This window comes from Pelodiscus sinensis, chromosome 2 (genome assembly GCF_052426305.1).
Source record: "Pelodiscus sinensis isolate ZL-2025 chromosome 2, ASM5242630v1, whole genome shotgun sequence".
NCBI classification, from domain to species: domain Eukaryota; kingdom Metazoa; phylum Chordata; order Testudines; family Trionychidae; genus Pelodiscus; species Pelodiscus sinensis.
The window spans coordinates 184,408,770-184,480,858 of record NC_143053.1 but is presented as its reverse complement, the minus strand read 5'-3'; the positions used below and the strand labels follow the sequence as shown (position 1 = coordinate 184,480,858).

The 72,089-nt window shown below is 44.4% G+C and overlaps 1 protein-coding gene across 1 annotated transcript; it reads right to left on the bottom strand.

Moving 5' to 3' along the window:
• Positions 1-24,138: 24,138 nt before the first annotated feature.
• MTURN (maturin, neural progenitor differentiation regulator homolog) lies at positions 24,139-46,242 on the bottom strand. Its single transcript, XM_006120908.4, has 3 exons — positions 45,844-46,242; positions 39,976-40,098; positions 24,139-30,551 (listed from the first exon to the last, which is right to left on the bottom strand). Exons 1-3 carry the CDS (start codon positions 46,003-46,005, stop codon positions 30,441-30,443), a joined length of 396 nt encoding a protein of 131 aa, XP_006120970.1. The 5' UTR covers positions 46,006-46,242; the 3' UTR covers positions 24,139-30,440.
• Between the last annotated feature and the right edge of the window lie 25,847 nt (positions 46,243-72,089).

Here is a 72,089-nt window from a genome sequence, read left to right as displayed (position 1 = left end):
AGGTGACAGGGGCTGTGCAGGAGAAGACAGAATAGACCACTAAAAAGCATTTTACATTGTAATACAGAACTGCTCTGCTGGTGTAGACTGGTATAGCTCCTTTAAAGTCAATGGAGCTCCATGAGCCGAAGAGGGGGAACAAAATGTTGTTATAAGCTATGTGCATAAGTCACCAATTAGGTTATTTCAATGTAATTTATTTTGTGTTAGTAAAACGCTCTCCAAGGGTCAAACTGAGCCACACTGATGCTAATCAGTTTTATAACCCACTAGCTAAATCAGCATAATTGCTTTTGGCTTTTGTGCGGATTTATCCCAAAGCACTACATCGTCCAGCAAACAGCACATGGTGCAGTAAGACAAGCCAGGCACGTCCAGTTGGGTTTAACAACAACAAGCTGCAAACAAACTGTGCTACCATGCAGGCCTGCCTTCTCTCAGCACAACACGTGCGGGGGTTGGAGGAGCCAAAGGCAGGCAGGCAGCCAGCACATCTGGATGACATGCTTCATCTGCTCCGGCTCTGAGTAGCTACTGTCTGTCCATTGTCTCCAGGCGTGCTGCAGCAAGCTGTTTGACATCTGTACACATACCGGTCAACCTAGCATCCCAATCTTCTCCCAGGGCAGGCCTGCTTTGGCTGTCTCTCACCCAGCAGGTACAGCTAGAAACAGAGACCTAGTGCTGTGTGAACACTGGGCTTAATAACAGTGTTTAAGGGAATCATCACAAACCCTGCTAGTATGCCACAGAAATATCGTCCCCGGGAAATGAATGGTTGTGCTCCGCAGTGTCCATGAAGTATGTGCTTGCCTGTGACAGAGCGGTCAAGCCATCTATCACTGAGCAAAACCAACACTAGCCATAAGGACAAGATATTTCTTGGGAGCCAGAAGGTTCCTGTGCAGATTCTCAGGCCACTCCCATCTCCACCTTCCAAAGCAGGAATAAAGGGAAATAAATGCTCAGCATGATTTTTTTCCTCCCCTCTCAGCCCCAACAACTTTGTGCTTTGCATATCCGGAGCCAGGCCGCAGCCTAAGCTCAGCAGTAAAGACCACTCTGTTAATCTTTTCTCTCTCTCCAATTGCAGCTAGCACCTGCCGTTTTGTGCATCCAGTTCTCTCCTTTTTGTTATAGCCAAATATCCCTGTAGCCACATAGAAATCCAGTCCTAAATACCTGTTTGTGTACGGTGGAACAGACTTCCCTGATTTCAGACGAATAGATGCATTCATTTGTTTTAGAAAAAAGCAACCAAAGGAAAAAAAAACAAAACCAAGAGTCCAGTTGCACTTTAAGAGGCATAAGCTTTCACGAGACACATCCTGGCCCAGCTGATTCTGAGTAACAGGAAGAGCTTTGACGAGAAGGGGAAATGACCATGGTACTGACCTTCTCAGTGTCTTTATTAAAAAGCCGTGTGCACACCCCGTGGATGTTTTTTCTTGTACATGCACTGAAATGCTTCCAATACGCTTAGGTCTCCAGAGAGCTTTTTTCATTCATTGGATGTTTCATTTGGTCTTCTGATAAATAAAAAGTGAAACTGTATGTGGTTTGTTCTGGGAGATTTTCTCTCACCCTTTTCATGGGCAGTTTTCAGACACCAACTCACGTCGTGATGACAGTCATGGGTGGTGGGTGAAGGCCCAGCTGGGGGAAGACAAGCCCCAGCCCCACTTCTTCCAGCCGAGGCCCCACCGCTTCAGCAACCTTCCCCTCCTCCCCCGCTATGGAGCCAAGCCCTGCCCAACCCCAGCCCTGAAGCCTGATCCTTCCTGGCCAGCCAGTGGGCTGGGCTGCCATGTCACAGCCACAGCCCTCCTGGGCAACTAGGGAGTTTGGCTGCTGCGGCCCCATCACTCAGGGGGAGGCGGGCTGCTGCACCACAGCCCCAGCCCGCCTGGGTGGCCAGGGAACATAGGCAGTTTGGGGAAGGCAATTCCTTCCCTTGCCTATGTTACCCACCATCCATGGTGACAACTGTACGATTTAACAGTGTGGTCAGGAATGCAGGGAAGAGCACGGCTACTCACACAGCAGTTTCAGTACTAGTGTCAGTGGACACAAGCCTAACTCTAGGTGTTTTGAGAAGTGAAGTACTGAGAATGGAAAATCTGATGCGTGTCATTTGGCTATGGTGGAATGGGAGAAAGCTCTTGTCTTGTAATAACAATGGGAGGGAAATTTCTATTAGAGCCAACATTAAAATTAGATAATACATAGGTGAAGGAAAGAGTAGCTATATATAAAATCAGGCCCTCACTCTACCTTTAGGGCAGGGCTACTCAACTTTGGAAGCCTAGGAGGCCACAGTGATGCTCACAAAATATGCTGAAAGCTGCACCTTAAGTGTGGTTGCATATACATACAAATAGCTTCTTTCACACTGACAGGCATGAATACAAAGATTAAGGCAAGACTATGCAACACGCAGGGCCCGTTGAAGTCATTTCTGCTGATATTAATAAAACGCAACATTTACCCAATTTCCACCTATATGACAGCACTTTTAATGAGCAATGACAGTCTAGGAATTTAACTACTGAAATGCATATCAACAGAAGATTACTCTTTTGTTTTGTCTCCCACCTGTGGGCCGTGTATCGAGCCCTGCGCAAACCACACCACAGGCCGCAAACAGATGGACTACATACAGCCCGCATGTTGAGTAGCCCTGCTTTAGGGCCTGATCCCACAGACTCTTACCTCTAATCCCCTGGATTTTGATGGGATTGGTTATAGGAGAAATTGTTATTGTGGTAAGGGGCTGCAGAACAGGGCAGGCATCTCCTGGCCATGGCTATGATGCTGATTTGGGCAGTCTCAAGCAGAGGAGAGAGCAGATCTTATGCAGGAGAACAGCAGAACACAATATGCGGTTATGCCTCTGGCAAACTGTATCTTGCCATGTTAAATCAAAGCGGATGGCCAGTCAGTGAGTTAATAGTGCGTGACATGAGGTATCAAGACAAAGGATTTATTTTAAAGTCACCTTGAAACTGTCCCCTCCACCCCAATGTGTTTATGATCTTTGCTTCCTAAATCTTGATCAAGAGTAAGCCCTTCCCCCCACGTTCTATTAAAAGAGTCCATTTCATGTAGCTTTTTCAATTCTTCTTTTGTGTCCTCACTCCTCATAGCACAGTTCACTGCCTCAAACAGGTCAGTAGAGAGGCTGCCTGCAATACAAACACACATTTTTCAGTCTTCAAGCCTGCACCCTGGGAAGCAGCATTCTCATCTGAAAAGAAGTGCCTTGAATAGCTGCCATAAGGCATTTAATTAGAGTTGTCCAGGAATAGTTTCATCAGCTCTGAATTCTTCTCCCATCCTAAACCTGCATGATTTAAGTTTACATAGTAACTCCTCATGTACATTTACTGTAATGAACAGAGGGCCCAATTCTAAAGAAATTGTGGGCCTGATTCTCAGTTACTAAGTTTCCGTGATGAGGTAGGGACAGAGCCAGGGTGCGAAGCTGACCAATTTTATGCTCCCCCTATGGTGTGTTGTATGTATGGAGGGGCTTGCCCGTCCTCTGGTGCAAGTTAGAGCGGCCTTGAGGACATGCCTTGAAGCTACTCTAACTTTTTCTCTGCTTTCCAGAGCCCCCCATGGATCCTGGAAAGCAGAGGATGTCACAGAATGCCCCCAGTACGCCTGCAGTGAAGGTTTGGAGCACAGTCAGTTCTACGTCTGTCAGTGAAACCCTCTGCACAGGGGCATGTTCTTTGGGGATGATTTCGGTCTTCTTTGAGGTGTCTTTACATCATGCTGGTAGGGTAACTTACTCTGGCCCATTTCATGGCCATCGGGTCACGTATGCTCCAGCTCTGCACATCCAAGCTGGGTGCAAAAGGCCACATTCTACCTATTTTCTTGATATCCAGTGAAGAGGAACTTCGGGTTTGCAAGTAAAGGGAAGGGAAAGAGGGAAGACGTCTAAGTCAGCATTTAGAAGAACTGGGGCTGTTCTGAGAAAGGGAACTGAAGACATAACTGGGCTGAACTAGATTCTTGCATGCTGCATGGCAAAGAATAGAGCCTTCTTTTTCAATTCGCCTTTGGCAGAAGAGATGAGGTACGTTGCAATTGTGGTCATTCGTCCTCACACCATTACTGTTATTGAAACAATCGGAGCCGATTATTGTTTTGATTGATCCTCAATTTCCTCGCCAGCATTTCTACCATCACTTATACTAGGCATGAAGAACTCCTAAGATGCTGACATTACATTCAAGCATTTGTATTTGAATTCCAGTAAAGCTACATCGCATAAGCTCATCACAGCTCACTGGAGTTGTTAGGTGTTGGATATCCAAGCTATGTGGCCTAAAACTTCATTCACTGCATTTGATTTTGAACAATTCTCTGGCAGGTGATGAAAAGGAAACACACACTTCCTGTTTACAAACTAAATTAAACTCCAGTAAAGCAGGAGTTAAGTCCCATGCACAAAGCACATGCTTAAATCCACCCTTGTTCAGAAGCCATTTACACATGTGCTTTGGTCTCTTCAGCTTTAATTAGACTTAAATGTGCTTAAGTACTTTGCTGTGTAGGGATGAACTATTGAATAGGGGCCATAGTAAGAGAAGGGGATCTTCTGATTTATCCTTGTACGCTGCAAGGGAAAGATCTCAGGAATTTGTACATTTCTTTTGCATCTGTTTTCTAATGCTACTGTATCTTTAAAAGGGCTTAGCAGCATTTTGCTAAGGGGGACAGTCAGTCTCATCTGCTTAGCTTCAAAGCAGCACATGGCTGGTTATTCCCTTAAGGTGCGTCTACACTGCACCGTAATACGAAATAAGATACGCAATTTGAGCTAGGCAAATAGCGGATCTTATTTCGATGCTATTTCAAAATGGCTTATTTCATCATTTAGCGCTATTCTGAAACATCCCTTACTCCTCGTAGAATGAGGTTTACAGGGACATCGGAATAGCGAGCCCGAAATAATGGGCTTGCTGTGAAGATGCAGGATAGCCATTTCAGGATACTCCCGTATCCCAAAGTAGCGTTGCAGTGTCGACATAGCCTGACTGTTTCAAAGTGAACATGCAAGTTCCAGCCACGTTGGAGTTGGCGAGTGGCTAGAGGCTCTGTGCTACAGCTGATTTAGGAATGCCCTGCGACCAAGCGATGTGGGGGTGGGGAGGACAGTTATGAGTCAACTGAGATTTATTTGGGGGGCAGACCCTACACGTCTTCCCCATCCTTCTCGGAGAGTTGTGAGCTTATCGGGAGAGTTATAAGCTTGTGGGCTTGTCGGGGGAGTTGTGGGCTTGCCCGACTGCCCAAGCACAGTATGTTCCAAGTAGCCTCCTTCTGAGGGACTGACTTGTAGAAACAAGACAGGTTGGAGGGCCCGTGGCAAACCTCCATGGACTTTTATTCTCCAAAGGGGTCCCCTCAGACAGTCCAATTATAGAGACATCTAGGAAAGGCCTGAAAGTGGCAGGGGTAGTAACTGAAGATTGGAATATTTTTAGAGCCCAATCCTGCTGCCTATACCCAGATAGGATTGAAATTGGTTTTAATAGGCGTCTTGCTGGAGCACTGGAGAATCAGGCCTTTGCTCTGCTAGAACAACAAAGGCCTCCAGAGGCAGGGTCTGATCATCTCCATTTGCAGTGAGGCATAACGCAATTTGCCAGAAGTCACACAGGGGTTAAATGCAAAGGAAACCTACAGAAAAGAAGACAGCCCCTGATACTATTCTTCACCACTGGGGAGTGGAGGCTCCTTTGATGCAATGGCTGCATATTCTTCAGGCCCTCATTCTCAAGGAGTTCATCTGCCTTCCAGGATGACGCCCTAATTAGGGCTGCTTTGGCCATTTCTGGACAAGTACCCTTTTAAAGGCCTGTTAGCCCATCCCAACTTCAAGCAAGGCAGGTTCACAATTTGAATGTAAATGGGTCAGTCAAGGAAAGCCATTGGTGTAACAGATTTCTTTAAAGATCACAGCAAAAACATTTTACTATCTGTTTAGGATGCAAGTAAATATGTGAAGCCAATGCCGAAAACATTTAGCTGAGGGGACAGAAAAATCAATAAAGGAAATAATATTAGTCAAGGCAGCGAGAACCTGCCCAGGGCTGGATTAGATCCACTATAAACTCTGCCTGTAGATGCAAACAGCTTTTACATGTGTGCTGAAGGGATTCTGAGATTGCTTGCAGAAGCATGAAATCCCAGTAAACTTGCAGAGCTCAGGGAAAAGACAGCAACATTAAAATGACTTGGATGACATCTCCTCAGGTCAGCAGCAGTTCACAAGGTATTTGCTGCAATGACTGGAAATCCAGAGAGAAGGACCAGATTAAATCTTTTCCTTCCAGAATTAGTCTGTGATGACAGCAAAAACGAGAGAAATCTCAATACACATGGTTCCATACAAACTTCCAATTAAATCCAAAGAACAAGATCTGTCAAATGGCAGAAACCAACCTTGAGCTACTCACTATCCTGTGAGGGGAGCAGAGGTACCCCAAACATTAGTTTGGAGCTAACACTTGAGACTAAGATCTGTTCCTGCCAGGCACTGAGTGCCTCCTGAGAAAGGACGAGTACTCAGCATCTTGAAAGATTAAATCTTGCACAGCAATTAAAATCGCAGCCAATGTAACCATGCAGTGAAGTAGGCAGCTCAACACTGAACACAGCATATGAAAATGCCCAGAATGCACAAGTCGAATCGGTCTCCTGTGAGCAATTTTTCAGCAGGGGCAGGAGCTGAATGGTCTCAAGGTGGCTCAGTGGCTGGATATTTGCATCACTCCAGCAGGGGACACAACAAGCACTCAGCTGTCTGGACGTGGTGAAGTGGCTGGCAGCACATCTTCAATTTTTAACTGAGACCTAACCATGGCAAAACTCCGGCCATGCCCCATGGGTCCTGTGCTTCTAGGTGCTTATTGTATGCCTCAGAAGCTTGTTATCACCCTCCACATTGCCTCTTACTTTTTTCTAGAGGCCTAGTCACAGTTTACTGAGCTATCCTCATCCTTGGCAAAGTTAAAGGACTGTTGAGGTGGAGGTGAAACACCTCCATAATCATGGCCTACCTTTCCAGGAACACACTTTTTTTGGTGGTGTGGGGAGGATTGGGGGGAACCCAGCCCCTCCCACTACTCTGGGTTCTGGCCCAAGGACCTTAGGTAGGAGCAACTGTCAGGGTTTTACCTCTAGCCCCAAAACAGGGGTCTCCCCCCAACCCCAACCTTTTCCCTGGGCTACTTACCCAAACACTCCCCTAGTACCTTCTTCTTGGTACATGAGCAAATATTTCCTTCTTCAGACCAAATATTCCTTCATTTTTCAGTTCTTAGCTCTCCAACAACACACTTCCTCCTCTCAGTCCTTCACTCTTTTCCTTCCCCCTCCCTTACCTGGGAGGAAACTTTTTAAAGTAGCCCAGCAGACCTTGATTGGCTGCAAGTGCCTGATTAGCCTGCTGCTTCAGGAAAGCTCTTAAGTAAACTCAGGTGTCTGCCAGCCTTGATTACATGGATGCAGTCTCTGGAAGAATATCAGAAAACAGAAAACCATTCACCCAGCTCCTGGTATGCCTACCCTCCACCAAACTATTGTAGCCAGCTGCCCTGGGTCTGTCATGTAACCAATATGAGTTAATAGTCCTATTCCATAAATGTACCCGACTCTACGTTCTGATACAATCTAGCTGTTCCACAGCACTTTTCATCAGTAGATCTTGAAGCACTGTACAAAGGAGGTCAGTCTAATTTTACAGATGGGGACTCTTGAGGCACAAGGTAGTGAAGTGTCTTGTCCAAGGCCATCCAACAGGTGGAGTAGCAGAGCCAGGAGAAGAACCCAGGTCTTGAAAGCCCTGTCTAGTGCTCTATTCAGCAGCACACACTGCCTCAGAAATATTACAGAATTGCATGACCAGGCACTGCTAAATTAGGAAACCTCGACATTAAGATTTTCTGCAGAATCTTAACTCTTCCAGGTATACTTCATCATATTGCCATACATAATCCCTAGATCTGAAGCAACACAATACCATACACAGTTAAAAATACCAGGATGAATGAGACAGGGCCCCCATGAATCCCAGCCTCAGCTAGTAGGGGAAATATCCCAAGCCAGTGGTTCCCCAACTCCTCCAAAGTCAGTAATTCCCTCTTCCCCTTCAGAAACAACTTTCCTGTAGACTAGTCTCAGATAGGTAACCATGTTAGTCTGTATCTGCAAAAACAATGAGAAATTCTGCAGCATCTTAAAGACTAACAGATTTATTTGAGCATAAGCTTTTGTAGGTAAAAAAAAAACCCCACTTCCTCAGATGTCTTTAAGGTGCAACAAAACTCCTCGTTGTTCTTTCTGTAGAGTTCAGGAGAGTACAGGCAGTCCCCGGGTTACGTACAAGATAGGGACTGTAGGTTTGTTCTTAAGTTGAATCTATATGTAAGTCGGAACTGGCTTCCAGATTCAGCCGCTGCTGAAACTGACCGCCAGTTCTGACTTACATACAGATTCAACTTAAGAACCCAGGTGTCCCCAAGTCAGCTGCTGCTGAAACTGATCAGCGGCTGATTCCAGGAAGCCCGGGGCAGAGCAACTGTGCCTCGAGCTTCCTGTAGTCGGCGCTGGTCAGTTTCAGCAGCGGCTGACTTGGGGACGCCTGGGGCAGAGCAGCTCGGGTGCTGCCGGGTTGGTCCAGTAGTGCCCAGAGCGGCGCTGCGGGACCAACCGGCAGCGCCCCAGCTGCTCTGCCCCAGGGTCCACAACAAAAGCCTGGTCTGCTGGGGGGGTACACTAGCTGTGCCTCCCCCCCCAGCAGACCAGGGACACGGGGAGCAAAGCTGCAGCGGTGGGGTGCCGCGCCTCTGAGGCTTTGCTCTGGTGCAGGACCCGCCGCCACTGCGGCTTTGCTCCTGGTGTCCCTGGTCTGCTGGAGACAGTCCCCAGCAGACCAGGGGCACCGGGAGCAAAGCCGCAGCCGCGGCAGGATCCCGTGCTTCTGAGGCTTTGCCAGAGGTGGCGGACCGCTGTCTGCCAGCTCCGGGACGAGAAAGCCCCGTTCGTAAGTGCGGATCCGACATAAGTCGGATCCGCATAAGTCGGGGACTGCCTGTAGATATTTTGTGGCTGCTCTTCTGTAAACTCCCCAAATTCCCTTTGCAGGGTTCTACTTCAGTTGCCCAGCTCAGCATTATCCTACTCAAGGAATATCCTTGGGCTCGGGGAGATGATGCCATAGCATAGAGGAAAGCCAGGGTGCAGCACTACCAATCTTGATACTCAGGCAGTGTTTCCCAATTGGTGAAGCGAATGCAAGGGTTCCGCGAAAAGCTGGCACTCCCCTGCCCTCTCTTAAAGAGACAGAGCCACGTCGGGAATTGCGGCGTCAGGGGTTTTTTTTTGCTCGATGAAACACGGTAGGGGCCTTTTTTTTTTTTTAAAGGCAACCCTAGGTGTTCCGTGGCCAAATACAATTGGGAAACACTGCTGTAAGGGCTTATCTTCATTACCAGCTGGATTGCCGGGGCAGCAATTGATTCAGTGGGGGAGGGGGGGCTTGATTAACTAAGTCTAGTGTAGACATAATAAATCAACTGCCTATCACTCACCCCTTGACTCCAGTACTCCACAACGACAAAAAGTGCAAGGGGAGTTGCCTGGAGAGTGTCTCCTGATGAAGCAGAGACACTGTGGTAAGCAGATCTAAGTACGTTGACTTCAGGTATGCTACTCATGTACTCTGCCATTATCTAAGGCCATGCCTACACTATAAGTGCTACACAGGCACAGCTATGGTGCCACTGTAGTGCCATAATGAAGATGCTTCCTATGATGGACTTCTCCATCGCTGTAGGTAATCTACTTCTCTGCATTAGTTATGTTGATAGAAAGTGTGAATTTTTTACCCCTGAGTGCCATAGCAATATCCACTTTCTTTAAGTGTAGAACCAGCATCAACTTAAAAATTCTAGACCTGATTCTCCATTGCCTTGCAGCTTGTCATTTACACCTGAGAAAAGTGAGTGATATTTTACACCTGTTTTGCACAAGTGTAAATGGCCACATCCAGTGAAAATCCATTGGCAATCAGACGCCCTGTTTTACACAAACATTTCCTTGTCTGCATTAGTAGCCTTGTAGATTATAACAAGACACATCCAGTTTACAGCTCCCCCATCATATCCTTCTACTTTCTGTGAAATGACAAATCTCTCCACTAGACATTGGGATGAATGAGGGGTGTCAGAGGTCCTGTTCCTGCCTCAAATGGGACCACTCACATGCTGAAAGTTTAGCACATGCACTAATCTTTGCTGAGAGCCATAGTATAATTTCATTTGTGTCCTACCCAGTTTGCAGAACTGAAACGCTAGCCCAGTAACCTACTTTGTCAGCTGGACAATGCCAGAAGCATTTTAATTCTCAGAAACAGTCAGAGATCTTCTTTGCTAATTAGATATCCGACTGAATCGCCAACAGAATGGCATATCATGCAAAGCTCACTCTTCAATAATATCGGAGCAGTAAATCTTCATATCACAAAAATATTGAGAGATCTCATATCTGGGGTTTCTTTTGCTGGAGCACAACTATGATTCATACTCAGTAATTAAAATGCTTTGGACTGCGAGTCAGCTCCCACTTACTATTGATTTCCATAGAAACTGATTAATAACCTAAATGTAACAGAGATATATAGTCTAATCTTGCCAACCTTCAATACTTGGATAGGAAATTACAATAAAAGAGAGCAAAGAGCATCCTCAAGACTACACAGAGGGAGAAATGTACATCACACATGTTAGAAACTCACTGGGCCAAAGAATAAGTTAACTGTTCTGCTACTTATTAAGAGGCCAACTGCTCCCACAGGAGCTGTGGGATACTTGTTTTTATTGAAAGGGGGGAAGTTGATTAATGAGTGCAGCACTGATTAATATAATCATTAGTGGAACAGAACAGCTGCAGTCACTCCATCTTTACACTAGTGAAGACAGTTCTCCAGCTGAGCAGCCACTACTTTGGGTTTCAGATCCATAGATCAGAATTTGATACCTATATTAATGAGAAAGTGTAATGTTAGTAGGGCAGCAACTACGCCAATGCCTGTGGTAAGACTCTGACTAAGCCCGCTAAGAATCAGAGAACTGCAGAAGCCAGAACAGACTCCAGCGTATCTGAGCATTCACGTAGTTAATAAAAATGCTGTGCCTTGTTTCCAATTTGACTTTTGAGTGCTCATTTGCCATAACAACCCCTGGCCGGAAGCTAATCAGGACTCTGCAAATTACACATTCTGCTGAATGCAGGTTAATCTTTTTTTCCCCAGGTAAAGATCTCTGTTGGGATATATACGGAAGACCCAATTGCTCACAGTGAAGAAACAACACTGGTATAGGATTAATAAGAAGGACACAGATTCCAGCTGAGAGGGGGCAAATCTACCAGTTGCTTTAAAGACCAAATGAGTTTCCCCAAATTATTGTTTGGATTTACAATTTTACAAGATCTGATTTCAGGATGACACACAACATTCCGCCAGGTGCCAGGTAGCCTCACTGTCACAAAGTAGCCCAGCAGTTTAAGGATCTTCACAGATGATGGGAGAGGAACCATGCTCGAGCTCAGGGCTACTCAACTTTGGAAGCCCCAGGGGCCACAATCATACTCACAGCACATGTGGAGGGACACAACTTAAGTGTGGTTGCATATACATGCAAATATATATGCAAATATATGCAAATAGCTTTCTTCACACTGACGGGCATGAATACAAAGCACTTCCCACAATGCCCCAGCACTCCCGGGCACCTCCTCCCTGGGGGCTAGAAACACTGACACTCTGTACCCGTCTGTTCCAGCCAGCCCATCCGCTTGCGTCTTTTAGTGCTCACTCTACTGGGAGACACTTTGCCATTGTGGAGCATGTTCCCAGTGGAGGTCATGTTCAAAGGAACCCACCTGCGGGCCACGTGTTGAGCTCCGTGTAAACCCAAACCACACCATGGGCTGCAAACAAACGGGCCGTGGGCCACATGCGGGTAGCCCACGGGCCGCATGTTGGGTAGCCCTGCTCTAGCCGTTCTCCTGTTCTTGGTCTGCCTTTTCCCATTCTGTGAAATTCGAACTTTGGGGAGCACCTCACAGCAACTTTAACGAGGAAAATGTTCTAAGTTTGATCTGCCAAAGCCCAGTCCCCTCAGCTCAGGAAAAGGGAGAGGACCATAGGGCTGGCATGTACTTTTCAAAGGGCCTAAATGAAAGCTGTGATCTGATTGGCTAATGAGGTTCCCAGGCCCTGTAATTATTACACAGCAGCACCTCTTGGGACTGACAGGTGAAGAGCCCTTGCTTGAGCCCATTTAAAATCCATTGCAAAATGCCACTGAGATTACTTCAGCAGGAGCAGATTAGGCACCTGGATTAGCCAAACACAGCTCGACTGCTTATCCAAACATGTGAAGACTCTTGCTTTCTCCCTCTCAGAAACAGTAGGCAGGGTTGCCAAGTGTCTGGTTTTGCCATTTCAAGTCTGGTAGGCGAGGTTGGACGCACCCTGCCTGGCTCCACAGGGCTCCAGGAAGCAGCAACATGTCCCTCAGGCTCCTAGGTGGAGAGACAGCTAGGGGAGCTCCATGCACTGTTCCTGCCCTGTTTGCGCGCTCCACAGCTCCCACTGGCTAGGAACCACAGCCAATGGGAGCTGCACGGGTGGCACACACAGGCAGAGACAATGTGCGCTATACAGAGCCACCTGTCTGCCCCTACACCTGGGAGCTGAGGGACATGTCCTCACTTCCAAGGAGCCCCCCAAGGTAAGCGCTACCCGGAGTCTGCACCTGCGCTGCACCACAGCCCAGAACCTATACCCGCTCCCACACCCCATTCTTTTCTCTTTTTCCATTGGGTAAATCCTCAGCCATAAGGCCCCTGGATTGCTCAGCTCCTGCAGCAGTTTCTTGGACTTCAGCATCAGTCTGAAGGCTTTGTTCCAAGACACACACCTTTGTGCCTCCTGGGGTTGGATCTGCCCCCTGATGTTCATTTGTCCCTTCTGGGCATTCCACAGCTTAGACAGACTCACTGGTGCTGGACTCAGTGCTTGCTTCCTCTGGTGCTGCCCCTTGTTGCAAATTGTCTAGTCCAGCTGGTGGGGGATCAGAAAGACAATCTCTTGTCCCCCCACAAAACTCCTGTGGAATTTCCCTCCCCCACTAGGATTTCAGCACAAGGTTCCTTCTTGTTGCTCACAATACCTGGGAGGGACTCTGCCACATCAAAAAAGTCACTTCCCAAAATAAATGGCATAACATTTTCATGTATAGCAGCAAGAGTTAATTCAGCTTGTTTATGCTGTCTGTACCTGTACCTTGGCCAAAGGTGCCAGGATCTTATGGCCACCAACCAATTATAACTCAGCCATGTCCCCCCGAAGGATATCCTTCTCTTTAAGCAAATCCCTCTGGACTACAGAAATTTCTGCTCCAGTATCCCTCCAAGCAGGATGAGCTTGCCATTCAAGCTGATGGACTTCAGGTGCTTGCAGTCTGACTCTGAATTAGCCAGCTTTACACCTTCCTGAGAACACTACAGTCAGCGTCCACATGTCTTCAGACTCCATTTTGGGATGTCAATGTTTTTTCATAGACTGCTTTGGGAACCAAGCTTGGGAACAAAGGGCTCCTTCCATATGCAAAAGCTACTGAAGGAAGTGAGCAATATCATCAAAGGTTCTTCACTGGGATGCTACCCAAGAACACTTCTTGAAATACCTGAGGAACAAAGACTGAACTGGGGAAAGTGCTGGACCCAGGCTAGAGAGATTTGTAACCTGTGAATGGAACACCTGGGGATTCGAAGCTGTAAGCAAGTGAGGTTTACACTTTAAGAATCCGCAGCCTGCTTATAACATCACTTAGGGTAACACCCTGCTATTCATACTCAATCTATTCAGCATATTATGCTTAACTTGCATTTTTTTTATTTGCTGGGTAATCTGCTTGGATCCAATTGCTATCCACTTAAAATCGGTCTTTTGTCGTTAATAAATGTAGTTTTGCTTTATCTAAACCAGTGTGTGGGAATCATAACTTGGGGTAAAAGGTTTTGCATGTTCCTCTATTTTAGTGAGGGAGGGGGAAAAGTTTATGAGCGTATGCTGTACAGTTCCCCCTGTAGCACAAGACAGTATAATTCTGGGTTTACATGTCAGAATAATTTTGTGTGCCTGTAGAGCTGGGAAGCGCCCTAGCTGGAGCCTTCCCATGCAGAGGCTGGTCCTAGAACCTGCCTGCATATAACTGTAGCTGAGCGTGTCCCTACATATATGTATTCTGGTAGACGCACAGGCTAGAGAGGGCTTAGACACTCATCCCAACAGTACAATGTAAAAGGGAGCTCAAGCTGGTAGGTCAAGGGGCTCAGTGGTACCCCAGTGCCAGGAGGCCTTCTAGGAAGAGCCCATCACACCACCCCCTCACATTTTTATTCTTCTTTTACAAACACATCTTCCTATTTAAAACATTTCTCTCTCTTGTTCTTGACAAACCAATCCAAAGGCCATGGTAACAGACAGTGCAAAAAGGGAAGCTAATTCTATGCAAATTGCTGCCACATGCACAAAGATTCTGAGGATTTATTTTTCTTCCTAATCGCTTTTATTTCTAGTAAAATAGGTGGTAGGAAAACGCTTCTCTGGCAGAGTGAGGTTTAAAAGGGGGTTGTCCCTTTAAACTAAATTCAATCAAATACATAACTTCACCATGCACCCAAAATCACTGTTGTATATTAGACATAAAAACAAACCGATTAAAGCCTCATTATTGAAACACACAATTTTCATCAGCTTTTATCTGCCCTTGAGGGCTTTCATAGTAAAGCAGGCTTGGAGTTTTTTAATTAGATCTTTTTACATGGCCAAATTACCCTGGAGTCTTCTACTTGATTTTCCAGTTCTCAGGGACGGGGTTTTTTAACTGTTCGATACTTGAATAGAAATGTATTTTCTATTAGTCTTTGCTACCAGTGGCTGCATTAAAGACTTTCTGATTATTAGAGGTAGAAAAGCACCAAAGCGGAGAGCATAAACTTCAAAGAATAGCTCTGATTCTAGAATCTTATTAATTTCCTCACTTTAGGACAAGTTAGCAATTCTCTAGGGGTGAAATTCACTCAAGCAGATGGGGTTGCAGGAGGCCTCCACTCAGCAAAGCCAGCTTGGCTGACTGGATGCCGAATGGATGCAGCCTGTGGGCAGGGAAGCTAAGGTAAGCTGCGGTAGAGTCCTCTTTGCTTTAACTGCCTGTGAATTCCCTCCACAACTGGTGCACAGTTGGGGGCGGGTGGCCGGCCACCTCCCCTTAAGTTCTGGGTGCGTCCTTTCTGTAGATCTCCAGGACCTGGTTGATTGATTTTACAGCTGCTCTCTGGTGTATTTGTGGGGAAAATCACAGAATTTTCTTTCTCCTCTGGCTTCTTCCCATGTTTTAGCTGCTTTGGGGCAAACTGATCTAGTGACCATTGGGAACTGCTGCAGAGCTGTCTTTGATTCCGAAGAACCTCTGCCCATGCAATGGTATGTGGGGTGAGCAGCTGTGTTACACCTGGCTCTAGCATCCATTCCGCACTGATTATGCAGGGAGCTTTGTTCTAAAATCTCTGGAAGTAATTTTGTGATTTTCACCTATGTTGACTGTCAGGGTTTTGCCCTGGTTGGAGTGGCACATGACCTGTACACTGAAGCAGGCTAGCGAATAATGCACTTGGAAATGAATAAAATTCTAGGGAAAGTACTGTGTCCCCTGCCACTAAGACGGCATGTAGCCAACAAAGCTGAGCGAAGGACTTCCTTCTGCCTTCCCCCTGCTAGTAGCTTGCCGAACATGCGGTTTCGCTTTCAGATAACAACACCTAGTTCTTACTCAGTGCTTTTCATTTGTAGGTCTCAAGGGAGACATAACAATGTAACAGCAGAGTGAGAGGAGAATCAGGCCAGAAGGGGTAATATGACCAGCCAGAGGCAAGTCAGCTGTGGAGCTGGGGTTAGAATACAGGATTTTCTGACTCACAACCATTAGTCCATCTTGTCTCTCATTATAAGGGTCTTGTTTTTCTTTGTAGAGAGAAGGTGGCTTTTATGTCATTTCTGTTCCATTTCTTCCTATTTCTTGCTCACTTCACAACCCTCCGTCCTCGGTCTCTGGACACCCCAGGCAAGGAGTGATGTGTCCGACAAGCAGCTTTCCCCATAACAGCCCCTCGCCCTCCACCTTTCTCCATCAGAGGAGCATAGTAGAATGGAAAACAGAATGATTTTATGTTGTTAGGCATCCCAAGTGGCCTTTTTATTTCTTTTCCCAGCCAGACAAAAATAACATTAGTAGATCTCATGTGAGCAGGCCTTTATATCTGGAAGGAGAACAAATCCTGTGAATAGATTCCAGAAGCTGTCTCTGCAGAGAAACAAATGCTCCAGGAAGCCCTGGCTGTTAGGAGTGAGAGGGAACGTGTGGCAGGAAGGAACAGCTATTGCAGTGAACAGTCATTCCAGAATGAAGTCTCCTTGTTCACTTATCTCATACCACCCCTTCTCTATCAGATCACCCACTTCTTTCCACTCCTGGTCATTGGTTAGCCCTGAGGAATGGTCATGTGAATATCATGTGTCATTAACAACTGTGTTGTGATCAAGACACGAGAAGTCATTCTTCCACTCTACTCTGTGCTGGTTAGGCCTCAGTTGGAGTATTGTGCCCAGTTCTGGGCACCGCATTTCAAGAAAGATGTGCAGAAATTGGAGAGGGTCCAGAGAAGAGCAACAAGAATGATTCAAGGTCTAGAGAACATGACCTATGAAGGAAGGCTGAAAGAATTGGGTTTGTTTAGTTTAGAAAAGAGAAGACTGAGGGGGGACATGATAGCCGTTTTCAGGTATCTAAAAGGGTGTCATAAGGAGGAGGGAGAAAACTTGTTCATCTTGGCCTCTGAGGATAGAACAAAAAGCAATGGGCTTAAACTGCAGCAAGGGAGGTTTAGGTTGGACATTAGGAAAAAGTTCCTGTCAGGGTAGTTAAACACTAGAATAAATTGCCTAGGGAGGTTGTGGAATCCCCATCTCTGGAGATATTTAAGAGTAGGTTAGATAAATGTCTATCAGGCATGGTCTAGACAGTATTTGGTCCTGCCATGGGGGCAGGGGACTGGACTCGATGACCTCTGGAGGTCCCTTCCAGTCCTAGTATTCTATGATTTACTATAAACTGTTCCCTTCAAATGAATGGAAAGCACTCACTTGAATTAGGATCAACCAGAAGCTTCACTCCATTAATTAGAAACACTTTTGCTTTTTGTTTAATTGTTTTCCAGAAAGCTGATTTGAAATAAGCAGCCAATTTCCTGCACTGCTAGAGATGTAATTATTTGTGACCATTCCACAGATTAGAGTATGCAAAAAAAGACTAGTTCAGCTGTTCTGCTGGTATTTCATAGCGGGATGGCTTCTGGATATCTGGTGGCATAGGCGAGGACAAGTACACACTGGTAGCCTTGGGTCGTCTTCTCTAGTGGTCCCACCAGGTCCATGGCAATCCACTCTAACGGGACCTCAGTGATTGGCAGGGTACCAAAGGAGCCCTCAGATGGGGACGAGGGCTATGTAATTGACAATTGGGAGAGGAGCAGTATCACCAGATAACGTCATGCACCCCTGGACAGAAGAATCTGCACAAGATTCACATCTGGATATTTTTCATCCCCAAATGCTCTCCAAAAAGGAGACTGTGGGCAAGGTCCAAAATTGCCCTCTGGTGTTCATGGGGCACCAAGAGTGGTGTACCTCCTGCTCTTGTATGTGTACAAAGTGGTACAGGAGGTCCTTCTTGATTATAAAGTATGGATCTGGCCTCTGGGCTTTTCCTGCAGCAGGTACCCCATCTATCTCGGCCACCTCCTTTCTGGGCCCTTCCACCTGGTCCTGCCCAAAAGTTGCCCTCCCGGGACTTATCGGCCCAAATTTTGAGGGCTCTATCCCTGTCCTTTCGGCCGGTCCTATGGAGTTGCGATCAATGCTGACTTCTGGACCTTTCGACGTCTCAGGGTCTTCCCCTTCCAGTGTCTCAGGGTCCTCCCTTCTTGCACCTTAGGGTCCTCCCCTACCATAAACTGTGTTCATCTGCCTACACAGGCAGTCGTCTGTGCCTGCATCGAAATTTGCGTGCCCAAAGTCTTGACCGCCCTTCTTTGCTTCTTAGTCTTCCTACCCCTCCTGGGGGTGGGGAACAGCTCCTGAGACATCTCCACAAACATAGGTGAACACTTCCCGGTGTGGACCTCCCCCAGTTCGGGAGGTCCCTCTTGTTCTCGCTCCTCTGGGGGGGAGCAGACTATTAAACCCAGGGAAATCTCTCCCAATGAGCACAAGATATGGAACATGGGGGACCCCGTTGAGGTTTCCCTGCACTTCTATCTTTCATGGAGTGCAGAGGAGTCACTGGACCCTGCACCCCCATCTGCAGCCAGATGTGACTCTCAGCCAGCAAGCAGAATGGAAGGTTTATTCATTGACAGGGACACAGCATAGCATATACTCGTTGTTAACGCAGGAACCAGCAGCAGACAATGCAATCCAACTTGGGAAGAGGGGGACCCAGGGACAGCACCCTGGGCCCCCCCCCCCCGCATCCTCTGCTAGCTGAGAACACTCGCACCATCAGCAACTCGTCCCCCAGCCTGGAGGCAGCTCCGGCCCTTCCTTTGTTCAGATACCCAGGCAAGGTGTCACCTGGTTGTTCCCTCCACCCAGGCTCAGGTTACAGGACAGCCTGAGCTATTGTTGTGTACATGCTAAGATGGGGCAGCCTCCCCTCAGTGGAAGCCACACTCAACATTCCCATCCCCAGCCAAGTTCCAGTGCAGTGCCCAGGGAAACTGAGGCACACACACACAGGGTTACAACAGAACAGTACAGGACAGTAGGAATCACATACAGCATAACAAAGTGAACAGAGCAAACACAATCCCCACTATGTCACACAGCTATGCTAGGGTAATAACCACAAATGGTCTGCCAAAGATGACATCTGGGGATGATGTCGAGGCCTATCTTCTATCATTCGAGAGAACATCTCAGCAAGAGACATGGCCTGAGGATCAGTGGGCCAGCATACTCACCCCATTTCTCCATGGTGAGGTCCAGAAGGCCTACTCTGATTTGCCGGCCAAGGACACAGCTGATTATCCCCGGCTGAAAGGGGACATCCTGGCCCAGTCAGGGGTGACAGCAGCTGTACGGGCCCAGAAGTATCATGACTGGAAATATCAAGAGGGTAAGCCGCTGAGGTCCCAGCTGAACAACCGGATTCATCTCTCATGAAAATGGTTGTGATCTGAACTGCACAGCTGGGAGGAGGTTTTGGAGACAGTGGTCATCGACCAGTTCATGTCGAAATTGCCACCATTCCTTCGCGCTTGGGTAGGCCAACATGACCCCACCACCTATGATGAGACCATTGCATTGGTGGAGAGATGAGTGACAGCAAGGACATTAACTCGCCTGCATAGGAAAGGCCCCAGGTGAGGCAGGCCACCAATGCTAACCATGGGAGTTGAGGTGCCCAGAGCCCTAGATGGAAGAAGAGGGCAGCCAGAGATCTATTGAGAACATGGAAGCTTGACCCCATGGCTAAACCCATTTCATCATTGGGCCAGAGGAGCAATTATAGATGTTATGGATGCAGGGAGTAGGGCCACATAGCAGCTCAGTGCCCCAACCTCGAAGAGCCCATACAATGTAATCTCAGTGACGGGCCACCCATGAACCTTACTCAACCTGGTGGGAGTCCTGGAACAAACATTTCTCTCATATCTACTACAGCATTGACAATGATGTTAGTTAATACTAAGCCGTGATGCTCCAGTAACAGTATTGCTGCCATTTTCACATGGATTTATTATGATCTACATTCTTAAATATTTGTAACTCTACAGGCATAGTCTGGTGAGCTCTGTACACTGAAATACAGAAATCTCACACATGTATTGAATAGCTGAGGACATAAAATTGAAGGCAGCAATTTGAACAGTCATTTTAAGCCCAGATTCTTGATGCCTAAGAAGGATGTTTGTCCAGTTCGTTATTTCCCGTGTTTCATTTCTGTTCCATTTGTTAAATTTTATAAAGAATTTGTAGCTAGCCCTTGGGTTCTACTAGCACTGACAAAACAACATAGGCCTTATATATGAGGAATCTCAGCCTTTTGGTTAAATATACATACAGGGTATATTCTTCCGCCCTTAAATATGAAATAGATAATAAAGATCTAGTAGGTATCTTCCACCTCTAACTTCTGCTCACTCTGCTTTCATATCACCTATGTCTTCTACTCTCCAGTGTAGCTGTTCATATCTAGTTAAGTTTTAATGTTACGCCCATCACTGTGGTATCTGAATGCCTGCCACAGCAGTGGAGATTGTAACTGCCACTAACAATATTCTCAGGAACATACAACCTTTACCCTTGGACACTATTTGTGGGGAATTTTTTGTGCCCTGCCTTGCATTTTAACGGCAGACAATGGGGGGACACAGAGTGTAAGCTGAGCTAGAATTTGATCCATGCTTTCTCTAATTTCAGAATATATTGTTCTGCTACAGCCAGGGGCTTGTTTTATTTTAAGTTAGTGACAATTCATCTCCACCTATAAATAAATCATCTTTAATGGAGGTTTGCATGGCTTCACAAGGGGAAAGTTATTATTAATAGAACTAAATGAATAAAAGGTGGGAAAACTTCATTTGCCCTTTTGAAATGTTGGGGAAATGTTCATCTCAGGGACAATGGAGCACAGGGGTGACCAGCTACTTACAATCAGACATGCACAACTCTACATTTTAGCCATACATGTGTTTATTTTCCAGTGGAGATCAGGCATTAAATCCGCTTTCCTGCTCATTTCAGTGCTTAGATGTTTAATGAAGACCTGAGAAAGTTGGTGTTTCCCTGTACTGCAACATTACACCGTACAAACAGAACCTCTTACTTTTCTTTCCTATTAACATCAATGAGAGTTCTGCATATGCAACGACAGAATAAATGTCAAACTATAGGAGCCTGCATTCCCAGGGGGAAGTGCAGCTACTTGAGGCAGTGCAAGTATAAGGGAAGAGTAACCAGAAAATTGGAGAGAGCTTCCATCCATGCAGAGAAGTAAGACTCTTCAGAAGATTATTAATGCCAGGAAACCAAGGAGTGTGGGAGTCTAGCCACATGGCAGTACTTGGATTGGGCACTGAGAACTAGAGCACCAGTAACAGTAGGGCAGGCAGTGCCCAGGCGGTATTGAAGGAGACTCTATGAACCGGCTGATGACTCCAACAATTCCTAGAGATGGAAGGCAAAGGCACAGCCATGAAATCTTGGGAAATTTTCGATACCAAGGCTGGTCAGACACAAATAGTAGGAATTGGCTGCAAAATCAACTCTTCTAGGATTAAGCCAAAGAGCTAGAGAAGAACGAGACTCTGTTGTTCACACTTTCATGGGGCTTTTAAAACTGCTGAGCTAATACAGTAAAATCTGGTTTTAACTCATTTCCAGGCACTCTCTTTTCACATGCAGTTCACATCGGTAAGCAAAGAGCTTCTCACTAGATATCATAGTAAGTGCCAACATGACAAGGTGCAAGATACACTGCAAGGGAAAGAGTCTTATTCTATTGCCCTTGTTACCTTATGATACAAACCCAATGGTTTCCTTCTTTAACTTCCTGGTGGTAGGCTTTGGCATGTCCTCCCTTCCCCTGCTTTGCTTTACCACAAAATAAAAACTTTTGTATTTTAAAATTAAATTGCTGGCTTTCACTTTCAAAAGCAACCTGCATGAGTGTTAACAATGGCACTTACCACTCCCTTGAAGAGAAAAGCAGCAGCAGTAGACATAGGCTCTGACATCTGCGTTAGTTGGGGCAGTGTGTGTGCTCAACCTTTCCCCCTCCACTCCACCCCTTTCCCCAAGCCTCAGTGCCACCTCTTTCTGCCCTTACTCCTCACAACCCTGTGGAGCAATATCAGCAGTCAATTTAGAAGGTCCTTATTAGATCTGCTAAATCAAACCCAGAAGCTCGATTTCAAAAGCTTCAATCTCAGGGTCAGTGTAGATTTGGCCTTAAAGAGTGCATCTGTCAACTGACCCATGCCTACAATTTGATCATTAGAGAGCACAGTAGCGAAACAGTAAACTCAAGTGGTCATGAGTCATTTTTAGGCTGGGTTTTCCAGAGGACTAAGAAGATAGATACCAGCTCCCCTGACTTTCAAATAGGCACCTAATTGCCATAGACCCATTTGAAAAAACAAAAACAAAACTGGCCTACCTCTGAATGATGTCTTTTCACTATTTTACTGTGATTGGTTTCTTAGCCCATCTAGATTCAAAGCAAAATTTCCTTGTCTCACAACATATGAGAGTTTTTCTGCCCCCTTACCTATTTTTTTCTTTTAGTCTCATCGGCCCTGCTTCCCAGGCAGTGAGGGAGATATATGACATTGCAAAGACATCTCACAAGCTAGTACGGAATACAAACCGAGAAGTGAATAGCCTCCTTAGGAGTGAGTCACTCACAATTTAGGTTACACTGACCTCTAGGGGACTACAATCAAAAAACAAAAAATACAAAGGCCTGAATTTCCATTAATGCTGAGGCCTCTTCACACCATTGGCAGTGTAGAAGCGCCTGAAAGTAGTGTACATTACATTAATGCCTACTTGAAGACCCCCTTACACTGCCACAGCTCTGTAAAGGGACCTTAGGTCCCAACTGTCCCCAATCCCTAGTTTCATTATCATTTTGATACCTTGAGAAAAGCACACAAAACCATAACCTGTGTGTTTAAAATAAAGGATGGGGCCAAGTGACAAAAGTATGAACAAAATTTTTTTATGATGTGGAAGGTGAAATATGGAGACTTATAGGACAAGATTGTTTGTTGTTGTGGGCTTTTTAAAATAGTGTATGGATTCGTGCAGGTTACATGCTTTTATTATATATCTTTTTGCTGCAACTGTGATTGATGATGGAGGCTGGGCAGGCAGCAGCCAAGATTTACAATTTGTAGGCTACAGATGGAGCAAACTATAAAACTCTAAGGGAATTTTCCTCAACAACAAGGCCAAATTTATCACATCACTGGAACAGCCTTGTTCTCTTTTACTGGAGTAGAAGTGGATGTGCCTCAGAAAATTGTGCTGAAGCTCTATGACTTCTGAAGAGCTGTGTGAAACTCAGAGGCACAAGGTGGGTGAGGTAATTTCTTTTATCGAACCAACTTCTATTGGTGAGAGAGACAAGTTTTTGAGCTAACACTAAGCTCTTCTTCAGGTCTGGAATCCAATTTCCTGCCTAATCCACAAATAGCAGACATCTTGTCCCCAATGGGAATGGTTCTGGATACTCCACTGAGCGTCCCATGACATTTTCCCCTTAAATGGTGTTCCCTCTGTTAAGGTGAATGATTCCAATCACCAAAATTATCAAAACAATATGTAGAGCATTACAGTTAAATACCTGCTCTTCCACAGACAGAAAGGTATTTCAAGAAAGCCAATGATGATGGAGTCACTGTAGAAAACTAGACTGACCCAGTAGTCTTTCAAACAAATCTGGGTAAGCAGAGTTCAAAGTTGCTTTTAAAAGAGCAGATGTATCAATGGATGAGTACTGGCATTTTTATTTATATATAGAAACAATGCTTAACTCCCTAATTTCCACAAGACAGAGGACTTATTAGGTGCTTAACCCAAATCTGTGGAGAAACAGTGACTCGTTTTAGGACTGCGAACCTACTGCCTCATGTTGTCAATGTTGAGATTCACTATTGGTCCATTTAGCTGAAAACAGCTAGTAGTCCTGAATTCTGCTTCCCAAGACACAGCTTGATCTGTAAGGTTTAAAACTAGTTTTCATTCAGTGCCTTACATTTGCAAATACTGTACTTGTTCCATCACACACTGGTGCTGCACAGAAGATATTAAGCTCATACCCAGCTCCTTCTCTCTCTCTCAGCACGTTCTTTGAGTTGTATATTCTGTCCTGGAACCACAGTTTTGCCTTATTTCACTCACAGAAAAGAATCCAGAAGTCATCAAAGTTTGGTAAGCTCTTTAATGGCAAGCTTATGGTGTAACTACATTGTTGGATTTGATGCCTAGGTCTTGGGGGAGCAAAAAGTAGGAATGGAAGAATAGACAGGGTTCCATAGAAAGTTCACACCTTTTAAAGCATTTAACAAAAGGGCAACATCTTTTGGCAACCCATTTCACAGCTTTGTAGTCACAAAGAGAGACAAATCTTCCAGCAAGAAAATGAGAAAAACCACACTAAAAACAGTTTTGCATGGCAAATGGCTCAAAGTTATTTCTGCTTGTCATGTTGCTGGCTGGACTGAACCCAACAAATAGTATAGTAAAATTTGACAACAAAATTGATTTAGACTGAACTCCAGCTTTGACATTTATTTCCCTACTCCCTAAAGACGAAAGTAGACACCCTTTACATGCAATGTTACCACATATCTTTGTCTACATAAATAACGGTATGTCAGTACAGAAAGGGAGTTTCAAAAGCTCAAAGTATTTTACATGAAACCAATGTAGCTTTCCCGTGGTCAGTACTGGCTAGCTCAAAGCACTGTTTCTAGAGGCAAATGAACACTATTTGTGATATTCTGTATATTCCTGCTTACAACTGAGTGCTGATTGATGAAGCCATGTTACATGGCTTTATTAAAACTAACGTTTGTTATAACAGATGAATCTTTATGCACAATACCCTTTAGAAATAATAAAACAGGAGATTTAAACTCCACAATGCATTTGACTGACAATTTAGTACTGAACTGGTCATTGCGAGTAGGGCTGTGGGACAAATCTCCTACGGTGTGCAATGTGCATCTCCATGGACATCAGATACCAACAATGCAATCTGGTAAATTTCAGCTCAAGGCTGATTAAAATCCCAGAAGGGTAGTGTCTGGTTTCAGAGAGGACTCGACGCCAAAGTTTAGGTACTGAGGAACTACAGAATGATCGGTCTGTCCCATTGTGTGTTTTATGGTAGTAACCCTCTTTGGAAATGTAGGGGCCAATCCTACTCCTTCACTCACAGAGAGAGCCCCACTGCTTCCAGGGAAATTCACCCACAGAGAGCCTGATAGGAGTTATAATGACTTCACTTCCTTCAGTCATTCCTGCCTAAGAATCAGGCAACATCATTTTCCAACTGGCAACTCATATTGCCAAAGTGGGCTGGAAGAAAAGGGCTTTATCAGATTTAAAAAACAACCAATAAAAATGTTCCCTTGTTCAGCACAATTCAGAACAGAGTACACAGATGCTGGATACACAGTGCCTGCTTCTTCCTGAGCTACTCAATCTTCAGAGCTGGAACCCCAGGCTGAGCAAGATTTTCAAGTGACTAGTGATTTCAGATGCCTTCGTTTTTAGGTGTCTAACATGGGACACCTTGAAAGGACTTCATTTCCAGCACTTCCTGGAAATCCAGCCTTATTAAGATGGCTCAGGACATCCAAAATTACTAGTCACTTATGATCAAACCTTGACCAGCGTGCTTCAGTCTTGGGTCCTGGTAAAACATTACTAGAAGTCCTCTTTATTGAGAAGGTTTGGACAACTATTCAATGCTTCTGTGCAACAGCCATCTGCAAACTACAGGGATGGCTTTTCACAACTTACTAAAAAGGAACTACAGCTGGGGCTGGATATGCTACAAGCCACTTCGCTGCAGAACCCCTTCCCCACTCCTGCTCCCTGACTCAAATGGCACATCCTGCAACACAGGGTGAAATTGAAATAGTATGTGCACAGGCCACTGATAAAGGAAATCTAGCTACAATTATTTTCACCAAAAGCTGCATTTTATGAGCTTACAGATTTCAAAGGCACAAAGCTACCCAAAGGGGGTGGAACTGACTAGCTGAGAAATACTAAGGGATAGGGCTCGCAATGTGGACATGGTGGACCTGAGAGGTTCAAGTTACTGATTAAAACCATGCATGGTAGTTAGTTCCATGCATCACTGTTTGTGAACACAGAACTGCAGAATTTAGTTTGTCTCTAAAATGAATTGCTTATATCCAGGGGTCTTTTTGGTCTGTGTTTGGACAGTTCCTAGAACAATGGAATTCTGATCCATGGTTGGAGCTCCTAGATGCCTACCTCACTGCAAATAAATAACACCACCAGGAAAAACGGTCTCTTAGGCCTGCTCTTAGGTCAACACTGCTATAGTGCTCAGGGGTGTGAAAAACCCATGCCTCTGAGTCCAGGTCAGCAAAGCTATGAATTCCCAGTTAGAATGCTTTCACCCACCCACCTACCACTGGTCGGAGAGGTGGAGTTCCTACAATGATGAAAAAAGCCTTTCCATCAACACAGGAAGCATCTACACTATGAGGTTATTTTGGCATAGCTAGGGCAGCATAGCTATATCACTACAGTGCTTATTGTCTTGACAGGCCCTAAGTTAACCCTTTCTCCACCCTTTCCCCCATCACCCTATATGTTTATCACTCTTTATGCTAATTTTAACTTATACAGAAATACACCCCTTGGACACCATACAGGAACAGGTAGCTGTTTCTTTATGGACTGCATGGGATCCAGAAGCAGACCGCTTGGAACTAGGTCTGTGATTTCTCAGAAATCCTGGCTTTTTCCTGAAAGATGTCATTCTAGCCTCTTGCCCTGAGATATCCTCATCCCACCATAACATAGCTGTAATATTTATAAAAGCTATTCATTTTTTCCCCAATGTTGCATCTATTTCTGGATCTCCCCAAGCTCATCACAAAAATGCAGCTTGGATTCCAAAGAGTCAGGACTGATCATCACTGTTCTGGTACATGTATGTTGAGTTAGAAAATCAAACCACTACATGGAAAAAGACTTGTTTGGCCAATGCTTTTTTACTTTCTTTTCACCAACATTCTATTCTGCTTTGGGGATTGACAATAGTAAAATACTTACCAGAATCCATCCCTAAGTCACAAAGCATATTTATATGGGTGAGTAAACATTTACCATCATCCTCATTTTACAGTCTGGGAAACTAAAGCACAGGAGATTTTCCAAGGAAAATATGGCTGTTAGGCACCCATTACCCATTGGGATCTGGATCCATTCCTCTCACAGGCTCCCCCAGAAATCCCAGTGACTCATCTAAAGTCAAGACTGAGTCACTGGAAGAGCTAATAAGAAACCCCAGAGTCCCTGACTCAGGCTCCCAGCTTGCATGTGCTTCCCCATGTGTGTATACAGGGCCGGGTGTTCTGTTCACCGGGCCTGGCCTCCCTCCTTTTACTTACTAGGTAAGTGGCCAATAATTCCAACTCAGATAAGGGAAGTGAGAAGAAGTATATAATAATAGAAAGTATGGAACCTTGTGGTTCCACTAAATAATTCAGCATTTCTTGGATTGTTTGATAAATAAGAAACAATACCATAATAACACTGAAATGGATATGGTCAAAGCCTAAGAAACCAATATTTTTTGATAGAATACATTCCCTATTCATGCTCTTTCACATTTAATACGCCTGTAAATGTATATTTTATCCTCTCTATATCAAATTTCAGTTTATTTTAAATGGTGCATGGTAATAGCCTCACCTAGCAGTGATTCAACAAGCTTAGCTCCCATCAAAATCAATGGGAGACAGGGACTTTGCAGGATTGGGCCCTTTCAGGAACCTGATATGCAGTCCTCATTTGGGCAAAATTCTTATGGGCTTCAAGGGGAATTTAATGGGAGTGAAAGCTGCAGGGTAGAACCCTAGGAAAGTTGCAGAAATCACTCACATGGAATACAAAGTTCAACATAAAAACAAAAATTAATGAATACAGGAAATAATGTATCTATCTTCATAAATTACAGCTTCATGTTTGCTTATAACCATGTTAATACTCAACAGTTCATTTGCAGATCAGCATCAATCAAAATGCAAGCAAAAGGTAGAAAAGTGCAGAATATATCACGACTCCATTGTATGTCGTTCAAAAGGGCTGGACCCTCCATTCTTCATTCACTTAAATGGTTCTTAGTCACAGAAATAGTCCCACTGCACTCAAATGGCCTGATTCTCATTTGCATGAAGGCTCCTACAAATTACATCTATGCTCACCTTAGAGCAGTGCAAAGGGGCCTTATTGTAAGAGAGAATCAGAAGCTGTGTGCATAATCATTTGCATTTATACAAAATCAGTCTAAATAGCCAGCAAATCAGAATGATAGTATTTTATCCCCACCTTGCACAGGTGCAAACAATGATTACTTTCAGTTCAAAGCAGAGGAAAATCAGTCCCAAAAGGTCTATTTGTGTGAGCTGAAATCAAAAGATCAGACTCTATGGAAGTAACCCCCAAAAGACTCCTCTGAAGGTTGCCTCTGTGTAAAGTCTCTTTTTGATGGAAAGAAAAACTTGGGTACTTAACGCAGGAATGGAAACCACTGGTATTACACTTTATTTTGGTAAGCAAAAAGCCTATTACTGCTATACAGTGTTATACGTGAACTGCCACAGTTCTCACATCACTAGTCCATAGAAAATGTGTTGCGACTATCATGTTTATGCCTGCATGCCAAGAGAATATACAAAGTTTCATTAAGGTTGGTTTCTTGTCTATTTTGTGATATTCTTAAACGCAGACTTTTACAGTGTTTGCAGACACCTCTGTGCATATTCAAATACCATTTTCCATCCTGGTTACATAAAGTTTTGCCTCTATTAGAAAATTAAGTTTTATGCATCCCCTAAACCTTCATCAGACATGCAAGTCACCAAGAAAATGAACTCTTTAACTAACCTTTAAAACAATTTCCTTTACAAACATAACTTGTAGGAAATACTACTACTAACAGGGATTTTTAAAGGGGGTCAATTGTTTCTGAGAATTGTCCAAGCATTTTCTTATCACTAATCGTTAATTTGTATAAAGCTAACACTGTATTAAAGGGCTTTGAAGTTTGTGATGTACATTTTGTTTTTTAAAAAAAGTTGTCTAAAAACAGACATTGAGAAATACTTTCTTATATAGTGGAAAATTGCTGTATGAGAATGGAATCCCCTTTCTTAAATTTTCAGAATAAAAGGTGAGTAAATTAAGAGCTGTGTGTCCTTACCATCTGACATCTACCTGGAAGTCATTCACATCTGGGTAAATGAGATGTAAAATGCTAAGGGTCTTATTTTAATTTACACTAAAACTTATTCCACCATTCCGGGGGACAGATCTTCAGCTGATGGAAACTGTCATCATTCCTTTGGCAACTTACATCAACTGAGAACTCACCCTAGGCAATGTAATGGGACCTTAAAGGTGGGCATAAATTATATCCGTTTTCCCTTTGTGGCTTTTTTACACAGTGAGAGCAATATAAAGGGGGCCTGAATGAGAATCAGGCCCTACCTTTCTGGTTTGGTAGCATTTTACACCTACTTTGAAAAATGTGAATAGCTACACTAGGTACAAGACACTGAAGAACAAAGCCCAGAGTGAAGAAAGATTCTATTATAATTTAAAGAGCCAGGTGCTGGTTTATATCCTTAGGGCTCCAAAGTTAAGTTGCTCTTTAATTCAGGATGCTGCAAGATTTGAATAATGTCATTGTTTTATTAAAAGCCAATTAAGCTGATTTTCGTGCAGGAGCAGAATACACAATGGCCATTTTTTCAACTCATTCAATTTCTTTTAAAACAGCACTTGGCTTTACTACAGATGGCATCAAAGTACCAATATATATTATCACATGTCCTAATCACACAAATGTCCTAACTGTTCCCAGTGATTAACCCAGCACCTGAACATTCAGGTGGTGTTAAGAAAAATTAAAATGTGCTGCACTTTATGTGCACTTCTGCAATATTAACCATTAAGAAACTGGTGCTATATAGGCAAAAGCTCTCAATTTGATACTCTGTCTGACAGTACAGGGGGAAAAAATGAACTAAAACGAAAAAGTGCAGATTGCATTTATTCTCTGCATTCATTTTCCTCCATAAGATCATATGTGAGTACTTTACACACTATCCAATAGTTCCTACATTCAAAGTACTCTACATTCATGTCAGTAAATGTTATTCTCAAACACAAGTCAAAGAGACAGTCAGCGACAAAACTAGTTCTAAATTAATGATGGCAGAATGCTACCAAGACGACGCCATAGAAACCCCACTGAAACAGGAGTGAAAATCAGGTCACTTCTTAGCAAAGCTCATCACAAAGATATTTATGTTTTTATTAACTTTTTTTAAACTTAAATTTTGGGAGCCAAGTTTCCCATGTGATGCGCTAATTCAAAAATGCTAACGCAGGAGCACAGGACCCCACCTGCTATCAAGTGATTGAGATCTTTTAATTCCTCATATAATTACTGCTGGCTGACACCCATTTGTTGGTGATCGGCTTCTGGTTCCTCCTCTTCTACATCTGCGTTATACTCTTCAAATGCATCATCATCGACATCTGGAAGCCCCAGTAACTATTTTTAAAGAAGAGAAAATGGGAAGGTATAATAATCAATGGCAAAGATCAAACTGATGCCATGGTCACCCCAATATTTGGCTTTTTCCTGAAAGCCCCAGAGTCACGAGACTATGTGAGAATCTCAGCTTTCTTTAAGTAAATTCCCAGTCCTCATGGTTGTATAACAAAACTTCAAAATGTGAACCAAGTGCACCCTGAAGGCTCAGAAACCAATGTACAAATAAAATCATCCCCAAACGTTTTTTGGAGTAGGGAGGAAAAGACACTTTATGATTTTTTAGCCAGTCATGATTTTTGAATGCTCAGGGTAGGTAATACAACCAATGCTCTAAATTAAAAAAGACCCTATGTAGTATTCTCTGTTTGCATTGCATTCAGTAACCATAAGAGGAGATCTTTTGCACCAAAAAGGAAACCATTCTATCCCTATCCACAGGAACGGCCAGAGTGCAGCAGACTGAATTAGATGGGGGAGCCATAGGTATTAAAGCCCTAAAAGACACATGATCCCAGCATGCAATTGCTTCCTCTGGAACTATTCACTCTCTCAGTCAAGTGGGAGCATTTTATGCAGGGTTCAATAGTCATAGCAAGAAATAGCTGCATATGAAAATCAAAGTTGGCCCACAATCCTTTCAAATTTCTGCAAATTAGATTTAGATTCCTTAACAAGGTACCAATACATCTCTCAGCTGGGCAAAGTTTGGATGACTCAGCTCTATAATGTTTCAGATCACTGTCATGGCAACTCTTTGTTTTGGAAGATGGAAAAACTATTTGAACTTTTCCCTTTCCTCTAAAAAGAGATTGGCAAGTCAATGAAATTCAAGAATATGTAAACACATCCCAGTCTAAAAATGCATCTGTTTTGAAAATCTCATACCAGACTCTTCACAAAACATACTTAAATAGCTATTAATATCTGCAAAGCATAATCATGTGCTAAGCATTATTGTAATAGTAAGTATTTACCCTGCCAAGACTGAAAGAGCAACCCTACATGCATGATGCACTTTCTTTGGGGAGTGATGCACCTGCTGTCTTCACAGGAGGGGCAAAAACAAGCATCTCCTCTAGGAGAGGGAAAACTACACAGCCAATTTTTAAAAATGTAAGTTAGTTTTTCAAAAAACTATACATTGGATACACAGATAATACCCAGCTGTGGCCTTTGGGCCCAACGAAGCTCATGGGTATTGGGCCCACCATCTCTTGATCTGCGGGAAAACTAACCACATAAATGAGAATATTAACCTTCATTTTGGGAATGAGGGAACTTTTTAGCTCTTCTTCTGCAAAATGAAGCACAAGAAGTATAAACAGATATAAACATATAATGAGGGTAAAAAAACAAAAAACAAATAGGGATCCACTTCCATAATGAGAGGATGGAGATAGATAGATTAGATAGATAGATCTCTCTCACACTCCTACAACTCCTTATCTAAAATTAATTAGTTAAATGAGGAGTCTACCCCAAAGAAGCATCTTGCTAGTCCTCTGAAATCCTTAGGGGATTCAATCCATGGATTTTAGGTCCCTAAATGCCTCTGAGGATCTGAGCCTACGTGGCCTAGAAGCCTAAGCGCTCCTGTTCTGCCCTGCACTAGGAACACAGCCACAGACAGACTGCTGCTGCAGGGGGAGGACTGGAAAGACTGGTGCACTGCTTTGACATTCCTCAGCACAGAGAGCTCACAGAGCTACTCATGATTCTGTTCCCAGCAGCTGAAAATGTTGTGGTGGAACTCATAGGAAATCCCAAGAAGCGCAGGGATGTGATGCTTACCGATACTGCTTTGCTACCATGACATGGTGCTAGCAATGTGGCCATGAAATGTCAACAACGAAAGGCAGAAAAAACAGTCTGATCGGTTTTCAGTTCTCTCTCACTGCCGACAGGGTGCTAACAATGTGGTTATGAAATGTTGACAATGGGAGGCAGAAAAAACGGTTTGACCAGTTTTCACTTTTGGTGACTTTTGCCTGTCGACAGCATTTTCACTGCCAAACCTTCCCAGTGTAGACATACCCCTACATAAGACAGAAGGCATATCAGCTTTACATAGAAAACATCCTACTTGGATTTAATCTTTCATACTGAAAGTAGCACTTATTCTTGGAGGACTGGAATTTGCAGAAAGATGTTGCCGGTACATCTAATCAGAGAAGAGTAACAGTCATTTATATTTAGGGCATATGACTGAATTGTAAATAAATGCTTTGAGTAGGGATTATGGTCCTGAGATTTTTTTTTTATACATATATTTTAACCAGTGCAAAGTGTCTTGTATACTCACAGTGGCATCCAAATAATCCAATAGTTTGTAAAGGGCAGATCTAAGGGTTGGTGATAATGTATGTTATTGAAATCTAATAAATAAGTATTAAAATATGTACATATGTGGCTTAAGTAATATAAATGATTCTACTCTCAGGTGTGTTTGAGGAGATGAAACACAGATGCACAATACCATTAAATCAATGAGTTTTGTGGGGATTTTACTATTTGTTTTATTTTTTGCTAGCATTGGGAACATAGGCTATTCTGAAAGTTAAAATGATCTACATTTACTCTCCATCAACATTCTACAGGAGATGCATTAGAGACATGGCAGAGGGAACTATGGATGTACCTAGACCATAAACTCTAATCTAGACCCCGAGGACATGTCTAAACTACATTCCTCTTTCGAAAGAGGAATGTAAATGAGGCAAATCGAAAGTGCAAATGAAGCGTGGTTTAAATATCTCATGCTTCATTTGCATATTCACATCCGATCGCTGTTTTGAAAAAGGGTATTTCAAAAGTGAAACTGCAGTCTAGACGTTCTCCTGAAAAAAAAAACCTTTTTCAAAAGAACCCGTACTGCTGGAAAAATGAGGAGTATGGGTTCTCTTGAAAAAGGGGTTGGTTTTTTTTCCCGAAAGAACCACATGTAGGCTGTGGTTTCACTTTCGAAATACCCCTTTTCAAAACAGCAATCGGATGCAAATAGGCAAATGAAGCATGGGATATTTAAATCCACGCTTCATTTGCACTTTCAATTTACCTAATTTACATTCCTCTTTCGAAAGAGGAATGTAGTCTAGATACAGCCTTACAGATTCAGAACAACAGGGCAGAGGCAATGTTTTGTTTTATTGGTCTATATGGGGCCCAGAATACTTTTGGGTACGCAGTGAATAAATAACAATCTCTTTAAATAAGAATAGGTAAACTGTAACCTCCTGTAGATAAAAGCCCTGGGAGCTGATTAGAAGCCCAGGAAACTAGGGATGTAAAATCCTATTTAATTGTTTAACTAATTACATGTATTGTTTAACAGGTTAACTGCTCCCCCTATCTGTAGCGGGGCTGAAGAAGCCCCTGTCTGTGGGAAGACCCTTGCCTACTGTGGACAGACACTGCTCCAGATGACCAGAGCGCCTGTCTGTGGTGGGACGCATGAGGCTGGAGCAGCCGCTACAGGTTAATCAGAACTGGTAAGCCTCAGCAGTTAAAGAATGATGCTTACTGGTTAACCTTTCCCATCCCTACAGGAAACTCACGGTATTTCTCTCAATTCACTCTCCTCATAGAAAAGCCATCAGGGACACTTTGCCTCATCCAAACTAGGATTTAAAGATGTGATGTTAGCTAACATGTGGCAGCTAACACATTTTAAAAGTCTAGTCTAGACATTTAGTCTAGTCACACTGCCTTTCATACAAACCAAACTGACTAAATTAAAACTTAGTGGGGAATCCAGGCTGTAACTTGACCTGTTAAGCATGAGTTAAAAGCCATGTAAGGACATTCTACAGACATTGGTTTTCCTCATCACAGCTCCCTCTAAAGCTCAATAAAATCTCGATCCTGATGGACTAACATGGGGGTTTCCATAGTGGGTGCAAGAAGAGGAATGTGTGGAAAGGAATGTTGTCATGTAGGCTACACTCCCTCCTTAGCTGCTCCACCTCACAGATACACTGGGAAAAGATCTCCGCACAGACAAGTGGAGAGCCGTCTGGGGCCTAACTAATTAAACCTCACAATACCTCAGCAAGAGATGTGTATATCCCTCTTTATTGTCAATGAATCACACAGAGTTGGAGTGAAATTGAATGAATGTTTGCAAAGCACTTGGAAATCCTCAGATCTAGGAGCAAGGCACAACAGCACTAGAGCAATGGTTCTCAAACTATGGGTCGGGACCCCAAAGACATTCATCTTGGGCAATGGGGCTCAGGTTACTGGCCCCCTGCCTGGTACTGGACTCTTTGGGCTTTGGCCCTGCACCCTCACCCAGGGTGGTAGGATTTGGGGTTTGGCTTGGGCTCAGGCTTTGCTACCCATCCTGGGGTCAAGTCGTAATTTTTTGTTGTCAGAAGGGGGTCGCGGTGCAATGAAGTTTGAGAACCCCTGCTGTTAGTCTCTCTGCTCATCTGAGGCAGTGGGTTAGTCTCTAAGGGTATGTCTACACTTGCCCCCTACTTAGAACTAGGTTTGCAAATGTAGGCATTTGAAATAGTCAATGAAGCGGGATTTACATATCCCACCAGCATGTTACTCCAATCAACAGCTGTTTCGAAAGTGAAAGTGCGTGCCGGGACACGTTAGTTCGAACCAAACCCCTTGGTTTGAACGAATGTTACTCCTCATTTTTTGAGGAGTAACATTAGTTCGAACCAAGGGGTTTGGTTTGAACTAACGCGTCCCGGCGCGCACTTTCACTTTCGAAACAGCTGTTGATCGGAGTAACGTGCCAGCGAGATCATGCTAATGAAGCACAGCATATTTAAATCCCCACTTCATGGACTATTTCAAATGCCTACATTTGCATCCCTAGTTCGAACTAGGGTGCAAGTGTAGACATACCCTTAGCTAGGGGCCATGGTACTACGGGTTGTTTTTAAAGCTATAGCACAGGTTGCCTAACTATTTTCATTCTAAAAATCCTATTCAAGATTTTCAGAAGTGTCTCTAATGATACTGAGTTCCCAGCTTGAAAGTGATGACTGCTCACCTTCTGAATATTGGGCCCCTTTGAAAGGTTTCAAATTGGACAGTCAACATTATTAGTCACTCCTAAAAACCTAGACCCCATTTTTAGTAGAATATAACTTTTCTTGGCTTTCATTGTTTGAGCTGAAATTTGCCTGGCCTGGTCTCTGTCTGAGAGTGATGTTTTCATTAAGTTTGACCATAAAGAATCAGTCATTTTTGAGAGTGAAAACATACAAAATAAATATTTTCCTTATTCCATGAAATATATTTTCTTATCATTTGTTAAAAATAATCTAGTGTGGAAGTGAAAAGGGTTCAATACTTGCCATGACAGGGTGAGCATTCCCAGGGAAAGGAAAAGTGTCTTCTGAGATGCTGATGAAAACTGGTTTTGATTTTGCAAAAATCACAAGGATTTGAAAATTCCTCTTTCCAGTAGGGATGTGAATCACTAGTCGACTAGTCACTTCCTCCCTTTGCTGCCTCTATTAGAAAGAGGCAGCAGGGGGGCAGGGAGAGAAAGGAGCAGCACCACGTGGAGCCCCGAACCAGAGTCCCCAACTCCCCCACTGACTCCAGGCTCCATGCGGCTCTGCCACTTTGAAACACCACATGGAGCCTGACACCGTGCTCCCCACGGCATTTCAAATCGGCAGCACTTGAGTCTCCCACTGGTCCTGTGCTCCCTGCAATGCTTTTGCCATTGAAGTGTAGCAAAAGCCCTGAGGCTGTTGCTATATTTCAAAGGCGGACGCTTCCTTATGAACTAATCGAATAGTCGATGCAAATTGCATCGACTATTCGTTTAGCCAATTAATCGAAAATTTATATCCCTAGTTTCCAGGTACAGGGTAGCTGATAAAAGTTCCACTGCTTGTATTTTAAAAACAAAAAATCTTGCTGTGCATGTACTTGCCTTACTCCATAATATGCAACAGAAGAAAAACTCTCCAATAAATAGCTAAGTGTCATGACTTTCCTATATACAAACTTGCAGCAGTTTAATTATACCAGTGGAAACTCCTATGTAAATACAGCTATAAAAGTGACCTGAGGCCCAGAACTGGTTTTTCAACCTGCACGTCAGAACTCTAAATTAAGCTGCCAGAATGTGTCAAAAGAGTCACATGAAAGATCCTTGTGTGTGTGGAGAGGGAATATGTAGCACAACTTGCACCTCACTTACCCCACCTCTAGTGACACCCCCTGTGGCTTTGGTCTTATGAGCTTGCTGGCTCAGCTCCCCAACCAGGTACAAAGGGTCACAGTGCTCATGAGGGGAGCTGGCTGGGCCAAATGCCCAGATGCCCCCTCATCCATGACAATGGGGGGCTAGCTGGGCCAAATGTGAGTGCCACTGCAACCCTATGCACCAGGTTGCAATGCCTGGAGCAGGGAACCAAGCCCAGACAATTCTGTGGGAGAGGACCTGCAAGAGCTACTCCTGTGGTATGCACAGTGTACTTACTATGTTCAGATATATATTATATATTGTGGGTCAGAAATATTTAAAGAGCGAGAGGTTTTTACGCTTCAGCTATTTACAGGGTCATGACAGGCAATCAAGGTTTACAAATGGGCTCTGCACTCCACAAGGTTGAAAACTACAGGCAGTCCCCGGGTTACGTACAAGATAGGGACTGTAGGTTTGTTCTTAAGTTGATTTGTATGTAAGTCGGAACTGGTACATATTGTAGGGGAAACTCTAGCCAAACATTTTTTTTAGTTTTGGATAGCATAGGGAAAGGTTAACTCCCCTCTAATGTTTGTTTTGCTGTCTGTTCCCCTGTTCAGAAGATTTCACATCTATTTCTGTCCCTGTGACAAACTCAGGACTAAAGGAGTAACTCATCAAATACCAAACAGCTCTGCACCATGCTTTGAGCTAATAGCTTTATTTCCACACACCACCCAGGGTTCTAGGAGGAGGGTCCTTTTTTTGCTAACACAATGAGGCCAGCACTTTGTTTGTTTTGGTGGAGTCTTTGTTTGCCCAGGGAGCCCAGCATGTATAGGGGGAGGAGGGGCGGAGAGGCTGCTTTTGTCTGCTGTTCTGCAGCCTGTTGCTCAGGGGAGGGGGCAGCCTGTTGCTGGCAGGGGGGGAGGGGGGAGGCGTGCAGGATGCGAGGCCACGGGGGGGGGGGGGGGGGGGCAGCGGGCGTGGGGAAGCACTTTTCCTCTGCCCGGCAGCTCTGCGGGATCCCTGTCCCTGTGGCCAGCTGCTGCAGGCAGAGGCCAGTTGGAGCCGGCTGAAGAGGAGGAGAAGGTGGATTCTAGGACCCAGGTGAGCGAGCCCCGGGGACGCTGCTGCACTCCGGGAGCCCGGCATGTATAGAGGGGAGGAGGGGCAGAGAGGCTGCTTTTGTCTGTTCGGCAGCCTGTTGCTCAGGGGAGGGGGCAGCCTGTTGCTGGCAGGGGGGTGGGAGGAGGCACTTTTCCTCTGCCCGGCAGCTCTGCGGGACCCCAGTCGGAGCCGGCCCGAGGAGGAGGAGGATCCTAGGACCCAGGTGAGCGAGCCCCGAGCCCCGGGAATGCTGCTGCGCATGTGCGGGAATTGCCTCACCCCGTTCGTATCTAGGGATCCGACGTAAGTCGGATCCACGTAAGTCGGGGACTGCCTGTACTAGTCTAGAAAATCTACCTTATAGGAAGAAACTAAAGAAGCTCAATTTAGTCTGTCCAAGAGACAGTTAACTGGTGACTTGATCATAGTCTATAAGTACATGGCAAAGAGAACACTGGTAATTTGATCTAGCAAAGAAGATACATTAGTTGGAAACTGAAGCTAGACTAATTCAAACTAGAAATAAGGAGCAAGTTTTCAAGTGAGCGGAACTTTTTTCAGTGGCTATTTATCTAGGGATATGGACAATTTTCAGTCATGTGGAGTCTTTAAGTAAAGACTGGGTATCACTCTAAAAGATACACTGTAGCTAAACCAGAATGTATGGACTCTATGCAGGAATTACTCTGAAATTCTATGGCTTGTGTCAAACTGGATGATCACAATGGTCTTTTCTGGCCTCAGAAAAATCTATTTCTTAGACTCTATTACCTTTTATTTCTTCAGTTTAAGAGCAGCTTTATTTGGTTTATTTTAAAGCAACTCCTTAATAGACCTTAAGCTAAACTTAAACCTGATTTAAACAGAAATAAAAGTATCCAAACTGGGGTTTGCAATCCTTTAACTAATTTGGTTTGAAACCACTGCTTTTGTTCAGTGTTTCTCAAAGTGGGCCACAGACCCACTTCCGGAAAGCTACTAGCAGGCCCGCTCTACCTTGTTTACTCAAAGTGTCCATAGCCACGGAGCCTCATAGTTCCCATTGGCTCCGATTCACCATTTCCAGCCAAGGGGAGTCCTTTAAGTAAACAAAGCAGTGTGGGCTGGCAACACAGAGTAGAATGAGGCCCAGTATTTAATGGGCACACTCCTGGCCACTTGCCTTTTGCATTAAACTCTTGGCATGAAGTTTAGTCCTCATGACTAGCTGATCAAAATATCATCCAAAAGAGAAAAAAGTTGTCTAAAATGTTCCATTTTTCACCAACAATTCAAAACCATGATAACCAGCTCCACTTACTGACATGATCAAGCAGAGTAAAAGCATTTGACTCTGCCAATTAACCTCTACTCTTTAGTTATTCCAGTCCTAGCCCACTCAAAAGGAGAAGCTGACAATATACTGTATTATGTGGAGGTTCAGTAAGAACAAATGTCCAGTTGGAACTATGCTGAGACCAACAAATTCGCTTCACCTTGACAAAGCCATGTTTTAATAAAGATCTCTGGCAGCAGATGGCTAGTGAAGTAACATGAGGCATATTAGCCTCACAAATATTGGTGCTACATAAGGACTGGTGAGCAGGAAAAGTTAAGAGCAAAATAATAAAAACAAAGTCAAACGATTAGTATTCCATTCACTTTCGGAGAAGCTATCCTGAGCTCTCTCAAACATCAGGTGACCTAAATGCTAAATTCTGAAAACAGTTTGAAACACAAAATTGTATTTCCTTTAGCTTCCCCAAACTGTATTTCCTTTATACAAATTCTTGAAAAAACTCCCAAATTCCAGTGCCAGGAAATGATTCTGCCACCAAGTTCCACATGGAGTGTAGTATTCCATTCTTCATACTCAGTGCTAGATCAACCACACACAATTCATCATCCGGGTGCAGTGCCAGCTCTGCTGGCTGGGACATCAATTTGCCTCCCACAACAGCAGGGAATCTCAATTTGTCAAATAAGGAACTAGAAATAAAAAAGGCATCTCATATACAAGAACCAGTTCCCTCTACTTGCTGTTAACTTGTTTGAGCTATTTGACAGGACAAATAAGTCACTGTGAAAAATTTGTCTTGTTCTCAATGGCATGTTTTATTAAAATTACAAATATAGTAAATATATAGACATAAAACATTCACCTACCGGCCTGAAAGATTTGAAGACTTTTTCCAGTATTTCATGGAGTGTCTTTTTACCACAGGAAGAGATGTAGTCCTGTGCCAACTGTAGGAACGGTAAGCAGTCCTCACTTTCACTCCACACATGCTAAAAGCCAATAACAATGAAAGAAAGAACAAGAATGAATAGGAATTCATATGGACTTTTTCATATGATTTTATAAGGTAAGAAGGTTTAAAGATTTGGCAAGGTGTACGTGGACCTGGACCTGCAATTTAAATTTGACTAGGGATACGAATATTGCAGGATACGTCAGGAACTGAACATGGATGTGCCTTTTTAAAGCAGCCTCCAGAAATGAAACTTGGTTGCACTAACACGATATACTGGAGATAGGGAAAAGAAAGAAAAGTTGGAAATAAATCAGAAAAAATATACCTTTCATTACTGAACCAAGGTGGGGAATCAGAATGTCCCAAATACACATGCCCCATCTACACATTGCCTCATGTATATCATGTTACAAATAAATAAAACCGCCATTAACACCAGCCCTGCAAACTCAGCTTGGGATCTGAAAGTCAAGCTGCGGTTTTTCCTTCTTATGCATCAGTCACAATAACAATGCCCCCAGCAACACACGTGCAACCTCACTGATCCTTTAAATGGAATTTGGTAAACAACTCTGACGATGCTGAACAAGAAACAGAACACCGAGTATGTCCATGAGATACTCTGACCTGCCCCATAGCCTGGTTTTATGAAACTCCACGCCTTCAGCCTATCCTGTAACCCGGGGTGGGCAATAACCCAGGGGGGGCCACTCCCAAGATTTTGGAAAGTGGTTGAGAGCCGCACTCTTCTGTGGTATTAATGGGCGCCTGTGGGGGTGAGAAGCTTGGAGCTGGGGCAGTCCCAGACAGGGAGTGGAGGGAACATGGCCCCAGCCAGCTCCTTTCACCTGCCTGGTGATTCTGTTGCTTTTCTGTATTTTTTTATGAGAACCAATCCCATTCCAGGCACATCCTGTTTTCCTGGCACAACCAAACCTTGACTTTGCTTTATGTTAAGATCTGAGGAATTTGGTGGTCCTAGCTCTTACTGCTTAGGAGGAGATCTTGAACAATCAGATGGACAGACAACATCTCCCAAATATATAGTAGATAACTTACTCCACCCTAGAAATGTTAAATATCAGTTAATTGAACAGTTGAGTAACCTCATGAATTCTTATCAGTTACTCGACTATTCTATAGTACCCAAAGGGGGGGGGGGCCGACAGCCAGTGCACTCTAGCTCCACTCCCGAGGAGCCCTCTGCCACCTCTGTATCCAGAGGCAGCAGCATGGGATGCCAGGCGGGAGCTGGTCCACAAGGGGAACCAGTTTAAAAACCAGCTCCCCTTGCAGACTGACTGACTGTTGCCCTGTGCTGCTGCTTGTGATACAGAGGCCACAGCGCAGGGTGGCAACAGCCCTTGTCCGGAGGGAGGTAGTCTGAGCTCCCGGACCTGGTGTGAGCCAGAACTAATCCAGGCTGCCTGCCCACCTAGGTCCTAATACACTTTAAATGCACAGCCGCAGCGGAAGTAGGGCCCGGGCCCGGCATGAGCAAGGACTGAGCCGGGTTGCTGGCCAGTCTGCTAAAAAATTTACAGGCAGAGAGGAAGGGGGGAGAAAATGAGTGTAGTCTATAACATTAAGTGTAGCAAAAGCTTATACATAACGGCTGTGTCTACACTGGCATGAATTTCCGGAAATGCTTAAAACAGAATAGTTTTCGTTATAAGTATTTCCGGAAAAAGAGCGTTTACATTGGCAGGCTGCTTTTCCGGAAAAGCCCTTTTTCCAGAAAAGCATCTGTGGCCAATGTAGACGCGCTTTTCCGGAAAAGGGCCCCGATCGTCATTTTCACGATCGGGGCTTTTTTCTGGAAAAGACTACTGGGCTGTCTACACTGGCCCTTTTCCGGAATAAGGACTTATGCCCGAGCGGGAGCAGCGTAGCTTTTCCGGAATAGCGGCTGATTTTGTACAGTAGAGTGTTGTTGCTTTTCCGGAAATTCTAGGGCCAGTGTAGACAGCTTGCAGCTTATTCCAGAAAAGCGGCTGATTTTCTGGAATAAGTGGCCCAGTGTAGACACAGCCAACATATCCCTAGTTCACCCTCATCCATAAAGGTTATATAGCAAATCCTGTGAAGTGTTTGGGAGGCCACTAAAACTTACACAACCAGAAATTAGGGCCCAGATGTTAATGGTACTTAGGCATCTAATGTACAGATGGGTGTCTAGTGGAGTTAGACACCTCAGGTGCTTTTGAAGATGTCACTAAGTGCCTATCTGCATTGCAAGGCACCTAAATATTTAAAATTTAGCCCTATGTGATCTTTTCATGTAATTAAAACTATGCAATACTGGAGCTCTCAAATATTTACATGGTGTGAACCACATCTTAACAGAGATTGCTTTGTAGACCACATCCTTTGCATTTACAATCACACAATATTCCTGCAACAATTAGAGCAGATGCTTAAGCAGGAAAGTAATATTAGCAAAATATTTAATATATTTTAGATTATTTTAAAGGAATTCAGTAGGTGTAACCTAGAAGGAATCACCTACACCTACTAACTAGTCAGTTGCTCCTAGACAGCTGACTAGTGCTTTGTGGACTTCACTAGGAATTTCAGAGAATTTCTGATCTAATACATGATTTAAAATTATTCTCTTTTCAGTTTCTCAACTACCTCCTGCCCTGACATGTCTTCCTATTCCTTCTGTCACACTCCTCAAATTAGTCATTTTATCCTTCAAATTCATGATTTATCACATACATCTCTGGCACCCTCTATGTCAGTGGCCCCCAAAATGTTCAGGGTCGTGTCCCTCCTTGTCCTTGTCCACACACACTCCTTCAGGAACGGGACTGTGGCTCCTGCAGGCAAATGCAGACAGGGTAAGAGGGCTGAGGATGGGAGTGGGTCTGGGGCCAGGAGCAGAATAGGGCTAGGAATGGGGACTTGTCGCCAACTCCAGCCTCAGGCCTAGAAGTAGAGCCACAGCATGGCCCATGGCAGGTGCAGCTCTGCTCCCAGCCTGGCAACAGAACCACAGCCAGGAGCTGAGGCTGGGGGCAGGAACAAAGCCACAGCTGGGCCCATGGCTGGGAACAGAGCCACAGCCAAGGCTGGGGACAGGGACAGGTACTGGTGCCACAGCCAGAGCAGAGATGGGGACAGGTAAGAGCTCTCTTCCTGCCTCCCACTGTAACTGGTGTGGGCCTTACTGCACTTCCCCGGATATTCCTCTGCATCCCCCTGATTGGCGCATCCCATAGTTTGCAGAGCTCTGCCATATATACTCTGTTGAAGTCTCTTCCTCATTATGAACTCAACGTATAAAGAAAGGTGATCAAAATACTATGTAGTGTACTCGCTTCTCATTTATAGTCAGAATGTTTACAAGTGCAGGCCTGATTTGTTATCCATGCTAGCTAAATTCAAGTTAGCATGGATATGCCTACCTATGCTATGATCAAACACCTTCATGTGCAGTGCAGACATGCTCTTTGACCCCTTTGCAACACCTTGGCAGTGCAAAGAGACCTTAATGTGGAATTACACCATTGTGGCACTGAAAATGGACCTGAAATTTGAGGTAAATTAAAGTTAGACCCATTCATGTATCCGGAGCCATAGGTAGGAAGGGTCCTTAGTGCAAATGTGAATCAGGCCTCAGGTTTTTGTTGTTTTCTTAAAATGAACTTCAATACACAGTTCCATATATACTGAAAACTGTATTTTATAGCATTTTATAAAAAAAGAATCTGTAAAAGTGAGTGTATCAGTTTGGGATAACTGATATGGTGAATAGATCATTATTAATTCTGAGCTATTATATTAAAGAGACATCATCAACTGAGGAAAAAAAATCATTCCTGTCTTTTTTTTTTTTTTTTTTTTTTGGCAAGAGGACTAATGCTCATAGCACAACTTAGGGGGACGGAAAGAGATGGAAGAAACATAGTTCTCCATTTTTTAGTTTGTTTCCTTTGTGCACCAGACAATATATTAAGCCTTTGCACAGTTTCACTGTTGGAATCTTTAGGTTGTGGGATAGAGCCTTTCAAACAGAACTCCTAGGAAGGAAAAAATGTGGTTGTAAAAATCACAAAAGTTGGCACTTGGAAGGAGTAAGATCTGAAACTACTTGTACTTTTGTAGGTTTTTTTTAATTGACTAGATTTCAACTAATCAATTAATGTGGATTATATAACCCTACAACCTGAATAAAAAACACATGTGTTTTCTCTGATGCAGGATATCATTAGAATCCCTGAATGGAATAACAGTCTTTAATATCCAGGTCCTGCAATTGTATCTACCTGAGTGCCCCCAAAGTTGACTTCCATGGGGCTTGGCATTGCCACAGGGCCCTAGCGTGGCCACAGAGGCCCACCTAGAGGGATCCAGTTGAAAGATATGTGGCATTTAGCTTTGGTCCTACAGGGAGTTGTGCACACAAATGCATTGGTGTTTTTGCAGGAGTGGGGTGTCAGGATCCAGTTCTGCAATGGGCCAAAGGGACTCCACACACTGGCAGAATCAAGACTTTTGTTATAGAGTAGCTGATGGATACATTAGTCTTTCAGTTAAACTCTTGTACATTGTCTCCTTGTAATTCTGCATCACCATCTGCACAATGTGATAAATAAGTATCTTCAGGTTGGGTTTTCCATCTTTGGGCAAGTCACTTACCTGCACCTTGTCAGCTGTAAAAAGGATTCTTACTGCACCTACCTATCAGAGGTTTTATGAGGGGGAACTTGCTAACATTTGTATAGCAGATGGAGGGATGGAAGATGCTCTGAATTAGAACCATGGCATTTCTCCAATAAAGCTCAAAGCCATTTTTTAAAAAATCATCCTGCTAAGTGTACTGAACTAGACCTTTACAATTTATAAACCCTGCAGCTAAGTTTTCCCATTCAACACTATGATGTTTGGTCCCGGTTAACAACACCCTTTTGATCCTGAAGCCATTTTTGTTACCATCATTGTATGAACTCACTGCTGAACTTCGTCAGGCCAGGATGAGCAGAAAGCTGAAGCTGCTGCATAGGGGTGAGGGTTAGAGAAAAGGCCAGCACCTGCCCGCACCACACCGGAACCAAGCTAGGCGTGGGGAAGCCCACTTCGGAAACAGTGTCCTGGAGGATCAAGAGTGACTAGGAGAAAATTCACACACACCCAGCCCCAGAGAGGCCATGGGACACGGGGGGGTGGGGGGAAGAGGGGGCGGGAGCCCTGTCATTCTGACTCCATTTTATTCTTCTACGTTCTCCATTTGCTGCGACAGCAAAGCAGCCCCCCAACCACAGCCAAGGGGGGCAGCGCACTGTGGTGCACAAGCCACAAGCAAACCACAGCGCAGGAGCAAGGGGCCTCAGGAGCCGCCTCAGCCCTCTGGGGCCTGCATCCTCGCCCAACCCCCAACTCCTCCCAGCTCTAGCAGCATAGGGGTACTGCGAGGGGCCCGGTGGCTCCTTGCCCTACCTGGGGCGGGGTGGGGGGGGGGGGCTGATTGTTCTCCCCACTCCCCGGCAGCCCAGCCTGCACCCACCCAGCACCAGCCTCCATTTTGCAGCTTTTTGCTGCGGGCTCCCTGCCCCCTCGCCGGGCTCTGCCCGCAGCTCAGCCCCTGCCCCCGGCCCCGGTCCGCCCACTGCGCCCCAGGAGCCAAGGCAGGCGGCGGGGCGGGAAGGGGGGCGGGTCAGTGGCAGGCAGGGCGGCGGCTCCCGGCGGGGTCCCAGGCGCGCCGGCAGGGTGCGGGGCTCCGGAGCGAGCGGCAGCAGCAGCACAGGCCTCCCCTCCCCGCGGCCCGGCTACTTACAAAATTGTCCCCGCAGCCGCTGTCGGGGCACAGCACGTAGAAGGAGACGCCGGGGTCGGCGTAGAAATCCATCCTCCGCTCCGTCTCCTCGGTGGCGATGAGCTCGAAGGGGGTGTTGGAGCACCACTTCTCCGCCACGTCCGCCAGCTGCTGGAAATCCATGCTCGCTCCCTGCCGCCCTGCCGCCCTGCCTCTCGCTCGCTCGCTCGCTCGCCAACGCGGGGCGCTCCCGCACCCACTTCAGCACCTCGGGCGGCGGCTCTCGCTCCGCATTATTTGCCAACTTGCACGGGTTGTTTACATGCCGCGCGTCCCGGGCGCCCTCCTCCTCCTCCTCTGGCTGCTGCTGCTGCTGCTGCTGCTGCTCCCGGTATTGCCGGAGTCTGACATTGGCTGAGCGCGGCTGCGTGGGGTGGCTGGTGTGCAGGTCATGTTGCGGGTGCGGGTAAAAGCTGGATGTGGCCGGCTCTTCCCGGATTCGGCCACAGCCAGGGAATTTTGGCCTCCCCAGCGCCCCCAATGCCGCGGGGCTGCGCAGGGAACGAGTCTCCGCGCGGGCATCCAAAAATTCCACACCCGGCAGCATCCTGGCTGCGAAAAATCGTATTTGGCCGCTGGATCCAGCCAGTTTTTGGACCCAGTCTCCCAAATTCCACTGCTTCAATAGAGACCAGATGCTCTTACTCCACCTAAAAGCTCCAGATCCCGAGCGAAAAGCTGGATTCAGCATCTGAATCCTGCAGGATCCATCCAGCCAATTTTTGCTACCAACTCCCCCAAATTCCACTGTGTAAACAGAGAACACATTTGACTGCTCTTGCACCACAAAGAAAAATCTGGAACCCAAAATTGCCTTTTGTAATGATGTTGCAGGCAGGCACTGAAGCCCATCGTATGTCCTGTATTGGCTCCTGTTACCTTTTGGCCCACAAACCACAAATTCCATTGTTTAAATAGAGAACTGTATGACTAGTAGGGGGCTGCTCCCCCTGCTCGCTACACTTGCCAACCCCCCTCTCTGGTCTCTGGGGGTAGGCAGCCCTGGTTCTCCCCACTGGTACCGGGGAGGGCCAGGCTTAGGTGTGGCAGCCCTGCCCTGGCTTCCTCCTCCCCACCTCTCCACCCCCAGCTGCTGGGCCCCCCTGAGGTTGGGCCAGCCCCAGCTCTCCCGCTACCTCAGCAGCCCGGGAGTGGGGCCAGGCCAACGCTGGCCTAGATCTCTCCCTCTGGCTGCTGTGGTTTTGGGTCAGGCTAAGTATGCCGCAGACCTGGGTCTCTCCCTCCAGCTGTGAGGCCATGGGGCTTGTGCCCCCGGAGGGAGGCCTCACGGCTGCCACACTCTCTGTGAGGGCGCGCTGCTCCCAGCCCCCGGGAGGTTGGAGGCCACGTCACTAGCCTGCCTGAGTGCCAGGGATGGCAGGGTGGTTGAGGGTGGAAGGAGGGGCTGTGGTACGCAGAATGACATGATGACACACACATATACATACATACATATATATATATAGGTTTTGTTATATATAGAGAGAGCGATTTCTTATATTGCTAGTGAAGCCTTGCATCTTGATGCATCCTAGCTTCCTAGTATTTCATGTACTTGGATCCAACATATAGATCAGGGACAGCAACCTTTTCAAACCAAAAAGCCAAACTACATCCAAATTCAGAAGAAGTGGTCAACAAAGAGGCAGTACAAGAATGTCCATTTGCATGACTGAAAAAATACAACTTAATATTACTAGTAATCAACATGATGATTAATAACAGCATAAATAAAACATTGTACTCAAGGACTTTATTTAATGGAACTTCTGCTGCTGCATCTTTTTGCACATTTCTTTGAAGTTTATATCATAACTGGTCAAATTCAGCTTTATGCATGCATTCAGGCTGTCTTCTGTCCATCCCAAGTGCAAATCACCTTTGATGTGATTCCAATGAGAGAAAATCTGCTCACACATACAGGTGGAGCCAAACACTGAAAGTAAGGCTAAGCTGAGATTCTGCATGGCGTTGTATGTGACAGGAAGTTCTTTCCAAATTTGCAGAATCAGATCATCATCATGCTCCAATTTCTTCATGCAAGCCCATTTGTGTAGTTTTGCCAATTCTGCATGTTGTGAAGCAAGGCATTCTAAATCAGAATTCAGCTTGACAAATGTTTCCACCCAGATATCCAACTCCTTGAAATCTCTTATTTCCATTTCCAAATCACTGACTGAGATGCCTGGAACGACTGTCAAATCAAGTTCTTCAACGTACGCTTTATGTGGACAAATCAAACTTAAACAGAGCACTGTGTTTGCAAAAGTCAACAAAACCAGACTTGAATGCTTTCAAGAGCTCAGAAACAAACCCAGGAATCTGCTGCAAATCAAGGCTGTTACTTGGCTTCTTTCTCTGACATGAATCACAAAACATTGGCACATTTTGAAAGATTATTAATCTGCCCATCTCGATGTCTTTGATGAAGACAGTTAATTTTGACTCAAATCCATACACTGCCTGCTACAGAGTCAGGACTTGTAGCTTAAGGTTCAACTTATTCAAATGACCGATAATGTTGACAAGATAGTAAAACTTGAGCAACCAGTCATAGTCTGAAAGCTCAATATGTTTGACAACCTTCATATCAAAAATGATTTAATCTCATTATTGCAGGCGGAAAAACGGGACAAAACTTTACCACAAGATAACCAGTGAACATTGTCCATTAGTAGATCAGGGTATTCGGAATCTACTCCCTGAGAAGTGACAGAAATTGATGGTGATTAAGGGCTCAGGCAAGAATTCAACTGACAAGGTGAATGACCAGTCCCAATACATTTCCAAGTTTGGTTCCACAAAATTGTGCACAGTGTGCCTCATGATGCACAATGCAATGTAAGTTCAAAAGTGGGCAGTTCACCGGTTCTGACAAGAAAAAGGAATCCCCTGTATTTGCTGACTGTTTTAGGTGCACCATCCGTACACCCAGACACAAAATTATCCAACTGTATTCTCTCTCCTTTGCAAAGTTTATCACAGTTTTAAGGATGTCTTCACCCCTTGGTTGATTTTTCATTGGTAATATTTTAATCATTTCTTCGTGCACAGCATTTCCACAAATATATCCTTCCAGAATACACAACCAATTAACATCACATATGTCAGCTGTCTTCTCCAAAGCAAATGAAAAATAAGTAGCTGTACTCAAGTTTTGCATTTGTTCCTTGTCGATTTGATGGACCATTTTTACAGCTCTGTCATTAACTGTTTTGCCAATAAAGGTGTGTCTTGTATTTTCTGTAAGATTTTGTCCTTTTTGTGAAACTCGTCAAATAGTTCATGACCAATTTTTCGCATGCATCTCTTCACGTAATCTCTGTCAGTGAAAGGCTTCCCCTCTTGAGTAATGCTGTGTGTGCCTGCAAAACTTACGGAGTTTAAGCTCCCATCTTGTTTTGACCATGCCAGTAGGTTATTTTGTCCAATGTTCATTTTTTACTGCAGCTCCTTCCAGGCTTTTTTTCGTGCATCACCCTCAGGGTATTTTGTAGCAAATGCTGCATGTTTTGTCATTAAATTCTTTTCATTTTATTATTATTATTTTTTAGAACAGTCTCTGACTACAAATGAGACAGGGTGGAGATCCAGACCTATCCACAATGCATACAAGTCTGTCCACTCCTTTTGAAAATTACGGTACTTGTCATCTCTTTCTCTTTGCCAGTTTTACTGTTAGAGGGTTGCAGAATTCATCACATTTGATTTTTTGAGCAATCAAATAAAAAGAGAATATGCACAACCAGGGGCAGATTATAATTTTGCAAGGCCTAGAGCTGCGCCGCGGGACCCGAAGAGGCACAATTTTGCACATGCGCCTCAGCAGCAGCCGACCAAAAGTAGCGTTTCGCACACGCGTCTCGGCAGCAGCCAACCAGAAGTAGCGTGTGGGGCCGACCAGAAGTAGCGTGTGGGGTATGTGCACGGGGCCTATTGAAGCAGCCGCCCCGCTCACCCTGCCCTATATCCGCCGCTGTGCACAACTCCAATAAGTGAAGAGGATAGATGGTTGTTAAAATGAGCAGTTAAAGGTGAAATAGACAAAAAAATCATTTTGACATGAGTAATTATGCATTTTTTAAATTTTGGATTAATTTTTCTTTTTCATTTAAAAAGTTGTGTGTATTTTGGGAATGACAAAAGAGCCATATTTGGTTCCTTACTGAGCCACACTTGGAGGTTGCAGACTCCCGCTATAGATCCTGCTGGATCCTGCCTGTTTTGGAACCCAAGACCCCAAGTTATACCATCAAAATAATCAACACATATTGTCACAGCAGTAAAAGCAAAAACATATTCTGCCACAAAAACATATATCTACAATTATGATCCAGCTGCATTTTTGGCCCCAACTTCCCAAATTCCAATGCCTAAGTAGAGAATAGATGTTGATATTCTTACTGCACCTAAAAATTCCAGTCCCTGATACATCCTGCACAAAACACAGAATCCCAGATCCAGCATCTTGACCAGATTTTGGCCTTGAACTCCATAATTCTGGATAAGTTTAACTGAGAAACATGTTGCTGCACTGATTCTGCTAGAAATAATCTGGACCTTGATACATCTTGTGCAACATATAACCTAAAACCTGCAGGATCCCACTAATACTTGACTTAAACCAACAGATACTATAATCTAAACAGCATAAGAGTAAGATCTCCTTTTCTACTTGAAAAATATGAATCCTGCTGTATCTTAATTGCAACAGTATTGCAAAAATAGGTATTAAAATCCTTCCAGATCCTGCCAACTTTGACTCCATGCATAAAAAAATTAATTGCTATACAGACATTAATTCCACTGACTGGACCCTGAGACATAAGCACCCGAAAAGCCAAATATGAATCTGGGTCCAGCAAGATCTAGCCAATTTTTTAAATTAAATATCCAGAGTTTCACCTTTTATATAGAAAACTAATGAAGCGGTCCTTTCACACTAAAAAAATCTGTATCCACTGTATTCTGTTTTAATGAAGCCACAATAATTCAGGGGTGACAACTTTCTAAATATACACATTTTTCCTCCTATAATAGTGTAATTCTACTGTTTGTATAGGCAATGCATGGGATTAATGTGCTGGAATATGTTGGGCTGTGTTAGGTTCATATTATATGTGCGTTAGCTGATCAACTAATAGATTATTTAACATGATTATGCATGTGATTTGAAGTAAGGCTTGTAAGACAGAGTTGCTGATGTGCTAACTTTGGAAACTACTTTGGACTTGCACTGATTTTATCAGCAGTATAAAGAAATGAAGAGGTTGCTCCTTTGTTACAAACCTGAGGCTACAGTTACACTGCCGTTGTGATTTTTTTGGAAGAAGATATGCAAATTGCGCTCACAGTTGCATATCTTTTTCCAATTCTTTTTGCAGAAGAGGTTTTGCTGATATTTGGCCCCGTGTAGACAGGGCCAAATGTCAGGAAAAAACCTATTTTCATAAGACCCTTTATTCCTCGTAAATCAAGGTTTACAGGGTCTTGGGAAAAAGGTTTTTTTTCCAACATTTGGTTTCATCTACATGGGGCTAAATATCGGCAAAACCTCTTCCGCAAAAAGAATCAGAAGAAGATATGCAAATGCGAGCACGATTTGCATATCTTCTTCCAAAAAAACCTGAGTGTATAACTGTAGCCTGAGAAACTAAGCTTTCAAATACTAGATTATATAGTGTGGATCCTTACCCAGAATAATACCATTTCTCTTGTTTGTTTCACTATGGCTACTATCTGTTGGTTGGTACAGTCAAACACAAAATCAGTTTCTAGACAATGTCAGTTAATTGTTACTTTTTGTGGATCAACATGTTAAGTTTCTATAAAAGCTTAAAGTTCACACAAAGTCTCAGCTACTGATGAACTGGAAAAGAGTCTTTTATGCATTGCTGAAATAATATTTTCAATATATTATAATCTTCAATCAAAAGTATTAATTGGCTGACACTTAATCATGCCTTTGCTGTCAACATAATTGATGAAAACCTGAACAGAGAAAGAAGGTGAAGGTTGAGGAGGTATGAAAATGGAGAAAATTGTTGTGGCAAGAAGTATAGGAATCAACACACAGAGGACAGGAAGAAAGTCAACATCTATCTACAATTAACAAACCATCTTAATGATATATTACAAAAACAACAACAACCCTCCATTAAAACATTAGGAAGGTTGCAAAGTCAAGCACTAGGAAATGCTAGAATTAAGATTGCCATTGCCTCTTCAATGTAGCTCCAATGTATGTATATGTTATAATACATGAGACTATTTTGTCCACAGGGCCACTGGCCTATTCATCACATGAATTAGATTGTGCTGTGAAAATGAATCAGGATTGTATAGTGAATGAGACTGTTGTCTGTAGGACCCCTGCCTCCTTTTTTGCAGGAGTGGGAAGGTGTCTAGGGAATGAAGCATTGCAGGAATGGAAAAATGGTCTCATGGGTAAAGCAGTTGAATGGTGCCCTGGAGAGTTTGATTCTGTTCTTACCTCTGCCACAGAGTTCCTGTGTGATGTGTAATAGTTTTAGAAGATGCTAATCTTCCATCTAGGAGCCTTCCTGAGGACATTATAGACAGCCTCTGAGTCATGGCTTCTGTGGCCCTCCAGAGTCATGTGACCAAGTCACCTGGTACTGGACTCCATGTTAACACGGGTATTTTTCCACTGATCAGATGCTGGAATCATATTGGGAGACAAAGGGTACCATTTCCACCATATGCTAAAGCTATTTAAGACAGAAAAGTGACATCATTGGGGTTCATTCTTCAGTGACTCCCTGCCCAAGAAAGAAGACTGCCAGACACCTGAGAAACAAAAGAGACTGAACGAATAGAGGAAGGACTGAACCCAACCTAGAGGGTTTGCTAACCTGTGAAAAATACTATTTGGCATTTTAAGCTGCAAGCAAGTGCAGCTTGCCTTCATGAATCTCTGCAATCTGCCTAAAACAACATTTAGGGCAATGATTTGCAGCTTATAACCAGTTTCTTTAGTATACTAAGCTTAGGTTGCATTTTGTATTATTTGCTAAGTAATCTACTTTGATCTAAGTGCTAGTCCTCATAATAACATTTATCTTTTGTTGTTAATAAGCTTGGGGGCTTTAAATCTAAAACCAGTGTATGGAATTCATAACTTGGGAGCTAAAAGCTTTTGCATATCTTCTTCCACATTGAGGGAGGGGGCGAATTTAATAAGTTTACACTGTGCAGTTCTCTGTCCAGCACAAGACAGTATAATTTTGGGTCTACCCTCCAGAGGAGATGTGTGCCTGTGCAGCTGGTTAATGTTCTAGTTGAATAGCCTTCCCGTGCAGGGGCTGATCAGAAATCCCGCCTTCATGTTATTATAGCTGTATGTGTCCCTATTGATGTCCTGGTGGAAGTTTGAGATTGAAAGCTTGTTTGCAGTTTGTCATAGCATTACAAGGTTCATGGAAATCCAGGCTGGTGAGTCAGAAGGTGCAGTGGTACCCCTGTTCCAGGTGGCACCTCAGGGGCAGGAGAACTCGTCACCCCCCAGATCAGAATGAATCTCTTTTTACTCTGTTAGAATGTGTTTCTCCTTTTTTTAATTGTCTGGCAGAATGGATCTTTGGGTTGGTTTCTATGAAACAAAGACCACCTTTTCAAGGGTGGGAGGTCTGTATATTTGTATCAGTTCTTGGGCATTTGGAGCCCAGCCACTTGATTGGTGAATGCAAAGCAAATCCTATGTGACTCAGAAGGCTAGTTTTTCCATGGGTAAAATGATGGGTTCAGAAACAAAAATATGGGTCTTGGTTACTCACTGCATTTCTTCCCCATTACTACAGTGTGTTCATTTACCATTGTCTTACTCCAGCTTGAAACTGGAGTAAGACAATGGTAACTCAAATTCTGGGGCATTTTGATTACCTATATGTGTGCTTTGGATGTTCTTTGCTACTTAGAGTAAAGTTTGGGATATTAAAGCTGAGTTATTTATATTTTTTGTTTGCTAGAAACTTTACTCAGTTGTTTTCCACATTTTAAAAACAGAGTGTGAGCTGCTAAGTATAAGAAACAAAAGGAGGCTAGCAGGCAGCTTGCAAAGCTGCAAAACAGATTGATTTATGCACACTGTCATTACATCAGATATGCCCACGACATATTCAGCTACTAGAGGCGAAGTCGTAGAAAATGTTGGCAGTGACTATATTGAAAATGTTTCAATTCCAATAGCCCTGAGATTTTTGAACTTGCTGATGCTTAAGGAGCAGACTCTGTGGAATGAAAATAATAATAGCTCTACAGCAGCTGATTGAATCTTAATGACCAATCCCACTTATAAGTAAAAATGTTGGGTGGAAAGAACACTGCTTTTATCCGTCTGAGTGACTATTCCCATGTGACTCTAAGAAAAACTGATGCATCTTTTTGTGAAAACTTGTCAAAGACCAGAATCAACCAACTTCAACAAACAATGCTATTCTCCTGTGCTGAAAAAAGTTACATTCAACATAGGTGGCTTTGGGGGGATCAGAAACAAAATTCAGATGACTCAGCATGGATAAGCAGAACAAGAGACTAGTAGCATTTATCTCAAATTATAGAAGAACATGAAACATCTGATTATAATTTCAAAGCTTGCTTAGTATATGATCAGAAGCACTTACGTAGTATCACTGACAAAGAGCCTGAATAGAAAATAAGGAAAGAGGCCAATTACCGGAGGGAAGTCCTCGATCATATTGTTATAATTCCCTTTATTTTAGCTATGTGTAATCTTGCATTTGGAAGTCAAGGAGAGGTTGTTAGTGAAAGAAAGTCAGCTTTTTGTGTATTGTCAAACTATTGGCCAAATACAATCCAATTCTTGAAGAACTCATAAAGAAGACAAAAGGCTTCACAACATGCCTGAACCTGGAAGTTTAAAAGAAGGCCATAGAATTGCTGCAGACCAGGTTATAGAAAATATTGTTAATGACAACAAGAATCTTACATTTAGCCAGTTGTAATGGGCAGGACCTTGAACTTATCCAGAATCAACCAGCCAAGGTTTTCAGAATGTTACCATAGAAATAAATGAAAAAGGCAGTCCCAGCAAATTAAATATGAATGTGAATTTTCTAAGATTTCATGAAGTAAGTGATCAATCAGGTGCTCATCTTGCAAGCAATATCATGAAGTGTGTCAAAGACAAAGGTTTACAATTATTGAAAGTATGAGGACAATATGAGGACTTGAGCTGCGAATATGAGTGGAAACTAATCTGATGTACAAACTAGAATTCCTGAGAGCTGAATGCAAGGTGTGTCCTGTGCGCCATGCAAACTGCATCTAGTGTAAAATGATTCAGTACAATCACAGAACTTTGAAAAATGTTATGATTTGGACGAGCGGTTATAGACAATTTTTTGGACATAGATGGGGTTTGCATTCTTCTTTTGCAAGAGACCTCTGACCTAAGTGTGGAAAGACTGTGCTACAAGATGAACTTCTTGTTATGATTTTTTGGTTGCTCTGAGATATTGATATGGAGACATACGTAAAGCCTTGTCTGAAATTATTATCTAAAGTGATAAGTCTGAAGAATGAGACAAAGATTTGTCTTTATGCAAAGATTTAGAAAGCTTCAGTGTAGGTCTTCTGACTGATTTTCAGACTAACGTTCTAGAAGCAATAAATGTTGTATTCAATATGATGCAGTCAGAAACGCAAGAATTGGACAAAGCTGCCAAAATCCTAAAAAAAACTCCACATATAATTTAATGAAAGGTCTTAGAAATAGTTTTTCTGATATCAGACACTCAGGGGTCAAAGTTCTAGAGACATAGGAAATGTGAGATGTACGAATCTAAGAAAGCACTAAAGCAGGGCTGGGCAGGAGTCTGTCAGCAGGCCAGATCCAGCCTGCCAACCCCCTAATGCATTGCCTGAGAGCCGTGAGCCCTTTCAACTGCTTCTATTTAAAAGGCTTGCTCCTTCTGGGCAGCTGCTAAGGTGCAAGCTCTTTAAATAGCGGGAGCTGAAAAGGCTTGCAGCTCCCGCCTCCACCCATGTGTTACCTGAGAGCTGCAGGAGAGGCGTGAGCCCTTTAAATGCCTGCTGTTTGAAGGGCCCGCCCCTTCTGCCTGAGGTCCCACCCCTTCCAGGACAGACTGTGAGTGCTTCAAAAATTTTGGAAGTGGCCCCCCCTTCAAAAATTATTGCCCACCCCTGCACTAAAGTCTAAGCATCATTTTGGTGAATCACTGACCAGTGATTAACAGATCCAGAAAGTGGATATAAAGTAACTGTCTTTACGCATACATAGACACAATAATAACAGAACATGATAATTGGCTCCGAAGCCTGACATATTAAATGTGACTTGTGTTCTGTTTAGCCTCAGTTTCTTGCTAAAACTTTTGATGGAAGACGTCCATGCAGCTGAAGTGGCTTTGGTTTTGAGATATGTTGCGGACCTGTGTCCAGATTTCTCAGCTCAATTGTGATTGCATCAGTTGTTCTTGAAATCTAAAATAAATTATCAACAGTGGAGAAGCTAGTAACAATGCTGTTAGTGGGGGGATGCCCTTTTATCCAGTTTTCCTGCTGTGTTGCACGGCATGCATGCTGTTTCTAACAATCCCTGTCACTGCATCTCCTGTCAAGGATTTTTTTTCAAAGCTGAAATTGATTAAAAATTGGCTTCTCGCTACAATGAAGCAAGAATGGTTATCAGGACTAGCAGTTCTTTCAGCAGAAAAGGAGCAAGCGACAAAAGTTGATATAGCTAAAACAATTGCTCACTAAATGTCTAGAAAACCACCATTTTAGTTACATTTTGTGTAAATGTAAATATAATTTTACTGTGTGTAGATAGTTTACAGAAATGTTCAGACATAGCTTGCTCATTCTCTGTGTGTATTTGTGGTGAGATGGGATTTGTTCTCATGACTGTGGCCACAATTGTCTGGCGCTGTGCTCTGAACAAATAAAATACTACAAAAATGTTAGATTTTCTGAAAACTCATGACCTAGGTTTCTCAAGTTGGGCACCCAAAATCAGTGGACACTTTTCATCTTAATTGCTTTGTGCCTCTGTTCCCCATCGGTACAATGAGGATACAAACACCACCAGTGCTCACAAAGGACGTGTGAAGATAAAGTCATTAATGCTTTTGAAACACTCAGATAATATGGTACTTGTGAAACATTCAGATCATGTTAGAAATGCCCAGGAGGAAAATAATGATTTTGTATTCAGTGCAGGTGTGAGGTAAATAAGGCAAGGGTGACACATTGAATATGGAAAATGAAAGGAAATCTTAAATAGCTATCCATTCATGGAATGTGGAAATATTACCAATACTCATATCTGGCTCTTATAAACCACTTTTCATCAGTAGATCTCAAAGTGCTTCATCATCTTTAATGCATTTATCCTTACAACCAGTGCCATCCCTAGAGGGTGTGGAGCCCAAGACAGCCCCCCTCCCCCTCCAGTTTCCCCTACCTCTTCCCACCCTTCATGCCTGCTCCCCTGAACGACGCAGCCTGGGGAACTAGTGCGGGGGGGGGGGGGGAGGCGGTGCTATCAACAGGGGTCGGGGATTCTCTGCGCTGACTGGTAGCGGCAGGAAGCAGAGTGACCTGGATTCCCTCTGCATTGCTCCTCTTCCAGCCACTGCCAGTGATTGGAGGGGCAGTTCCACCCTTACCCCTCCCCCGTACAATGGGCCCCAGGGCTGTTTCCCTGAACCATCCTATGGCGCTGCTTGCAACAGCCCTATGATGCAGTGCCGTTATCCCCATGTGCAGAGTATGCAGGCCCAGATGGATGAGGAAGGGGCCAGAAAGGCCCTGGCAGTAAGACTTCCCCCACTTCTATGGCCCTGTCAATCATGCATGGATAGGGAGGAGGGCTTTAAAAGTGAGGGTACTGCAGGAAACAGGCAAGGCACCAGACTGCAGCCATGATGCCTGATGTCCCAGAGTGAATTCCTAGGCAGGAGACCTTCATTTACCCCCGCTCTGAGGAGCATACAGCAGACTCCCACAGTGATACAGGCAGGTTGAATCTGTCGCAGAGACTTCAGGGGGTAGCAGAGTTAGTCTGATACAGAAAGAAAAGATCATTTGTTGATCACTGTGACGGGGCTCCCCTGCCCCGCACCTTCCCCGCTGCCGGGCAAGCGCAGTTCGGCTGCCGCAGCGGGGAGGCTCTTCCGTGCGTGGCCTGTTCCTACGCCACTCAGACGTCGTCCCTGGCTGACATCAGGAGGGGCGACGTCAGGGATGCCCCGGGGTGGGCGGAGGGAATGGGGAAAAAGGCCCTGCCTCCAAGGAAGGAGGGGGGGGGGGTGTGGTGTCCCAGCCCAGGGACATCATTGGGGAACGCCAGTGTTGGGCGGGGCTGGGACAAGCCGCTGGCACGGCCCCCGCTGGGGATAGGGCGAACGGGGCGGAAGCGGCAATTCAAAAGGCGGCCGTGCAGACGCAGGGGGAGAGAAGGTCCGAGCTCAGGAGGAAGAGGCCAGCCGTGGCCAGGAACCGCTCCCTCCCCCCCCCAGCAATCTTGTATACGAAAGGGAAGGTGAACTCCGCCACAGGGGGGCTTTCGAGGAGAACGGAAGTAGCCCAGGATGGAACCCGGTGTGGTTGGCGGGTTGGTGAGTTTAGGTGGATCGCCCCACCAACCAGACTGGCTCCCTATAGAGCTGAGTCCTTAGGGCCCTGGGCTGGGGCCCATGAGCGAGGGCGGGTCTGAGCCCTCCCTTTTCCCTCCACTGTGTCCCCTGTCGCAGTAGCGAGTGTATGGCCACAGCAATGGGCTAAGTGAAGGCAGTCAGTTGGGGCACTGAGGCACGGTGGGGAGGGGCGGGGACAGGGGCGCCCCCTAACAATCACCCAGTGTAGATCACTGGATACAGCAAGGTTCACCTGCCCTTGAAGGAGAAACCACCAAAGACTTTGTTATATCTCACTTGACAGATGCAGAATTGAGGTGCACAGATGCTAAGTGATGTGCCCAATGTCTCACACAAAGCATGTGGCAGAGTAGGGTTTGGAAGTCATGTCTCCCAAATCTTGGTCTCATGCCTAACCCAGGCTAGTGCCTAACTGCTGTCATTAAAAATTGTATCATAAAGAACACTCACAAGGGGAGGCCAAAATAAGGTTGCAGAGACAGCTTTAAATCTGGCATTTTTATCTTTGGACGGCTCGACTTTGTACCCTGAACATCTTTGAATGTAGCTGTTTTTCTATAATTAGTATAAAAATAAGACATAATGAGTAGATAAACTCCTCCTTCATCCTGCCATAGTCAGTTAGCTAGTCACATATTGGCAACCTGGCAGAAAAGGATCCTCAGGAAGGACTGGAATGAGGGATGGGCAGGAGCTTTGCAGATGAAACAAGGGTGGGCATTAAAAGGTAAGAGACAGCCCCCAGCTTTGTCCTTATCCTGCCATTTCTTCCTTCTCACCATGGCTAAAATTACTCTACCCCTAGCAGAGAGCAGTTAGGGAAGATGTGGCTGAACGAGCAGCCATTCTGGCGCATGCAGCATTCTTGTCCTCTGAAGTCAGTCACAATGAAAGCTGCTGGGCTTGGCACGCCCTTCCCTGCATCATTAATAAGGACCTGCTCTGTCTTGTGTGTGTTGCTTGTTGTGCCTGCAGGTGGATTGTTCAGCGCCGCTGACTGACTGGGCCCTGGTTCCTCACCACAGCCAAGGCTGAGTCTCAGGCTGCGGCAGTTTAAAATAAATGAGACTTCAAGCAAGCTGCTTAATCCTTATGATGTCTGTACAGGCAGTCCCCGGGTTACGTATGTGGGAGAAAAATCAAATAACTCCAATTGTGTCTAAAGGGGGGACTGTGCAGGAAATCAAAACTCTCTAAAAGAAAACTGCTGTAAGGGTTAAAAAGTTTTCCAGGCTTCTCTCCCTGTAACAGAGAGAAATCAAATTAGCTCTAATCAAGACCCTTACAATGCCTATCTCAAATTCATGGATACGCCTAGTCTGTCACAATTTGTCATGTAAACCCTTATCTTTGTCACAGTTTGCCTTGTAGACTTCTCCACTCCACATTCTCGTGTGCCTTTGTTTTGTAAAACTTACTTCTAGCACTCCTGGGGTGAACAGAAGTCTCAGAGTACTTCTGCTGAGACTTTGATATGTTAAAGAATAACAATCAACAACTGAACTGTCTAAGCATTCTGTATATAGGATACCTAAACCTGTATCTCAGGGCTGCTTTCACTCTTGGTGTGACAGCCTGCCTGCATGGATCATAAAGTTTTTCCTTCTAGATTTCTCTCCTGCCTCACTGATTTGACCTCCGGCCTCGGACCCTTCTGGGGGCTCTGTACCCCAGGGGAGCGAGATTTCCCCCTCACGTACAAGATAGGGACTGTAGGTTTGTACTTAAGTCGAATTGTACTTAAGTCGGACCTGGCGTCCAGATTCAGCCGCTGCTGAAACTGACCAGCGGCTGACTACAGGAAGCCTGAGGCAGAGTTGCTCTGCCCCGGGCTTCCTGGAATCAGCCGCTGATCAGTTTCAACAGCAGCTGAAACTGGACGCCTGGGACAGAGCAGCTGGGGCGCTGCTGGATAGGTCTCCGCAGCGCCGCACCTCAGTGCTGCGGGGACCAACCCGGCAGCACCCCAGCTGCTCTACCCCAGGTGTCCCCAAGTCAGCTGCTGCTGAAACTGATCAGTGGCTGATTCCAGGAAGCCCGGGGCAGAGCAACTCTGCCTCAGGCTTCCTGTAGTCAGCCGCTGGTCAGTTTCAGCAGCGGCTGACTTGGGGACGCCTGGGGCAGAGCAGTTGGGGTGCTGCCGGGTTGGTCCAGTAGCGCCAAGGAGCGGCGCTGCGGGACCAACCAGCAGCGCCCCAGCTGCTCTGCCCCAGGAGTCCCGAGAAAAGCCTGGTCTGCTGGGGGGGGGGGGGGGGGGCACACTAGTTGCGCCCTCCCTCCCAGCAGACCATGGAGACGCGGGCGGCAGGACCGAGACGCGCCACGGTCCCGCCGCCCGGGTCCTCCGCGGCTTTGCTCTGCATCTCCCTGGTCTGCTGGGCCCCCCCAAGCAGACCACGGAGATGCGGAGCAGCTTTTCTCGCCCCGGAGGACGAGGGCGGCGGGACCTCGGCGCGTCTGGGGCGGTCCCGCCACCCGCATCCTCTAGGGCAAGAAAAGCCTGGTTCGTAAGTGCGGATCCGACGTAAGTCATATCCACGTAACTCGGGGACTGCCTGTATATCGTCAAAGCACTGTGAGAACTGCTAACGAGTCCTTGCAACCCCCTCTGCACATGTATTGTTAACTCCTTTTAATAGGTAGGGAGTCTGAGAGGGTTTGAATGAGATTTTTAAATGTCTTATTGCAGCACAAGAAGCCAAAGCCTTATCACAACCAGCACTGCAGCTATTTAAACCAGACTGTACATTTTCAGAGGCGGGAATCTTATTTCCTTTATGCATGCACACTTGCCAATGGCCAAGCAGCAAGTCATCCAAACTGAAGAAGCATCTCACTCCAAATGAGTGAGACTTGGCTGGGCTCATTCGCTCCCAGAGATTGTTCGCACGCGTGTGTTTGTGGAACAGCCTGATGTCTTAGTGCAGTTTCCCAATTTTATTTGGCCACGGAACCCCTAGAGTTGCCTTAAAAAAAAAGGCCCCTACCGTGTTTTGTTGAGGCAAAAAAAAAAAAAAAAAAAAAGCCATGGCTCTGTCTCTTTAACACTTTAACAGGGGGCAGGAGGCTTTCGCTTCACGGATCCCCAGGGTTCCCTGGAGCACCAATTGGGAAACACTGTAGTGTAATATAGTAGGCTTCCGGGGCACTGCTGAGAGGGTCAAATCAGGGTGGATTGCTTAGAGCTTAGGGTCCCTAGACCTACTCCGAGAAAGCTGCTACTGGCTGCACCAGTTTGTTTACTTGCTGGCTGTGCAGCCTCAGAGCCTCACAACTCCCAATGGTTAACTGCAGCCAATGGGAGCTGCGAGGCACCATGGCTGTGGAGTTGGTAAGTAAACAAACTGGAGCAGCCTGGTAGCAGCCTTCTCAGAGTGGGTCCGTGGACCACTTTGAGAAACATTGGCTTAGAGGCAGGACTACTTACAGTCTAAGACTGGGGGTCCTCCACTACAAGGCACACCAAACCAGTCCCAAAGAGCACTTCTGTTTGCTACACTGGCCAGCAAGAAGTCACACAAGCAACCCCCTTAGACACGCCAGAATCTCTTGTGCCACAAACAGTACTACTCCTTACACGGATGAGAGGTTGCTGGACAAAACACAAGACAGTTTGATGGCAGGATTTGTGCTCTTGTGAATACTAAACTAAACTAATGTTTTCTGCTAAATCAACCAGAGGACTTAATATCTGATAAATCCAGTCCAGGAGCAGGCTGCCTTCAGGATTTTTTTTTTTTTTTTTTGTAAAAGCCCTCTTCGGTCTGTTTTGATGAATTGCCAAATAATTTACTCTAATTTGCTTGACCAGCTGTCAGAACAAAATTGTCCTCCCATGTTCCCCATTAGGCACACTTCCTGCAGGCCTAAATTCAGAAAGCACATTAGTATGAACTTTGGTACGTTATTAGAGATATATCCCCACTGTGGCTGATTGTCGTACCACGTAGGCCCAGAACACCAGATGCCTTTGGATGCTACGCAGCTCTGGATTTTAAATCAGTGGTCACAGGAGCCTGAATACCTGTGAGGATCAGGGCCATAGTGCTTAATGAGCCATACACGACAAGGGCAGTTTGTCTCGTTAATGATGGGGCAGTAGCCTAGGGTCACATGTCAAAAGAGATGCGGTAGAAGCCTGATTGCATTGAAGCCAATGCCCAAAATGCTGCTAAGCCTTGTCTCCACTGGGGAAAATTTCGAAATGTTTCCTACTCTTGCTAACTCTGCTTCAGCTGCATTGAAGGTAGGGGCCCGAGCAGAGACAGGTGCATCCTGGAGGTGAATGCCTAGCTGCGAAGATCATGTCACCAGGAGGGCTTTGGCTTCCTCGACATGGGATGCTATTCCAGGAAGGACTGCTAAGCAGCGATGGTGTTCACCTTTCGAGGAGGGGGAAGACCCTATTTGGACACAGAATAGCTAACCTATTGAGGAGGGCTTTAAACTAGGTTCGACAGGGACAGGTGAGCAAAGCCCACAGGTAAGTGGAGAACATGGAGACCTGGGAGATGGGTCGGAAATGGGAGGGAGCATGGGCTACAATGGCAGAGAGAAAGGAGGGTCAGGGCAAAACTGGGAGGCAAGGTCAAATCAGGATCTTAGATACCTATATACAAATGCAAGGAGTATGGGAAATAAGCAGGAAGAACTGGAAGTGCTAATAAATAAGTACAATTATGACATTGTTGGCACCACAGAAACTTGGTGGGATAATACACATGATTGGAATGTTTGTATAGAAGGGTACAGCTGGCTCAGAAAGGATAGACAGGGAAAAAAGGGAAGAGGTGTTGCCTTATACATTAAAAATGAACACACTTGGAGTGAGGTGGAGATGGACATAGGAGATGGAAGTGTTGAGAGTCTCTGGGTTAGGCTACAAGGGATTAAAAACAAAGGTGATGTCATGCTCGGCGTCTACTACAGGCCACCTACCCAGGTGGTAGAAGTGGATGAGGCTTTTTTTTAACAACTAACAAAATCATCCAAAGCCCAAGATTTGGCGGTGATGGGGGACTTCAACTATCCAGATATATGTTGGGAAAATAACACATTGGCTTAACCACGAGATCTTGCATGATCTAAAAATAAAAAAGGAGTTATAAAAAATGGAAAATAGAACAAATTACAAAGGATGAATATGGGAAAACAGCACAGGAATGCAGGGGCAAGATTAGAAAGGCAAAGGCACAGAATGAGCTCAAACTAGCTATGGGAATAAAGGGAAACAAGAAGACTTTTTATAAATACTTTAGAAGCAAGAGGAAGACCAAGGAGAGGGTAGGCCCACTGGTCAGTGAGGAGGGAGAAACAGTAACAGGAAACTTGGAAATGGCAGAGATGGTCAATGACTTCCTTGTTTCAGTCTTCACCAAGAAGTCTGTAGGAATGCCTAACATAGTGAATGCTAGTGGGAAGGGGGTAGTGTTAGAAGGTAAAATAAAAAAAAGAACAAGTTAAAAATCACCTAAAAAAGTTAGATGCCTGCAAGTCACCAAGACCTGATGAAATGCATCCTAGAATACTCAAGGAGCTGATAGAGGAGGTATCTGAGCCTCTAGCTCTCATCTTTGGAAAATCATGGGAGACAGGGGAGATTCCAGAGGACTGGAAAAGGGCAAATATAGTGCCCATCTATAAAAAGGGAAATAAGAACAACCCAGGAAACTACAGACCAGTTAGTTTAACTTCTGTGCCAGGAAAGATAATGGAGCAAGTAATTAAGGAAATCATATGCAAACACTTGGAAAGTGGCAAGGTGATAGGGAACAGCCAGCATGGATTTGTAAAGAACAAATCATGTCAAACCAATATGATAGCTTTCTTTGATAGGATAACGAGTCTTGTGGATAAGGGAGAAGCATGGATGTGGTATACCTAGACTTCAGTAAGGCGTTTGATACGGTCTCACATGATATTCTTATCAATAAACTAGGTAAATACAACTTAGATGGGGCTACTATAAGGTGGGTGCATAACTGGCTGGATAACCGTACTCAGAGAGTAGTTATTAATGGTTCACAATCCTGCTGGAAAGGCATAATAAGCGGGGTTCCGCAGGGGTCTGTTTTGGGACCAGCTCTGTTCAATATCTTCATCAACGATTTAGATATTGGTATGGAAAGTACGCTTATTAAGTTTGCAGATGATACCAAGCTGGGAGGGGTTGAGACTAATCTGGAGGATAGGGTCATAATTCAAAATGACCTGGACAAATTGGAGAAATGGTCTGAGGTAAACAGGGATGAAGTTTAATAAAGACAAATGCAAAGTGCTCCACTTAGGAAGGAACAATCAGTTTCAAACATACAGAATGGGAAGCAACTGTCTAGGAAGGAGTATGGCAGAAAGAGATCTAGGGGTTATAGTGGACCACAAGCTGAATATGAGTCAGCAGTGTGATGCTGTTGCAAAGAAAGCAAACATGATTCTGGGATGCATTAACAGGTGTGTTGTGAGCAAGACATGGGAAGTCATTCTTCCGCTCTACTCTGCACTGGTAGGCCTCAGTTGGAGTATTTTGTCCAGTTCTGCTCCCATGGGAATCGAGACTGAGGGGAAAAACAACTGAGGAGAGCTGGCAGTTTTTCAAAGGGACATTGTTAAGGGCTCAAAAGCAAGCTATTCCGATGTGTCGGAAAGATAGAAAATACGGCAAAAGACCACATTGGCTTAACCACGAGATCTTGCATGATCTAAAAATAAAAAAGGAGTCATAAAAAATGGAAAGTAGGACAAATTACAAAGGATGAATATAGGAAAACAGCACAGGAATGCAGGGGCAAGATTAGAAGGCAAAGGCACGGAATGAGCAGTTTTAGGAGTTCCAGTGTAGGGAAGCTTCCTGCCACTGACATTTTCTGCATCATCTCTATTAAACTGGTTCTGGAGTGATCCAATAAGCATGGTCCAAAACAGCTGCAGCTGTGGGAGTTTGGCTGCCCTCTCAGTGTTACTAACACTGGTGCAGATGAACTTGTGCGAGCAATCATAGGAAAGGGTTAAAAACCCTACTATTCTGATAAAACACAGAGGCTACATCTACACTGGCCCCTTCTCCGGAAGAGTCATGCAAATTTCTCACTTTGGAATAGGGGAATCCGCGGGGGATTTAAATATCCCCCGCGGGATTTAAATAAACATGTCCGCTGCTTTTTTTCCGGCTTGGGGAAAAGCTGGAAAAAAGCATCTAGACTGGCGCGATCCTCCGGAATAAAGCCCTTTTCCAGAGGATCTCTTATTCCTACCTGAAGGAAAAGGGCTTTATTCCGGAGGATCGCGCCAGTCTAGACGCTTTTTTCCGGCTTTTCCCCAAGCCGGAAAAAAAGCGGCGGACATGTTTATTTAAATTCCGCGGGGGATATTTAAATCCCCCGCGGATTTCCCTATTCCAAAGTGAGAAATTTGCATGTCTCTTCCAGAGAAGGGGCCAGTGTAGACGTAGCCAGAGAGTCTTCAAGGTACTCAGTATCCTTTAGCACAGGGGTTTTCAAACTTTGGCTATGTCTTCCAGCTTCCCTCTTCCGCAAAAACCTATGCAAATGAAGTGCAGATTAGCATATTGCCACTCTTCATTTGCATAATTAATTAGTAGCCATTTTTACACACGAGGTTTTTGCACAAGAGCCGTTCTTCCTCGTTTTTTCAGGAAGAATGGCTCTTGCGCAAGAGGGGGTTTTGTGCAAAAAGGTGCTGTGTAGACGGTGCCTTTTGGCACAAAAACCTTTTGCGCAAAAGCAGTTCCTAATTAATTATGCAAACGAAGTACAGCAATATGCTAATATGCGCTTCATTTGCATAGGCTTTTGCAGAAGAGGGAAGCTGTGTAGACGTAGCCTTGGGGTCATGGCTTGTAAGGGTAAACCGCTAGCTGGCTGTGAAATGCTTTGTTTACCTGAGTGTCCGCAGGCATGGCCGCTTGTAGCTCCCAGTGGCTGTGGTGCTCTGTTCCCGGCCAACGGGAGCTGTGGGAAGTGGTATACCATGGCTACTGGGAACTCTGAGTGGCCATGCCTGAGGGTGCTCAGGTAGACAAAGTGTCTTGTTGTCGGCTAGCAGCTTACACTTACAAGCCATGACCCAGAGCTTGAAAACCCCTGCTCTAGCACACCAATTCTCAACCTGTGGGTCATCAAGGCCAAGAAATCACTCCCATTATCTCAGAGCTGCAAAATCCCTGGCTCACTTCAACTAACATTACGGACAAATCATCCTGTTTGGAAACGTGATTGTTTAAGGTTCGAGTCTAGTTCATTAGTATCCTTTTAATTGCTTACCACTCCTTAGAATACACAATTTCTCAGAATACACAGAAAGTGAGTTGTAGTGGATCCTTTTAAATACCGAGTCTGTTATTTTTCTACCAATTGTCAAGGCAGATGGAGATGATGCAAGAGCAAGGAAGCTGTAAAATGATGCCTGCTGAGAGGACAACATTGTTGCCCCTGTATCCCCTCCTAGATCCTACACATCAATTCCTTGCCCTAGATCACAACCTGAACCCCTGCACCCACTCCTGCACCCCAGTCTCCTGCCCCAGTCCCCTACCCCCCAATCACAACCCCCTCCTAGCCAAGGTCATTTTATTATATTAAAATAAGTACACAGCCTCGCTGGTAGTGACTATCCCTGTTTTATACTAGCTTCACTAGTATAAAAGCCATTTTCATAATAGTTCCAAATCAGCTGATTGCTTGGAGTGCTAGAATTTGTAATGCCTTACTATTTTAAAAATATGTAAATTGACTCATCACCCACCATATCTTTAGATATGTAAATTTATTGAAAAAGTTGCCACTTCTCCTTGAGATACAGACAAGCCTGATGCTTAGATTTATGTGCATAGATCTGCTTTTCCAGTGCTAGTGATTGCAAATGCAGAGCTTTGTTTTCCTTACCGTGGCTGAGAGAAGCACTATGCAAATGATTGTGCACTTCTCCACACAGGAACTTACACTGGTAAAATTAAACTGCTATAGTTATAAGGCTGTAACTCCCCAGGTGGAATCAGAGTGCCTCTTTCTGATTTAGCTTAGGTTTCTTTGACAATGATGTAAGCTAAACTGAGAAAGTCACTTTTATTCCATAATAAGAGCATCCAGGTACACCACTCTAACTCTAGGGCTACGTCTACACTGGCAGCTGCTTGCGCAAGAACTGTTTTGCAGAAGAGTTCTTGCGCAAAAAGCCTTCCACAAGAGCGTGTCTACACTAGCATGTGCTTTTGCACAAGAGCATCCATGGCAGTGTGGATGCTCTCTTGTGCAAGAAAGCTCTGATGGCCATTTTAACAATAAGGGCTTCTTGTGCAAGAAATTCATGTTGCCTGTCTACACTGCCCTCTTGTGGAAAAGCTCTTGCGCAAGAGGGCTTATTCCTCATGGGGAGAGGAATAACACTTCCGGAAGAAGCCTTGTTTTACAACGCTATACTGTAAATTTACTTGCGCAAGAACGTGTGGGCAGTGTAGACAGCAGGCAAGTTTTTGCGCAAGAACAACTGTTCTTGCGCAAGAAGCTGCCAGTGTAGACATAGCCTAGTGGTTTAATAATACCAGTATAGTTTCTTGTGCAGGTGACAAACTTTACATTTATTGAGGAGGGACTGAGGTCTATTACAGGACTAGATCAGGAAATCTACACCTGGTTCTGCTGACTTCCTCTGTGACCTGGGCAATCACTTAGCCAGTCTTTTCTATTTCACAGACATGCTGGTTAAAATTTATAACATCTGAGAAATTCTCTCCTGGAAAATGCAGTAGTGCAACTATTTCTTGTGTGTTATTGTTAAGCATAAATACTGCAAAGAGACTGTCTGCTCAAGGTTTAATATTATGTTCCTAGGATAACACATAGATTTTCTTAATTTTTGTATCCCATAATACATATATTATTTGTATGGCATGGGGCCATTCCATGTAACATACTTGTCATACTTTGAACTAATTCTCCTTGTATCAGTGGATTTACTTGTTACTATATACACTAGCATGGGAGACAAATTGTTGAGAAAGGAACAATGGGATATTGTAGCATCACAGCAATTAATGTCCTTCCATCTGCCTTTGCTCTCTGCCAAACAAGTGCCAGATCCCTTGCCCAGTTACTTACATTTCCTGTCCCTACATGTACTGTCCACATAGTCTTCTGCCTGTCTTGTTTCACCCACGGCCTTACAAAATTTGGGGATTGTTCTTGGTAGAACATAAACATCTAACACTAGTTCATAGTATGGGAATAAAAATCATGTTGTTCAATGTAATATGTAGTTTTTCTGAACAGATGCTTAGTTATTTTTGCTAATGATTATAACGTCTGGCAGACAGCAATATGTAAATTAGGACTTAAGGAAGTAACAAAGCTAAGGAGAAAGAAGTTTCCCACCAAGTAACTAAAATATGACAGAATAGCTTATGGGGTGGCTGATTCTGTGAAATTGAAAACCTGTTTGCACACTGGAGCATTTTATGGACTTGTGGGGTTTTTTGGTTTTGTTATGTCCAACCCTGTATGCCCATCCCATGGCTTTTTGTGTTGGAGTCTAGAACAGAGCTGGGTTGGCAATAATTTGAGCAAAAATTGTTGTGCAAATCTATGCAGAATATTCAACCAATTATTTATCACATTTCACATTGCCATAAATTGTTTATTTTTGCAGACATTATGGGAGATTGACAATTATTAATTGCAAAACCTGTGAAAATTTAAAAATACCCATGTGAATTTTGAAAAGGCTTGCAGAGGTGTCCTGCAAAGGACGCAAAGGGACAACATTTTCCAAAGAACTTAAACGGTAATAGGAGCCAAGTTTCATTTTCAAAAACCACTCAGACCTCAGAGCCTAAATCTTACTGAGTCAATGGGGCTTAGGCTTCAAAATCACTGAGTTATTTTTAAAATGGGACTTGGGCTCCTATATCATTTAGGTGCTTTTGAAAATCTTACCAATGGCAAGTTATATGAAGCCTAAGGGTTGAAGACGGGGGCCCTGAGATGTACTCCCTCAATGCTACTAAATGCCATCAATACTTTGCGATTACATGGCACTATTAAACTAGCGCTTAGATAAATATTGTTGTTCATACTTTACTGATAGAGAGATTGAAAGTCAGACTTTAGGCAACATTTTCAAAAGCACGTCACTGACTTACAATGCTACACCTCATCTTTAGATTTTACTTAGGAAGTTATGAATCTCACTGAAAGAAAATGGGACTCAGGCCTTGTGGTAAAAATGTTTTAACTTTATTTTTTCCCTATCATTATATGGATCAAACAAAACCATAAGAGCCCATCCCCATTGCTTTGCCTAAAACAGCATAAGCTACTTCTCTTGCGAATCATACCATCCAGGCAACATTACTCCTTTTCAGAATAGGCACATAGCATTTTGGGCAGGGATCCCAAGGTACAATATTCTGCTAGGCTCACCCATGAAAGCTCATGATATCTTCATTTTTTATTAGTCTCTAAGGGTACATCTAAACTACATGGCTCCGTCGACGGAGCCATGTAGATTTGTTGTTTTGGCAAAGGCAAATGAAGCCGCGATTTAAATGATCGCGGCTTCATTTAAATTTACATGGCTGCCACGCTGAGCTGACAAACAGCTGATCAGGTGCTTCCCACGAGGAATAACGGGGCTGCCGACAAAGGGCTTTGATGTCGGCAGGGGAGCGTCCAGACTAGCGCACTGAGCGGACAAACAGCTGATCAGCTGTTTGTCGGCTCAGCATGGCAGCCATGTAAATTTAAATGAAGCCACGATCATTTAAATCGCGGCTTCATTTGCCTTTGCCTATGTGACTAATCTACATGCCTCTGACGACAGAGGCATGTAGTCTAGACACAGCCTAAGGTGCTGCAGGACTATTCATTGTTTTTTGTAGGTATTTTTCAGTTAGGGTACATCTATACAGCACCATGTAGCTCAAAATAAGCTACATAATTTGAGGTAAGCAAATTGCATATCTTATTTTGAAATAGACCACTATTCCGACAAGTCCCTTAATCCTCGTGGAACAAGGTTTACTGGGATGTCAGAACAGCAAGCCCTTTATTTTGAAAGAACAGACTTGTTGCTAAGAAGCGGAAAACGCTATTTCAGGATACCAGACGTATCCTGAAATAGTGCCACTGTCTAGATGTACCCTTACAGACTAACATGCCTACCCCTCTGAAACGTTAGGCTCAGTGTGTTATAGGCTGTTTATTGCAGTGAACTCTGGACCATTTGTTGGAATTGACTGGAATTCTGGGACCTGAAGTCAAACTTATGATCCTGTCCACAGTATCTCACAATTCATTGGTTCAGTGTGAAACAACTTTTCATACTGCTGCAAGGCTGCATAGAGGAAAAATTATTGAGTGCTTTCACACTCTGCCTTTAGTAGCAGGACCAGAATAAAACCTACATTTCACCCTTCTATTCCAGGGCAGTGGGCACCACTCCCACCCTTTCATTCAAATTACACCTGAAAAAAAAATCTCTTGCTACCGAGCCTTTCCCAGAGCCACAAGATAGCAGCAGCAATGAGGAATGCCTTGCCTAGCCCAGGATTTAAAGATGTGACATTAGACCAAGTGACAAGAGTAGCTAGCTCAATCAATTTAATGTGTTCTAAAACTCTAGCCAAAAAAAAGCAGTTGTACTTTAGAATGTGATAAACTGGTCAGATTACCTTGGGGAAATTTTGGCTTTAGTTCAAATCCAACATCACACTTTTAAATCCTAGGGCTTGTTTACACTTAAGGCACATCTACATCACCAGGATGACCGATGCTGCAGCGGTCAATCTTCCGGCATTAGATTTAGCGGTTCTAGTGGGGATACACAAAATCAAATGCTGAGGGCACCTCTGTCAACGCCAGCACTCCTTGCTGTCTTGAAGGGTAAAGGAAGCTGTCAGGAGCATTTCTCCCTCCAACCTTTCACAGTGAAGATGCTGCCCTAGCTTGGCTTAAGGTATGTTATTTACGTGGCTGGAATTGTGCACCTTAAGTCAAGCTTACCCCATAGTGTAGACCTGCGCAGTTGCACCACTGTAACACTTCAGTGTAGACATTACCTATGTCAACAGGTGGATTCTACTGCTGGCATATGTTCTCTGAGATGCTGTTTACAAAGGGACTTAGGTCAGCTTAACTGGGCTGCTCAGGGGTGTGAATTTTTCATTGCCATAGTTAAACCAATCTAATTTTCTAGTGTTGACCAGACCCTAGTCTGGACAAGACCCAAGATGAGAACATGATGGGCACAACTCACCACTGTCCTGCACCTTCTGTAGTCATTTTCAACAGTGCACAGTGAGTGCAAACACTCGCACTGTTTGTAAACATTTTCATTTTCACTCTTGTAAATTACTACAGAGAACTGACTGATCAGGCCCAGACATTCCAAATATATTTGAATAGTGGAAAGAAAGTACAGAAAGAGAGGACTATTCAGATTGATAAAGGGATTATAAATAGGGGGAATGGGAAAAATGCCTCAATAGATGCTTGGCTCTACCATAGTATCAAGAGACCCATTAGCTCAATCAGA

What these genes read in the sequence shown, in the direction of transcription:
- MTURN (XM_006120908.4), bottom strand. Translation starts at nt 46,005, where the DNA reads ATGGATTTCCAGCAGCTGGCGGACGTGGCGGAGAAGTGGTGCTCCAAC. An exon ending in GCGGCTGCGGGGACAATTTT is followed by an intron (nt 40,099 to 45,843) that starts GTAAGTAGCCGG and finishes ATTGGCTTTTAG; the next exon opens with CATGTGTGGAGTGAAAGTGA. An exon ending in TCTTCAAATCTTTCAGGCCG is followed by an intron (nt 30,552 to 39,975) that starts GTAGGTGAATGT and finishes CTTTAAAAATAG; the next exon opens with TTACTGGGGCTTCCAGATGT.